This window comes from Quercus suber, unplaced genomic scaffold (assembly GCF_002906115.3).
Source record: "Quercus suber isolate HL8 unplaced genomic scaffold, Cork oak 2.0 scaffold_61, whole genome shotgun sequence".
Lineage (NCBI taxonomy): Eukaryota > Viridiplantae > Streptophyta > Magnoliopsida > Fagales > Fagaceae > Quercus > Quercus suber.
Window position 1 is genome coordinate 169,321 of NW_027069526.1, and position 71,760 is coordinate 241,080.

At 34.1% G+C, this 71,760-nt stretch overlaps 6 protein-coding genes across 8 annotated transcripts; 4 read left to right on the forward strand and 2 right to left on the reverse strand.

The window, feature by feature from the left end:
* Positions 1-4,237: 4,237 nt before the first annotated feature.
* On the forward strand, positions 4,238-5,412 carry LOC112033349 (UPF0481 protein At3g47200-like). The gene is made up of 3 exons (XM_065772661.1): positions 4,238-4,366; positions 4,546-4,812; positions 4,900-5,412. The coding sequence occupies exons 1-3, from the start codon at positions 4,238-4,240 to the stop codon at positions 5,410-5,412; spliced, it is 909 nt and encodes a 302-aa protein (XP_065628733.1).
* An 18,694-nt stretch (positions 5,413-24,106) lies between these two features.
* LOC136067168 (bromodomain-containing protein C631.02-like) lies at positions 24,107-26,711 on the forward strand. The gene is made up of 4 exons (XM_065772662.1): positions 24,107-24,214; positions 25,398-26,047; positions 26,180-26,257; positions 26,433-26,711. The coding sequence occupies exons 2-4, from the start codon at positions 25,433-25,435 to the stop codon at positions 26,709-26,711; spliced, it is 972 nt and encodes a 323-aa protein (XP_065628734.1). The 5' UTR covers positions 24,107-24,214; positions 25,398-25,432.
* A 43-nt stretch (positions 26,712-26,754) lies between these two features.
* Positions 26,755-32,673, forward strand: LOC112034492 (uncharacterized). 2 transcript variants are annotated; one of them, XM_024067308.2, is made up of 8 exons: positions 26,755-27,484; positions 27,617-27,694; positions 27,870-28,113; positions 29,037-29,136; positions 30,366-30,504; positions 30,871-31,293; positions 31,978-32,217; positions 32,334-32,673. In XM_024067308.2, exons 1-7 carry the CDS (start codon positions 26,870-26,872, stop codon positions 32,173-32,175), a joined length of 1,797 nt encoding a protein of 598 aa, XP_023923076.1. In that variant the 5' UTR covers positions 26,755-26,869; the 3' UTR covers positions 32,176-32,217; positions 32,334-32,673. The 2 variants fall into 2 exon arrangements, with proteins under 2 accessions (XP_023923076.1, XP_023923075.1); XM_024067307.2 differs by having other exon boundaries at positions 31,978-32,175.
* A 385-nt stretch (positions 32,674-33,058) lies between these two features.
* Positions 33,059-38,508, reverse strand: LOC112009880 (uncharacterized). The gene is given in 11 exon segments (XM_024042238.2): positions 33,059-33,482; positions 33,596-33,656; positions 34,151-34,228; positions 34,231-34,428; positions 34,558-34,620; positions 34,713-34,812; positions 35,201-35,283; positions 36,137-36,190; positions 36,640-36,717; positions 37,331-37,387; positions 38,107-38,508. Coding segments are annotated over 11 exon segments (1,119 nt in total). The 5' UTR covers positions 38,356-38,508; the 3' UTR covers positions 33,059-33,384.
* Positions 38,509-43,458: 4,950 nt separating this feature from the next.
* Positions 43,459-48,931, reverse strand: LOC112009830 (YTH domain-containing protein ECT4). 2 transcript variants are annotated; one of them, XM_065772596.1, is made up of 8 exons: positions 48,734-48,931; positions 48,098-48,160; positions 47,587-47,648; positions 46,842-46,920; positions 45,561-45,625; positions 45,092-45,454; positions 44,212-44,727; positions 43,459-43,755 (listed from the first exon to the last, which is right to left on the reverse strand). In XM_065772596.1, exons 2-8 carry the CDS (start codon positions 48,123-48,125, stop codon positions 43,474-43,476), a joined length of 1,395 nt encoding a protein of 464 aa, XP_065628668.1. In that variant the 5' UTR covers positions 48,126-48,160; positions 48,734-48,931; the 3' UTR covers positions 43,459-43,473. The 2 variants fall into 2 exon arrangements, with proteins under 2 accessions (XP_065628668.1, XP_065628667.1); XM_065772595.1 differs by having other exon boundaries at positions 46,764-46,920.
* A 7,206-nt stretch (positions 48,932-56,137) lies between these two features.
* Positions 56,138-56,659, forward strand: LOC136067169 (uncharacterized). The gene has a single exon (XM_065772663.1). It carries the CDS (start codon positions 56,138-56,140, stop codon positions 56,657-56,659), a length of 522 nt encoding a protein of 173 aa, XP_065628735.1.
* Positions 56,660-71,760: the final 15,101 nt, after the last annotated feature.

Genomic DNA, 71,760 nt, shown 5'->3' on the forward strand with positions numbered 1-71,760 from the left:
TGTGGGTAAAAAAAAAAAAGCCGAAACGCAAAACGTGTGTTTGGGAAGTGCGCACACTTTTAAGCTTCCCGTCTAAACAAACCCAATACCCGCAGACCTTTCAGCTTCCCGCCTCTCAAAAAAAAGACAAAAAAAAAAAAAAAAAAAAAAAAAGAAGCTCTCACCTCATGTCTAAACAAAGCCCATACCTTCAAACCTCACGCCTCTTAGCCTCCCTCATCAACCAGTAAGCTCTCTCTCTCTCTCTCTCTCTCTCCATTAATCTCTCTCTATTTGTAGGAATCGTTTTTCTTTCATGCCATTTTCAGTAAGGAGGAGAGTTCATTCGTCGACTTCACCAACACAAGGAAAAATGGCTTTCCAACGGCTTCAATCGAAACTCATTTCAAGTACGCTTTGATTTTCCCCAAAGTTTATTCATCCCGATCGAAATCCATGTGAAATTGTTTCCATCAAGGATGGGTATGATGCCCGATTGTGTGTGCGTGTCAAATTTTGGCGTTGGTGGTGGCTTTGGGTTTAATAGAGTTGATAGATTTGTAAATTTCATATGGGTATCATGCTTTTTTTTTGTGTTTAATTCTTATTGGTATATCTTCTACCGGTTCTTAGTTTTGATTTTGCATATTGTGGATTTTTGGGTTTGAAGCCATGGGAACAAGATATTTAACTTAGAAAATTTTGAAGTAATTTACGGTGGTTTTAGTTTTGTTTAGTTAATAAAATTTTTGAAGTACTTTATGGTGGGTGTATTATGTAATCTGAGGAATGGGTAGTTGATTAACTTATCCTAATATATATATATATATATATATGCTATTAGAGGATGGGTATTAGGATTGGGTAATATAAGGAAAGGGCATTTTGTAATCTGAGGAATGGGTATTAGTTAAATGGTCAAATTTATACTATTAGAGGTAAACGATAACATTTTCTTGGGCATTGCAAATCATCCACCATTCCATTGATTCTCAAACTTTTCTTCCCTTCTACAATTATTCCACTCTTCTAGTGTAGAGAAATTGCCTTCAAGGATTAATAACATTTGGTGGTCTATCCAAAGGGAAGCTCCTTAATCCATTTGACCTCAACCATTCTTCGGGTAGGTATATATATTTAGTAAACAGTAATATTATTAGAGTACACACGAAAATAGTAATGCATGCATTCACATTTTTTTATTCTTCTATAGTCTCTCTTCTTTCATTTTGTTGGCAAAGTATGTACGTTTTGTAATTGTAGCATTATTTCAGAAAATTGAACCCTATACTATTGAGCCCTATACAGTTTTGTAATTGCAATTGGTATGTTGGCTGTGAACATAGCATTATGGTTTGATTTTGTTTTGGTATGTTTCGAGTTTTTTCTTCTTGATTTTGTTTCTTCTTGATTTTGTGCTGAGTTTATGGTGAATTATACATGAAGTAGGCTATATCTTTATACATTCATAGGTGGACATGAAGTAGTATATTATTTTTATAATGAAGAGTGTTTCTTGTTTATTAGCTGATTAAGATTGTTGTTGAGATGTATCTAGTAAAATTTTGTTCATGTTTATTTTGTTAGTTTAGTATATATTTGAAAGTTATACAATTTTATCTTTTCCCTGTTGTTTTTTTGGATGTGTACTAGTTGAAAGTGTAATTGTCAACCTAATGTATTTTGTATTATTCATTAAATGCATTATCATAATTAGTGTTGTAGATCAGGGACATTGAGCTTAGTTAAATCATTAGATGCAAGGAATTATTGCCTTATATTTTGCTTTGAAATTTGAGTGAAAATTAGGTATAATAAGAGTATAATCTGATGTATTTAGTTGAAAGTAATATTGAAATGCCTGTGAATTTAGCTCATTTTTGTACAAAAATAATGTAAATAGTTTGTTGGTATTGTGGTATTGTATTTGCTATTGTAAATAATTATAATGAAAAATATTTAGTTTGTTGGTTTAATGTGATATTGTATTTGCTATTGGAAAATATGAATTGTGGTTCATTACAGGTGCTATAAAATATGTATTGTAGGTACATTTCAGGTGCTATAAAATTAAAAAACAAATGAACTTAAAATTGTTTGGGAATATCATGCAATTAAAGAAAGTCATAACTATAGCTAAGGATTATAGTAGTACAACAAAATTTTCCTTCTGTGTAGGGAGTCCCGTCATATATCAAAACTAAAACAAGCCTATACCGTGGTTCACTTGTTACATGGTTTTGGACAGGAATTGACCTAATTTATCATCATTTAAGTTATCATAGTAGTGAGTAATGATCAGTTCGCTTTTGCATGGGTGGTAGCTTGTTTGAAGTTTACCTTCTTCTTTCCGTGGGCAAACACTGGGATTGCTAAAGGGTGAGTAAGATCTGCTTCTTAATTCCCTAAATTGTAAATATGTGTTTACATTACTGCTGTGGTGGGTTGTTTTGGAGCAAGCAGGTGGCTTGCATGGAGAGAAAATGTGGTATTTTATATTGAGAGTGTTGTTTGTTTGTGAATGTTGACATATTGTTGTTCAATTTATTGTTAATTTCTTGTCTAAGTAAATACATATGGTATGCTATGGTGGGTTGTTGTTTGGAAGCAAGCGAGTGGCTTGCACGGAGAGAAAAGGTGGAGTATTTTCTATTAGGAGTGTTGTTTGTTTTGTGACTTACATTTTTTGAAACTCAATGTGCAATGGTGAAATCGTAGTAGAGGTGCGCCTCATAACATTCTAGACACTTGGGATGTATTATTCTGTGTATAACATTGTAGACATTTGGGATGTAATTATTGATATGGTGTAATTAAATATATTTAGTTGGGTTTGATGTGGTATTGTACTTTGCTATTGGAAACCATTGGTATTCTAGACATTGGTATTGTACTTTACAGGTGCTAAATTTTTTTTTTTTTTTTTTTAAATGACCTATCGCGCTTTGAAAACCACTGGAATAATGGGTATAACCATATGCCCTATACTGGCGCTTTTAAAGCGCTGGAATAGGTACTGCCTATGCCAGTGCTTTCAAAAGCGTGAGTATATGCCTTTTAAATTTTATTCATTAAAGACCTATACCAGCGCTTTTCAAAACGCTGGAATAGGTATTGCCTATGCCAGCGCTTATGAAAGCACTGGTATAGACCTTTTAAATTATATTAATTCAAGACCTATACCAGCGCTTTTGAAAGCGTTGGCATAGGTAGTACCTATTCTAGCACTTTCAAAAGTGCTAGTATAGGTCTTGAATCAATATAATTTAAAAGACCTATACCAGGGCTTTCAAAAGCACTGGTATAGGGCGTATGCCTTTCCCAGCGCTTTTGAAAAGTACCGGTTCAGGTCTGGCAACCCTATATCCACATTCACTGCGCGGCGGTTTGAAGCACCGGGAAAAAAAACTCCAGGATAGGAACTTTGACCCTGTCCTAGTGCTTTTTAGGGCTATCCCAGCAGTTTTGAAAACACTGGGATAGCCCCCTTTTTTGTAGTGTTGTATCAATATATTCAATATTGTTGATAAAGGGATGGGACCAAAATTAAATTTTTGGNGGCCAAAACTAGGAAAAGATTAACCACTTAAAAATAAGAAATATATTTCTATCGTTTTGTTTGTCAAAAAAAAAAAAAAAAGAATAAGCATGTAGAGATTATTCTGGAAAAGATCTTAATTAGCCTTTCACATACGATTAGTAATATTTTTGCCTAGTGTTCATATTTTCTATTTGAATTCTAGTGTTCAGATTTGTGTTTATAAGATCTCTTATTCATCAAAAGAGTACAGAGGATAGCTATTGTGCAAGTTGCTGCATTTTCGTACTCAATAAGCACCGAAAGGCAAAAACACTGTTAAAAGATATGGAAGAAGTGGTACAGGATATTGTTGAAGAAACCATTATTGATGGGCTGTCAAGTGCATCCAGTTGAGTAGGAACCATTATTGAAGGGCTGTCAAGTGCATCTAGTCAAGAAGGAAGTGAAAGTATAACTAAAGCAAGTGTGCAAGATAGCGAAGGAGAAACTCCTACTAATGCAGTGGCCAAAGAGCCTCTTAAATGTTTAATATTCAAGGTTCCTGCACATGTACGTGAAGTTGACGAAAGAGCTTACAACCCCAAGGTTGTCTCCATTGGTCCATTTCATCATGATGAACTTGGGTTAAGATTCATGGAAGCTCAAAAGTTGCGGTTTTACAATCGCCTCTTATAGAAAATAAGAGGGCTTATTGGTGAACAAAGTCTTGAAAATGCCATGAAAGAATTGGAGGGAAAAACCAAAGAATGCTATTTGGAGGATTTTGAGAATATAAATAGTCATGATTTTGTAAAGATGATGACCCTCGACAGTTGCTTCATCGTAGAGCTCTTGCAGAGTTACCTGGTAATTTTAGGAATGCAGCATCAAGCTATGTTTAGATTTTTTATTTATTTATTTATTTATTTTTTTGATAATCAGATATGTTTAGATATGGTTTGTCTGTTTGATTACCTTTTAGAACTCAATAGACCCAGCGAAGTTATACTATATGAATTGATTTTTTTTTTCTTTTCTTTTTTAAGGGAAAAGATATGGAGAAGCCCATTTTTGAAACACGTTGGATGTTGCCAACTATTGCTCATGATTTACTTATGCTTGAGAACCAACTTCCTAAGTTCGTGCCACAGAAAATATTTGAGCTTACTACCATCAAGCGAGAACCTACTCTAAACATGCTTGCTCTCCAATTTTTTGTACCCTTGAGACCTGGGAAGGACAAATTGAAAATAGATATACTTGAAACAAAAGGCAAGTATCCACATCTATTGGCTTTGTTTCATTCTACTTTCGTTTCTAGGGATCACAAAAAACAACTCTCACTAGTAAAAGGGGTTAAAGAGTGGAAAAAATATGATAAACTTCCTGGCAAGCGTTAGGTACATAATGCCACATCACTAAAACATGTTGGTGTTCGTTTCCGCAAAAAATCTGGTAACCTTCTTGGTATGGAGTTTAAAAGTGGAAAGTTGAAAATTCCCCCTCTATTCATCAATGATAGTACTGGCCCTTTGTTGAGGAACTTGATAGCTTATGAACAGAGTGACAGATATCCAGCTCCGTGTTTTTCTTGTCTTGTAATTATCTTGGATAGCTTAGTGGACACGATAGAAGATATCGATATTCTTCGTGATGCTGGGATTATCAAACAAGTGAAGGGTGGCAATGAGGAAGTGGTGAATCTTCTTAATAGTCTCAGTAAACACCTTGAGTTTGACATAGATGACTACTGCATAACCGAGAAAATTGTAGCTGTCAATCATTTTTATCGGTCAAAATGGTTCAGAGTTCTGTTTATCCTTGTTCACAGCAAGATTGGCTACTTAGGTTGGATGATATTATATGTTGCCATCATCCAGTTTATCTGTTACCATTGTCCAAATTGTAGATAAAGCAGATTTTATAGCTCATAAATCCTCTTTCTCTCCCACCCCATGTCTCTGTCCCTCTCTCGCTCTCACTCTATCCGTTGCCATCTTCTAGTTTATCCATTGCCATGTTCTAGATTGTAGATAAAGCAGATTTCACAGCTCATAAATCCTCTTCCTTTCCCACCCCATGTCCCTGTCCCTCTCTCACTCTCGCTCTTGCTCCTGCTCCCGCTCCTACTCCCCTTTAATTAGTGGAAGCAAAAACATCTTTATAATGATTTGAAGGTTTGGTATAGCCATTTGATGATTTGCTTTGCTTGAGTTGTACCTATCAAACAAACAAAAAAGATGGTCTTGACTTTGAAGTAGTAACATCAACTTGGTGTGCACTGTGCAGGGTTTATAATGATTAGGCGCATGTGTTTGTTTCATACGTGATTCTGATTCTCAGTTCACATCCTAACTGAAAATGTGTTTCTATCTCCTCTCCATCTGTTTTGTAGGAATGAATTTGGTATTTTTAATATTCACATGCGTCTTAAGTGGGTAATTCGTTAGTTTATTAATGGCGAGCTAACTAAAGTATTAATTTGGCATGTGTGAAGTTTAGGGAGAAAATTAGCTAAAATAAAATGTTCAAGATGTATAATGGCTACTACCTAAGTTCAGGGATGTCAAGGAATTTTTCTCTTTATAGAATATTAATATATAAAATGAAAAGCACAATCAATTAATTTCTATTCTTATTGTGCCACATCATCTACTACGAGCCAATTTGATCATCAAAGCCATTTGATCTTCTTAACGATGGAATAACTAAAGTATTAATTTGACACATGTTGAAGTTTAGCGAGCAAAATGGCTAAAATAAAATTTTAGGGTGTGTAATGGCTACCATCCTAAAGTTCAAAGAGTGTCAAGGCATTTTTGCATCTATATAATGTTTATATAAAATTGACAGTGTAGCAATTAATTTTGCTAAATTTCTTACTTCCTCCAACATTTTCCCCTCCTTTCACCTTTTACACACCATTACTCTATGCCTTATGGTTATTCTTACTCTTCCTTTTATTTTGACTCTTCTTCTCCCTATCTTCTTTATTATAAATTTGTTATTCTCTCCCATTTAATCCACATCTTTCACACACAAAAAGGTGATCTCTCTCTCTCTCCTCTCTCTCTCTCTCTCTCTTCTCTCTCTCTCTCTCTCTCTATTGGTGGATTTTTAATTTCTTGCATCTTTAGTTTAGGTTGATGAATTTTTGTGTTGAACTCTACTCCCACACACAAGGTGATTATTCTCTCTCTCTCTCTAGAGAAATTTTTTCTTACTTTTAGTAGATTTTTAATTCTTTCTTGCATCTCTACTTTAGGTTGGTGAATTTTTGTGTTGAACTTTACTTTGGGTTAATGCAATTTGGTTGTGTTTTTAAGTTGTGCTCTTTTTTTTTCCCCTTTTCTTTAATTGTTAGATATTATCCTATAACATTAGTGTGAGAGATTGTGCCCTCAACCGTTCTCAAGATCAGGTCAAATCCACGGTGATGGTGAAGTCAAGTTGGTGCCTCTCAAGGAGTGGAGATTTTAATAATTGTATCTTCCTCCCTAGCTTAATACTTTTACATGGAGTTACCACTTATTTTATTATTTGAAAAAAAAAAAAAACACAATTGAAAAATATGTTTTTATTGAATAATTGAAAAAAGTTTACATCAAGATGTAAAATCCAACTTGACCAAACTTTAGGGATGTGATTAGATGGAGACATGGTAATTGAGGCAATCTGAATAACAAGTTGAAAGTGAAAGAAGAGAGAAAAGAGTGATTACAGCAGAAACATCATGCACCACTAGGTAGTCTGTACCCTTTCTCACGTAACAAACCAAACCCTTTGTAATTTCATTAAAAAAGGCTGCTACTCTAATCTATCCTCTAAATCACACAACTTTATAGCTTCATAGGGTAATAAGGTTGTGTAAATTGGAGTTTGGGCTCTTTTTAGCCTACATCTTGCTGAGATTCCTCCTTTATTTGTATCATTATGTCTTTCATTCTAACTATTCATAACTACTGACAGAACTTTTGGACAAACATCATTCTGCTACTCTATATACATTTTTCTTGTTTTGGCGTATTTGTCTTGTGCGCAGACTAGTTCTAGGGGAATCTCGCGGAGAGAACCAAGCCCAACTCCCATACCCACTGCAGTTATCTGTGCTTCCATGCAAGCTTCATACTTGTTTCTTGTGTTTTTGGTCAAGTATTCTTAGTGGTTTGATGTATCAATTTCATGAAAGATGGCTAACTGTCTAACATTGTTTATGTTTTGAAGCAATTAAAGATGTGACTTGGTCGTCTACTAACCTGTTTCATTATACATTAGCTTTGCTAGTTATTCACTTGTGCGGTTATGCCACTAACCACTTAACTGTACAGATCCTAATTCGGTTTCTTTTACATTCTCATTCTGTTTGCAGGATGAACAGAGTGAAGTGATGGTTGAAACCAATGGAACCATTTAGCAAGAACTGTCTTATTGAATTGATTGGAACTTACTGGATTTTGTTGATAATAATGCTTCAGTTGTAAACACGTTTCATTAATATGGTTTTCTTTTAAGATTATGATCAGAATGTAAATTTCAGAGATTGCAATAGAANTACATTCATCCATAATGTACTTGTTCTCTATGTGAGGGCAGAGGGAGAAGAGGCCAAATGGGGAGGAGCCAACTAGGGATGAGATGTATATATTAACCCACACACATAAAGATGGGGAACCTGTTAATGAGGAAGCAGCAGACAAAATTGTATGTTTTATTTACATTTTAAAGTAACTTGTATTTTACCAATCTAAGTTTTGGCATGAGTTTGCCTTTTCTATCTCAAAGTGTTATTATGTCTGCTTATGCTTCATTATGTTATGCATTTTGTTAAAATTGTTGTGTGTTAGGAATAGCGGTAGATGAGGAGAGTGGAGAAGAGGCCTCATCACTCTCCAACCAACCAGAAATAGGATAAGAGAAAACATATCAGGCTTAACAATAGCAGGCAAAGTGAACATTTTATAAATCAAGTTAGTCAAAAGGCACAATAACCAAATCACTAGTGATTCAAGTGTAATGGAAAAATTACACAAAACCCCTTTGTGGTTTTCATAAAACATGGAACCCCTAAAGTTTTAAGTGTAACACTTAGCCTCATGTGGTATTTGTTAGGTTCTAAAGACTTAGAATTTGATGTATTTAGAACTCTAATGTGTAATGTTGGCAAACCATGATCAAAACAATATGTTTATTCTTGTTTAGGCTTGCTCAAAGTTGTGTAATTCATGTAAAGTTGGAATCGAGAGGCTGCAGATGCATTAGTGCATTTCGGCCTGGCTTGATCAATCGAAGGATAAACTCAATCGATTGAAAGTCGGCCAAAATGTTTTTCTGCAGAATTTTCAACTCAGCCCTATCTCATTAAACGTTTTGGGTTTTATGTTTTTGCCCTAGGTATATAAGGCAAAACCCTAGCCACGTTTTTTAGAGTTGCTCTGGTTGTATTGTTGCTCGTATTTTGCGGTTTGTGTGAATCTCTTATGAGATCCTTGAGGAGTTTTCCTTCACATAAATTTAGGATTTTCAAGGTAGAGATAATATCAACATCTTGATGATCAACTCAGTTGCTGCCATTGGAGCTTAAAGAAACACAAGCAAGGGTGCTTGTATCTTAATTGAAGAATCGAAGAAAGAAGAAGTCTATGGATTCGGAGCTTGCACGTGGTCGTGTTAGTAAGTTCTACTTGTGGGTAGCATTAGGAAGTCGGGCGTGGGTGCTTGTAAGTCCTTTTGTATGAATTTCGATTCTTTCAAGATAGTGGATTCAAGTTTACCTTGAGGATAGCTAGGTCAAATCCTCCCAGGTTTTTACCGTGTGGTTTCCTGAGTCATCATATCATTGTGTTATTTATTTTTCGCTGTTTTATATTCTTGATATAATTGTGTGTTTGTGATAACCTAGATTTGCATAATTTGACTAAGTTAATCACTTGGCTAATTAACTAGGTTAATCCAATTGTTGTGTTTTAAGGAGTCTAAAAACTGTTCAAGTGATATCAGAGTAGATTGCTCTCTTGTTGTAGATCTTTTGATCTTTGAGTTGATCCTTGACCCCTGTTGTCATGGAACACGGACACTCTCTGGTTATTCCTCCTCACTTTGATGGGAATAACTATGTTTATTGGAAAGTAAGGATGAAAGCATTCCTGAAATCTATTGATAAGAGGGTTTAGAATTCTGTTGAGTATGGATGGGAGAAGCCCACTACTCTTGTGAGTGAGTGGCAAACTTCTCAAAAAGAAGCAGCTGGGTTCAATAGCAAAACTATGAATGTCATCTTTAATGTTGTTTCCATAGAGAAATTTAAGAGAATCTCTAATGTTGAGGTTGCTTACACTGCTTGGAAAATCCTTCAGACTGTGCATGAAGGCACAACGGCAGTTAAGATAATAAATTGCAATAATTAACTTCTAGATTTGAAAGCATTAGGATGTCTGATGATGAATCTTTTGATGAATTCTATGCTAAACTGAATGATATTGTCAATTTTTCTTTTAATTTAGGTGAAATCTATAATCAACCTAAAATTGTTAGGAATGTCCTTAGATCCTTGACTGAAGACTTTAGACACAAAGTGACTGTCATCACTGAGAGCAAAGATGTGGACTCCATCCTTGTTGATGAACTTGTAGGATCTCTCCAGTCCTATGAGTTAGACCTACCCAAAACAAACAAATCCAAATCAATGGCTCTTAAGTCTATTGATGATGTTGATGCTAGTGGATTTGATGATGAGCACTCTGTTACAGAAATTGCTTACTTTGCCAAGAACTTTAGAAACTTTCTTAGGAATAACAACAGAAAGGCAAGAGGTACAAACACTGCTGAACCTATAAACTTTTGGAAGAATGATCTCACTAAGGTTAATAACTTTGAAAAACCTAGAGAAAAAGCTGGTCAATCTTCAAACAATTATTTGGGTCCTCAGTGTTTTGGATGTCAAGGGTATGGTCATGTTAAATCTGAATGTCCTACATTCTTGAGGTCTGAGGGTAAAGCTATGGCTGTAACCCTTAGTGATAATAAGGTTTCTAATGATGAGTCTGGATGTGACGAGGATGGAAATTTCATTGCTTTCACTGCTACTGCTGTAGTCAATGAAAGCGTGTCTGTTGAAGAGAACCCTTCTGATGAAGAACTCTCTAAGGATGCAGATCTTTAAGAGGCCTATAATAAACTTTACAAAGTTGCTGTAAAGGATGCTATAAATGTTAAACTTGGCCTAAAGAAAATTGAATCTCTTGAACTTGAAAAGAAAAATTTGTTTGTCAAATTGTTTGATGCTAATAATCTTTTGAACAATGTGAAATCTGAGAATATGCTTTTTCTTGATAAAGTTAAAACTTTGGAACATGATTTATCTGTTACTAGATCTGCTAGTTCTAAACTTGATCAAATGCTAAATGTTCAAAAGTATCCTTCTGACAAATCTGGTTTAGGTTTTGTTGAAAGCAGCTTTGTGTCTGCACCACATTCCATAAACTTTGTTCCTTCATCATCTTCTGAACATTCCGTGAGTGAGGTTGTGAGTGAAACTGTTAAACCCTCTGTGAGTGAGGTTGTCAAACCAATAGAAGTTTCACCCATGGTTTTAAAAACCAGACTGGACCGGCCGGTCCGACCGGTTCAATCGGGAACCGGCCATTAATCCGGTTCGATTATGATTAAAAACCGAAAAATAACAAAAACTCAGAATAAACTGAAAACCGGACGATTGAACCATAAAAAAAAAACCGGTATGGTTGAACCAGTTATTGGCCACTCTGTCTTACGCCACTGGCGAGAGCCTAACACTGGGACAGCATTGTTAGGTTCTCAGTCTAACACTGGGACAGCGTTGGGTAGTGGGCCTGGTGGCACCATTGACTCATTGACATTTGCAAACTGGGTTGAAGGCATGGACACAGGGAGGAAGATGTTGAAACTTTAAAGCTTAAACATAGAGGACAAGGTTCAAACTTTAGAGCGTGAAACTTGAAAGCTTGAACAGAGAGGTAGAGGCGGAGAGCCAGAAACTTGAAAAGTGAAGAGGAATTTTATTTCCATTTAACAATAAATAGAAAAAAATTTAAGATAGTTGTCACGTTTCAAAACAATGTTGAAAGTGCGTCTCGAGTGTCTAAAACTCGAGTTCCATGATAAAACTTGAGTTTTAAGTCTCGCTTTGTAAGCGGATGGCTCGGGAGGTGGAAAAAAATTCAAGTAAAATCGAGTTTTAAAGACTCGAGTTTCGAAAAACGCCGCTATAGGGACTTAAAAACATCACTATAAGAGCTATAGGGTTCACTGTACGACACTTAGAAAAAAAATTTGAGGAAAACGCCGCTATAAGGACTATAAAACGTCACTATAGAGCTTAAAAAACGCCACTATAGGGCTTCCTGAACCTAGCATGGGACTTATAAAAAAAATTGCAAGAAAACGCGCTATAGGACTTTAAAACATCACTATAGGACTTAAAAATGCCACTATAGGGCGATAAAACTAAAAATTTTTTTGCATGGACTCGAGTTTCGAAAACTCGAGATCTTTGTGACATTTTCAAATATGGATCTCAATTCTAAAACTCGAGATGTCTAGTTTCCCTTATAGTTTCAAGTGTTGCCTAACTAACCATATACAACCTTTTCTCATAATTATTCTGCACATTCTCCCAGTGAAGAGTTAAAGTTGAAGTGGGTACTAGCAAGACGTGATATAGAAAAAAAAATATTTTAATAAAATATGAAAGACGTGGGAAACACAAAAATGACTGACAGTGGCTTGACTTTTTTAAGTTCCAATGGCAATGGCTGGCTTTTTGAGTTTTGGGGTTTTCTAAATCCACAGGTTCTAATTTTTTTTATTCATTTTTACTCTCCCAACGTGACCATCATTCTCATTTTTTATTTAATGTTTTCTTATCTTGTTTCATGGTCTTTCATTCTCTTTATTTTATTATTTAATATATATATATATATATAACTTATAAGTTCATTGAGTTAGGTATAAACTAATTAGTTACTTTTTTTTTTTTTGCGGAATATAAAACTAACTGGTTACTATTATCATTTTAAAAGATGCATAACATATTATATGAACTTTCACCAAAAATTAAATTTTATAAACATTTAAATAATATATATACAATATATTATTAGATTTAGTCCACTACTCCACAAGTAAACTTTTATATTCAATTATTCTTTCAATTATTAGTAGTTAATGAATTATAGAGCATTATAGTTTACAGAGCATTTAAGTTTACATGTGCATTCATAAATTATTAATTAGTTTTAGTATAAAAAATTATTATTTATTTATATAATTTTAAAAAATTATTAATTAAATTATTTATGACTTACCGGTTCGACCATCGATCGAACCTTGATCCGACCAGAAAACCAGTAATCAGTCTCTTTTCCGGTTTTTTCACCGTACCGGTTTTTAAAATCATGGTTTCACCATCTAGGAAGATTAGGGTTGATGTGAAAAAGTCTAAACATAAGGAGTCTACCCTTTCTAAGGACAAGATGCATGGTAAACCTGCTTGGGTTTGTCATTTTTATGGGAAGTTTGGACATATTCGTCCTAACTGTTACAAGCTTCAAGCTGCTAAGAGAGCAAATAAAACAAAAGTGCTTGTGCCTCAAGCACAAGATCCCATGACACTCATTGGTGAATTGGTAAAGGCTTTAAACCTTTATTCCAATCCTAGAGTTGGAACTCACTTGAACGTGAATAGGAACTCCAATACTCATGGTACATCTAAAAGATTTTGGATGCAAAAGGCTCGATCTAATTAAGTCTTTCTAATATGGTTCTTGTGCTTCATTGCTCTATTCTTTTATGACTACTGTTTTTTGATTTTTGTGTTTTTTTGTTTCTAGGACTTGCATTGCATAACATTCATGCATTTTATTCTAGGATTTTTGTTCTTTGGTTTTTTTGTTTTTTTGTTTCTAGGACTTGCATTGCATAACATTCATGCATTTCATTTTAGGATTTTTTTTTTCCTCTTTTGAATAAAAAAAAAGGGGAAAGCAAATTGTGTTTTGTCATTATTTTTCTTGGTTTTTGAAGACAAGGTTGGTTAATTTATTTACACATAACATGTCTTGTGTACCTTATTTAGTTTTGATGAGTTTATTTATTGCACTTGATTAGTTGAAGCTGTGTAGTGCATGTTGTGTGGGAAAGATATTTATGATGTTTATCACTTTGTCTTAATCTTGAAGTCACATGTTATTTGACTGTCGAATTTGATCCTTTTGAGAAAGGCATAAATAACTATCTTACCAATGTTCACTAGCCAATCATGAACACCTTAGTGCATATCATAAGATTTTGTGCTCAAGAAAGTGTAGTACATGCACAAAAAGAACATAAAGTGTAGTCTCGGTTTAATTGCTTAATGCTTAAAATTGGTGTGTACTATTAGGCTTAATGCCACATCGCATAATTAAAATTAGTGTGTACTATTAGGCTTGATGCCAAATCACATAACTAAAATCTGTATGTAGGCAAAATTCAAGAAACTTACATGATTGCAAGCTTATGATCTAGGAGATGTGAGAGTTATATGATGTAACTCTTTAGGTGATAGTCTCTTTTGAATTCTATGTGATGAATTTTGTAGACTTTGTGATTGATTGCTATTCACATATCACCTCACATGTATCTCAACAAGTTACTCTTTGCTAAACACTGTACATGTTATTGTGTGTGTTTTTGGTCTGACCAACCAAGTTTGAAAATACCTTGAGTATTATGCAAAACATTTTTTTTGCTTAAAAATTTAAAGGGAGAATGGCTGAAATTTTCTTTGAAAAACTGAGCTTAAAACTTGAGTTTTTGAAAAAGCATTTCATCTCATACTCATGCATTTTGATTTATCAATTTTAATGCTTTGAAGAGTTGTGCCCAAAATGCATGTGGTTGTTGTTTTTCAAAACTGTGTTTTTTCTTAAATTTTTTTGAGCCTCTACCTGTTTCGATCGATCCATTCTATTTTTCGATCAATCAAAAATTACTTAAAATCCTTTTAGGATTCTCGGGTTGATTTGATCGATCGAATGTAATTTTCGATCAATCAAATATCGCGAATCGGGTTTTTTTAAAAACACTGTTCTTGACTTTTTCAAATAGTTTCAAAACCTTTTTCTCTCTTTTCGACTCGGCAACCTCACTCAGCAATTTTTTTGTCGTTTTCCTCCAAGTCTTTTGAAAGGAATTTGTTCTCTAAGGCCGATAAGTCTATTTTACCCCTCCTTTTTCTTTTATTCTCAAGTTTTATGCATTTTTCATGCAATTTTCGGAGCTATTCTTTTTGGGGATTTTCATGATTCAAGCCTTTTTAAGTGAAATTGATCTTTGGGTTTTTATTGGGACTTGATATAAACATGATATTGAAGGTTTAATTTGGTCAATTTTGTAATTTGTGTAAAATTGAAAATTCTAGGGCTTATATTTTATTCGAATTGGGGATTTGTTCAAATTGGGTTCAATTGATGCAATTGGCTTGTTGAATTGATATAATTGATCATTATTTTGTGTATTCCAACTTGGGTGATGATCAATTAGTCAAATTTTTTTTAAAAATCTTAACAAGTGGTTTTCAATTTTGGGGTTTTTATTAGAAACTCTTGTTCAAGCCAATTGTGTGAAATTGAACTTAAATTGACTTTAGTTTACTGCATTAGAACATGCATCATGATATTGTAATTGTTCATACATCATATAGATTTTTGTTCTATATTTTTTTTGTGCTAACTTGCAATCTGCCCTTGGTTTGTGCTTTTATTTTGTTCTTTTGGTTCTTCTTGTGTCTTTGTCCTTTCATTAGCATCATGCCTAGGAAGACTAGAGCTCGTAGGTCTGCTCCCTCACCTTCTCCTCCCCCACATTCTTTTGACCATGAGAAGTTTCCTATTGAGAAAAACCAAGAGATTTTTGAGACACTGAACCTTAGGCGAAAGATTTGGCCTGAGCGTTCTATTGTGTTAGATGAGCTTGATCCTGTCATTAGGGCTAACTTTGAGCATCGGGGCTGGTTACCTCTATTGGATATTTTTGATCCTCCTCCTCCAGCTACCCTGATTAGAGAGTTCTTTTCGAACATCTCTATCCGCATCTATGATTCCAACACTTTGGTAAAGAGTTGGATACAAGGTTTAGAGTACACCATTACTCCTACTGTAGTGGCTGATGCTTTAGGGGTACCTTTGGTCCAACACCCTGTCTACCCTTATGATGAGTCTCCTCTTTTGAGTAATGTCATGTCTTACATTACTGGATCCACCACTGCTGAGCTATCTGAGTTGCACTATCTCTTCTTCAGGATAAAATGTCATTCTATATGGCTTATTTCTCATCTTCACACCATTCCTCTCAAGCGGTGTGTCTTTTTGTACGCTGTTGTTACTGATGCTCCTATTAGTTTTTCTTACTTGTTTCTTCGTTCTTTGAACGAAGTTTATAAGAGTTCATCTTCTTTTCATGCTCTTGTCCATCCTATTTTTATTCATAAGATTATGTTATATCTTGGTCTAGATGATTTCCCTTCTTCTGAGCCCGTACATGTTATTGCTCCCATAGGTGCGTCTTTTTTTAGATAGAGGGCTGCTCATCTTCGAGCTAACTCTAAACACCCTAGGTCTGAGCCTTCTGGTACCGCACTTCCTCCTTCTTCTTCTACAGGTCTTGCTGATGAGGATGATACTGATCCTGCTAGTGATGCTGCTGCTGTTGATGATGTTCCTCCACCTCCTTCAGATGACTTTGATATACGTCGTACCTTGGAGACTGTCATGACCGTTCAGGTAGCTCATGGTCAGATTTTGGTGGACTTGCTTGATGAGATACGTGCTTTGCGAGCTGACTTAGCGCATCTTCGTTCACCCTTACCACCTCCTTTTGATGATGACGTGTGATTGTCTTTTGGCATTCCATCACAAAAAGGGGGAGTAGAGTTTTGACACTATAGAGGAGTTTCTGTAGTTAAGGGAAGTATTTCTTTTGTTTTGCGGAGCTAGTGGAGATATAAGATTGTATCTAGGAGCTTCACTGTGTATATCATTTTTTTTAGGGCTATTCATGTTAGGGGAAGATACATATATTTTGATATACATTATTCTTGTTTCTTGTGTTCACTGCTTATTGATTTATATTTATGAGTTATTCATTAATATATGTCTTTATTATGTGTTGTGTGAAACATGCAAGATTGTTTTATTTTTTGTTGTATCTAACTTAAGGGGAGAGTTAGTGTACATATCGTTTGATTTACTGTTTTTCTGTCACACATGTGTTTATGCGTTTGTTGAGTGTTTCAAGAATATACAGGTTGATTCAATTCAGCTGTTGTCTACACTTGTAACTGATGGATAGTAGTTAGGATTGAATTTGTGTCATGAGTATTAATTTTGTAAAAGGCTTTTATTTGTAAATTTTGAGCTTTTAATTTGTGTTTTGTCACGGATTGCTAAAGGGGGAGTTTGTTAGGTTCTAAAGACTTAGGATTTGATGTATTTAGAACTCTAATGTGTAATGTTGGCAAACCATGATCAAAATAATATGTTTAGTCTTGTTTAGGCTTGCTTAAATTTGTGTAATTCATGTAAAGTTGGAATCAAGAGGCTGCAGATGCATTAGTGCATTTCGGCCTAGCTCGATCGATCGAAGGATAGACTCGATCGATCGAAAGTCGGCCAGAATGTTTTTCTGCAGAATTTCCAACTCAGCCCTATCTCATTAGATATTTTGGGTTTTATGTTTTTGCCCTAGGTATATAAGACAAAACCCTAATCATGTTTTTGAGAGTTGCTCTGATTGTATTGTTGCTCATATTTTGCGGTTTGTGTGAATCTCTTATGAAATCCTTAAGGAGCTTTCCTTCACATAAACTTAGGGTTTTCAAGGTAGAGATAATATCAAAATCTTGATGAACAACTCAGTTGCTGCCATTAGAGCTTAAAGAAACACAAGCGGGGATGCTTGTATCTTGATTGGAGAATCGAAGAAAGAAAAAGTCCGTGGATTCGAAGTTTGCACGTGGTCGTGTCAGTAAGTTCTACTAGTGGGTAGCATTAGGAAGTTGAGCGTGGGTGCTTGTAAGTCCTTTTGTATGAACTTCGATTCTTTCAAGATAGTGGATTCAGGTTTACCTTGAGGATAGTTATGTCAAATCCTTCCCAGGTTTTTACCGTGTGATTTCCTGAGTCATCATATAATTGTGTTATTTACTTTTCCACTGCTTTATATTCTTGATATGATTGTGTGTTTGTGATAACCTAAATTTGCATAATTTGACTAAGTTAATCACTTGGCTAATTAACTAGGTTAATCCAATTGTTGTGTTTTAAGAGGTCTAAAAACCGTTCAGTGTTGTTTTTTGTGTAAACCATTAATTGTATAACACCTAGCCTCCTATGGTATTGTTTTTTGAGTAAACAGTTAATTGAATAACACATGGGGGTTTTGTATATTTTCCCAAGTGTAATTTTCAAGGTGATTTATAATCTGAACTCTTGAATCTTCTCCATGCCAGTCAAAGCTCCGTGAACTAGCATCACAGCAACCAAAGACCTCAAATGACCGGGATGATATCTTCTTTAAAGTCATGGGACAAGAAAAACCTGGATACGTGCGCACATATGGCTTAGTACCAAATCCCTCTGATGTATTGGGCTCAACATCTAGCCTTTCAGAGGCCAAGATGATAGCTACTGCAGAGATGAGTAAGATGGTGGAGAAAATGGAGGCCATGGAGCAAAGATACACTTGCATGGAAGCACAGATAACTAAGATGACATCATACATGGAAAGATTCCTCAAGAAGCAAGTAAGATGACATACTTTGGATGTTAAGACTCTGATTTTGAATATTAGTGAATGCAATTGTGTTAGCAAATGAGATTTATTGTACGAGTTCATTAAATATGACTTTAAGAACTTGAAGAACGAATCAATCTGTAGTCTGTACATTCTGAAAATGTGTTCTAGACTTCTAGTTCAATTTTGTGGCACTGTGAAGAATGAATCAATCTATACATTCTGAAATGTGGCCTCTCATGCCTGTAAATTTGTACCTATTTGTTGATTGTTGACTTAATGACGGGTAGTGTATAGGGGCATTATTTTTTTTTAAAGCTTCATACTTGTTTCTTGCATTTTTGCTCAAGTATTCTTAGTGGTTTGATGTATCAATTTCATGAAAGATGGCTAACTGTCTAACATTGTTTATGTTTTGAAGCAATTAAAGATGTGACTTGGTCGTCTACTAACCTGTTTCATTATACATTAGCTTTGCTAGTTATTCACTTGTGCGGTTATGCCACTAACCAAAATCTTAACCATACAGATCCTAATTCAGTTTCTTTGACATTCTCATTCTGTTTGCAGGATGAACAGAGTGGCAGTGATGGTTGAAACCAATGGAGCCATTAGCAAGAACTGTCTTATTGAATTGATTGGAACTTAACTGGATTTTGTTGATAATAATGCTTCAGTTGTAAACAAGTTTCATTAATATGGTTTTCTTTTAAGATTATGATCAGAATGTAAATAATTCAGAGATTGCAATAGAATAGAAGAGGGGACTATTTAAAACAAAGAAACTAATAATGTAAATCTTATATTGCTATTACAATGTAAACTAAGAATTTTCCTAGCGTTAAATGTTTCACAAAGGATAGTTAATAGTGCAACAAAGTTTTGGATATATAAATCATGAATAGTAAATCATAAAGCTTAGTTATAATTTCTTCAATTTTCATCTTTAATCTTAAAATTGTTTTCAGCTTTTAAAGACCCCTTAAAACTCTTCAGTAAAATTGCCAAACATATGGTAATTTCAATAATAATGAAAATAAAAGCTTTAATTTCCAAATCCATAAATATTTAAATATGTTCTATATATGGATTTCTAAAATTCTATGGGTTTAGAAATTATTTCAAATTCAGGGATTTTAAGATTTAAAATTCTTGGCGAATTTATCAAATCCAAATCCTCAACCCTTTGTAAATTATCCAAACAAGATATTTGGATATTAAGTGATTAAAATCCAAGAATTTTAATAAATTCGCCAAGAATACTAAACCTTAAAATCCCTAAATTTGAAATAACTTCTAAGCCCATAGAATTTTAGAAATCTATATATAGAACATATTTAAATATTTATGGATTTGGAACTAAATCCTTTATATTTGGCAATTTTACCTTGTCCAACATTAGGATAGGTCGCATAAGATTAGGACTTTAATTTCCTTTTCATCTTTAGATTCATCTACTTTGTTAGTCAAATTAGATTAAATAAGATTTGTCAATTTACATATATCATGGTAGATTTAGATCAGATTTGCCAAATCAAATTATAATAATTCGATTTGCCTAATTTTGCAAAATTCATAAGTATTACTTATATGGCTTAAATTAGCATTGGCTTATAAATAACAAGTTTCTTGAAGTTGAAATTTGAAAATCTGCATAATACCGAGGTCCATTTCTTGCTTAAGATGAAGTGCTTTTCACCTTTCGCTTTGTTCATGGTGTTTCTAATAGTTTTTTCAAGTAGTAGTAAGTCGATTCTCACTTCCTCTCGTTTTAACAAACGAAGTTCTTTTTTTTTTTTTTTTGCTGAGAACAAACGAAGTTACTTCTAATTTGAAGTTTGGGGTGTAAAATATTTTTCATCTATATATAATCATTGATAACTCAAAATTTATAATAAAAAAAAATAATACCTCCTATTTAAATAGTTAAGAATGTTTTAACTGTAAATAAGTCACAGTATTTTTTTTATTTTTTCTTTCCCTTCAAAGCTATCCAATTTTTTTTCATTGTGCTTATTTGTCATAGTGGTAGAAAGTATAATTTGTCATTTGGGTGGCACCTCCCTATCTTTCCATGAGATCCAAGATTCAAAAATATGCTACTTTTATCTATTTGGCTTATTATGAAATTCACTAAGGATGCATTTGGATAATTGAATTTGGATTTGGATTTAAATTTTAATGTGAAGGGTTTGAAATGCCTTAATTCCAAATCCATAAATATTTAAATCTGTCATATATATGGATTTCTAAAATTCTATAGGTTTAGAAGTTATTTCAAATTCAAGAATTTTAAAGTTTAAAATTCTTAGCAAATTTGTCCAATCCAAATTCTCGACCCTTTGTAAATTATCCAAACAAGATATTTGGATTTTAATCACTCAAATCCGGCCATTCAAACACACCATAATGGTATAGTACATAGACTGCGTAAATCTTCATTTGCTCTATATTTGTGTAGAATTTGAAAACATGAGTGTACATGTCTAATGGGTTTCCATTTTTACTTGGTTTTGAAAACAGGTCCTACGTTCGGACAGGGCCTCTTTGGACCATGCAGAGATTTCATCACTATTGCTGCTCCCTGTACAGATGAGAGATGTGAAGAAGCCTGCACTAGTGCACATAAATCACTTCGTTTTCCCGGTTGCTATCCCGATCTTTCCAACACCAAATGCTGTTGCAACTATGGATAAATAATGAGCAAATGAAACTATAAATAAAGCAACTTACGTGGTCATGTTGAAATGAATTTCAGGGAATAAAACAACTTCAAAAAAAAAAAATTTATATTTTGTTTGTGCGTGGAGTTGTCAGTTGATATTTCTTGATAGCATAGCCCCACCAAAAAATATAAATAATAAAAAATAAATAAATAAGGAAAATTACTTTCATGGAACATTGATGATTTCTCTCGTATCATTTTGGGTCTCCCCATTTAAGACCTATTATTATGTGAAATAAGCACTAACTCGAACACAACCCCCCACTATGCTTCTAAGTTCTAATAACATTAAGCGGTGGACCTCCTAAGCAAACTAAATATTGCACTAGCTCCTTCTTTCTCAAATAAATAAATAAATAAATAAAATTGCTCTCTTTGGTATCAAAAGTTCAAAACTATGATGAGATTATTCGATGTACTCAATGTACTACTTTTTTTTCTTTTGCATAAAGGTGAATTTTATATGTAAGTATCATGCAGAAGAATAACATTTGCGTAAAAGAAAGATATATATTTGTGTGAAAGGAATATATAATATACTAGTATACATAATAATTTAAGTAAACAAGCACACATGAGACCAACACATTGTCTTTAAAAATAATAATAGTACTTAATTTATAGAATTTTATTTTTATTATTATTATTATAGAAAAGCAAGTCAAAAATGATGGGGTAGAGAGAATCATGGCATTTAAAGTACTTATCTCTTTGAGCCCACACCAATGTTCCAAGTTCCAACTAGTTGAAAAATTACAGTTATGCAAAGGCCACGCAAAGAAAGAAGAAGAATAAAATCATGGGCCTGAAGGATGAGTGATGACATGGGGCATTGGCACCGACAATGGGTAGCGGAAAGAATGTCAGGTTGAGAATGATCAAATTCTAAGGCCCATATTTTCCATGAAGTTGTCTTTCTTGAGCAAATAAAAGAGACAATAGACACATATGTTGTTGCAACTTGCATCAACTATTCTTTAACATGTCTAATGGGTTTCCATTTTTACTTGGTTTTGAAAACAGGTCCTACGTTCGGGCAGGGCCTCTTTGGACCATGCAGAGATTTCATCACTATTGCTGCTCCCTGTACAGATGAGAGATGTGAAGAAGCCTGCACTAGTGCACATAAATCACTTCGTTTTCCCGGTTGCTATCCCGATCTTTCCAACACCAAATGCTGTTGCAACTATGGATAAATAATGAGCAAATGAAACTATAAATAAAGCAACTTACGTGGTCATGTTGAAATGAATTTCAGGGAATAAAACAACTTCAAAAAAAATAAATTTATATTTTGTTTGTGCGTGGAGTTGTCAGTTGATATTTCTTGATAGCACGGCCCCACCAAAAAAATATAAATAATAAAAAATAAATAAATAAGGAAAATTACTTTCATGGAACATTGGTGATTTCTCTCGTATCATTTTGGGTCTCACCATTTAAGACCTATTATTATGTGAAATAAGCACTAACTCGAACACAACCCCCCACTATGCTTCTAAGTTCTAATAACATTAAGCGGTGGACCTCCTAAGCAAACTAAATATTGCACTAGCTCCTTCTTTCTCAAAAAAAAAAAAAAAAATTTGCTCTCCTTGGTATCAAAAGTTCAAAACTATGATGAGATTATTCGATGTACTCAATGTACTGCTTTTTTTTCTTTTACATAAAGGTGAATTTTATATGTAAGTATCATATAGAAGAATAACATTTGCGTGAAAGAAATATATATATTTGTGTGAAAGGAATATATAATGTACTAGTATATATAATAATTTAAGTAAACGAGCACATGACCAACACATTGTCATTAAAAATAATAATAGTACTTAATTTATAGAATTTTATTTTTATTATTATTATAGAAAAACAAGTCAAAAATGATGGGGTAGAGAGAACCATGGCATTTAAAGTACTTATCTCTTTGAGCCCACACCAATGTTCCAAGTTCCAACTAGTTGAAAAATTACAGTTATGCAAAGGCCACGCAAAGAAAGAAGAAGAATAAAATCATGGGCCTGAAGGATGAGTGATGACATGGGGCATTGGCACCGACAATGGGTAGCGGAAAGAATGTCAGGTTGAGAATGATCAAATTCTAAGGCCCATATTTTCCATGAAGTTGTCTTTCTTGAGCAAATAAAAGAGACAATAGACACATATGTTGTTGCAACTTGCATCAACTATTCTTTGGCAAAAAAAAAAAAAAATTGCAACAACTATTTTGAAACAATACCAAAAGATTAGGAAGTAAATTAACACGTTAATCAAACATTAACACATAAAGAATCAAATTTTCCAAGAACCTATTAAACCAACTAACCCACTTGGCTTTAGCCGACCCACTGGGATTCTAGTGGTTTCAATGGCAAGGCAAGTTGCAAGCGATAACAGTTCTAATGTTTCAAAACTTGCCTCAAACGGGTCAAGTGTCAGTTTCCCTACTTAGGAATCCAACAAAATCAACTCGTCCTAGCTTAGTTTTGTTTCTCACGATTTCTCTACCCATATATAGCGGAGATATGGTGTTCTCCGACTAAATCTGGCAAAGAATTTAAGATCTCCAGCCATATCTTGTGGAAACCATTCTCTGTCTCTTCCCGTTTGCTTCTACTCTTTATTTCCATCATTAATTGGTTTTGACCAAATCTAACTACCACACATGAAGAATTGCAGGGTCAAAATGTTGTTTCTAACTAATTAACAATAGGTTTCGTTTCTTTTCACTTGATATGATCAAATGAGTATGGATTGAGTAGAAACTTACTCAATCTAACCCATATACGCCCCTAGTTTGGTATTAAAGGGGTAATTAAACCTACTTTTAATTATTATTATCTATATATATTAGAGGATTTAAAAAGTTAATTATTTTTTTTTAGGGTAAAAAATACCCCTAATTTAATTAGATAATCATTTTTCTTAAAAATAACCCTTTATCTATATGTATGTATATATTATTATTATTATTTTATTTTGGGAGGAATTATTATTATTATTATTATTATAAGTAAATTATTTTTATTTTTATTTCTCTATTTTGTATTTAAAACTTCACTAAGTGACTTTTTGTCTCTCGTTCGAGTAAACTCTCTCTCTAACTCCCGCTCCAAAACATATATATATATATATATAAACACTTTTGAAAACACAAACAACGTTGTTGCTCAGATTTATCAGAGGTACTCTTACTCTTCTTCTTTTTTTCTTCTTTTTTTTCTCTCTCTCAATATTGTGTAAATTTTTATTATATGATAATTGATTAACAAACGCCTGTCATTCTTGTTTTCTGACAGACCAGTCGGGTTTTTCAATAACATCTAAAAAAGACTTAGATTTTAGATTTTCTTCACCATTAATAAAAACCCGAATCGCATATTAGTTATGAATCTTATGATAATCACTCTAAATTTAATTCATGTTTTTTTTTTTTTAAAATAAATGTTTCAGACTTGTTTTTAGGGTTTCTCTGCTTTCTATTCCGTGTTTGTTTTGACGGAAAATAGTTTCTTGGGAAAAAAACAAATTTCACTTCAAGGGTTTATACTTTATAGAAGTTATAATTTTATTGATTTATGAAGTGGGTTCAGCGAAAGTTTATCTTTTTTTTAAATTTTCCTTCTTCAAATGAAAAAATTTACATATTGGGTTTTTTTTGGGGGTGTGGGGTTTTGGGGGTTTAAGAATTTGTTCTATATTCTTCTTTTGTGGTGTGAAAAGTTTCTTTATTGAATTTTAACTTCTCTTTTTTTTTTAAAAAAAAAAAAAAAGAAAGAAAGAAAGAATCCTGTCAAATAAATATATTTTCTTGGAAAAGTGTTATTTTTAAGAATCTGGGTTTAGTTTTTCTCTGAAGAATCAGTTTTTGTTCAAATGAATTAAAAGGAGAAGATTTTTCAATTCAACTCCTTGTTTGGTTGCTTGTAATTTAGAAGATTTTCTTTTCTGTTTCCTTTTTGGGTTATGAAATTGGAGCTGGGGTTTAAATGGTAATTATGCACAATATTTGATTGCAGGTATAATGAATATGTAATCTTTGGGCTTATTTCTTTTTAGAATCTGGGTTTAATTTTCTTCAAAAGAATTGGTTTTTGCTCAACTATTCAATAGGACAACTGTTATAATGATGCTCAATGTTTGGTGGCATGTAATATATAGAAGAAAATATTTTTTCTTTTCCTTTTTTGGGTTATGAAATTGGAGCTAGGAATCCAATGGTAAAATATGCATTCTACTTGATTGCAGGTATAATGAATGTGTAATCTTTGGACTTCTTTATATATATAGAATCTGGTTATGCCCTGTTGTAATGTGACATGGAATGCTAGTGTTTTTGTAGTGAAACTTATTGTTGGATGATGTTAGTGTAGGAAACAATAAATTACTTTTGGGGTTAGAATATGAAGCGTAAGCGAGGGCACAAGAAAGGAAAACCAAAAGGGGCTCCCGTGGTGAGTAAGAATGAGGTATCCATAAATTTGGTGAGTGCAAATACAGAAGATAATTCGGGTTTGGATGGTTTTGGGAATGATAACAAATATGAATCTGGAATGGAGGTTGATACACCTTCTTCAACAGGGACTGACCAGCCGTACAATGTTGCAAGTATTAATCCCGATGGTTCCATTGATAAGGCAATGGGAAAGTCAGTTGGGCGTGTGAAAGTGAAACTGAGGACAAGTAAGATGTTGGAATCTCAACATACTTCTTCCGATGCACCCACTCACAGTGACACTGATAAGAGTAGCCAGCAAATGGGTTTTGAAAGGCAAGGTGTAGGTGTGGAGAGAATGGAAGATAGTGCAAACTCATTGCCTATTGGTGTTTCAGGAAATCCAGCTAAGAAAGCTGGGAGTATCAAGATTAAATCGTCGATGATCTTGGGTAATCCAAGTGTGTATCAAAGTGGTGGTAGTGCTGCTGTTGCTCAGGGTGAGAGTCCACACCAGAAAGAGCTAAAGATACCTCATCAGGATGCTCAATTTAGTAAGCAAGAACTTGATGATTGCTTGACGGTATGTTGGATCGTTTAAGATGAATCTTTGTTTAAACTTCTGATTATGCAAACTTTTTAACATCTTGTTGCTATTTTCTTTTTTAAATATCTGCATATGAGCATATTCTTGTTTTCATTTACCCTTCCACAGGTGATAAAGAAGGTAATGAAAATGGATGCAGCAGAACCCTTCAATGTCCCTGTGGATCCTGTAGCTCTTGGAATTCCTGTAAGTATGAATATGCACAAATACAGTATTTAGTTAGGGTCAAACACTAAAATTATTTTTAGTCCACAATGGATGGTAATTTCTTAGGGTATACCATCATGTTGTCATACCCTATCTCTTTTATTTGACTAATAAAATTCTTCCCTTGGGGTGGGTGGTGTTTGTTTGGAACCAGGATTACTTTGATGTCATAGATACACCAATGGATTTTGGAACAATATGTGGCAATCTTGAAAATGGTGTGAAGTATATGAACTCGGAGGATGTTTATAAGGATGTACAGTACATTTGGGAGAACTGCAATAAGTATAACAATAAAGGTGACTATATTTTGGACCTTATGAAGCGGGTGAAGAAGAATTTTATGAAGTATTGGACAGCTGCTGGGTTATACAGTGAACAACAATGGGGAACTAAGGGTGAGACTTCTGTGATTATGCTCTCTTCCAGTTAATTCATATAATGAATGTGTAATCTTTGGACTTCTTTATATATATAGAATCTGGTTATGCCCTGTTGTAATGTGACATGGAATGCTAGTGTTTTTGTAGTGAAACTTATTGTTGGATGATGTTAGTGTAGGAAACAATAAATTACTTTTGGGGTTAGAATATGAAGCGTAAGCGAGGGCACAAGAAAGGAAAACCAAAAGGGGCTCCCGTGGTGAGTAAGAATGAGGTATCCATAAATTTGGTGAGTGCAAATACAGAAGATAATTCGGGTTTGGATGGTTTTGGGAATGATAACAAATATGAATCTGGAATGGAGGTTGATACACCTTCTTCAACAGGGACTGACCAGCCGTACAATGTTGCAAGTATTAATCCCGATGGTTCCATTGATAAGGCAATGGGAAAGTCAGTTGGGCGCGTGAAAGTGAAACTGAGGACAAGTAAGATGTTGGAATCTCAACATACTTCTTCCGATGCACCCACTCACAGTGACACTGATAAGAGTAGCCAGCAAATGGGTTTTGAAAGGCAAGGTGTAGGTGTGGAGAGAATGGAAGATAGTGCAAACTCATTGCCTATTGGTGTTTCAGGAAATCCAGCTAAGAAAGCTGGGAGTATCAAGATTAAATCGTCGATGATCTTGGGTAATCCAAGTGTGTATCAAAGTGGTGGTAGTGCTGCTGTTGCTCAGGGTGAGAGTCCACACCAGAAAGAGCTAAAGATACCTCATCAGGATGCTCAATTTAGTAAGCAAGAACTTGATGATTGCTTGACGGTATGTTGGATAGTTTAAGATGAATCTTTGTTTAAACTTCTGATTATGCAAACTTTTTAACATCTTCTTGCTATTTTCTTTTTTAAATATCTGCATATGAGCATATTCTTGTTTTCATTTATCCTTCCACAGGTGATAAAGAAGGTAATGAAAATGGATGCAGCAGAACCCTTCAATGTCCCTGTGGATCCTGTAGCTCTGGGAATTCCTGTAAGTATGAATATGCACAAATACGGTATTTAGTTAGGGTCAAACACTAAAATTATTTTTAGTCCACAATGGATGGTAATTTCTTAGGGTATACCATCATGTTGTCATACCCTATCTCTTTTATTTGACTAATAAAATTCTTCCCTTGGGGTGGGTGGTGTTTGTTTGGAACCAGGATTACTTTGATGTCATAGATACACCAATGGATTTTGGAACAATATGTGGCAATCTTGAAAATGGTGTGAAGTATATGAACTCGGAGGATGTTTATAAGGATGTGCAGTACATTTGGGAGAACTGCAATAAGTATAACAATAAAGGTGACTATATTTTGGACCTTATGAAGCGGGTGAAGAAGAATTTTATGAAGTATTGGACAGCTGCTGGGTTATACAGTGAACAACAATGGGGAACTAAGGGTGAGACTTCTGTGATTATGCTCTCTTCCAGTTAATTCCTTTCAATTTTCTTCATCAAGCTGAATTTGGTTTGTGCGTTTCTTATTCTGTGAGTCTAGTGAATATGGATAAAAATTTGATGAACAATGCAATTGAAGAGTTTTCCTTATCATGTGTGTTATGATTGTGGTCATTGGCAAAAATTCTGCCTTTTTAATATCTTTGCCTTCTCTTGGGTATTCAGGAACTAATTGCCTTGAAATATGTGTTGAATTATGTACATCCAAATTTCTTGCATGGTCTATCCCTTAATAGTGATCTTAAAGTTGTTTTTCTTAGACTTTTTGGATAAATAGAAGCTTTATTACAAAAAGGGCATACTCAAGTACACATGAAGCATACAGGAGCATTGTTTAAAAATTGTAGTTTAATATTCACACAGTCAAGAAAATCAAGTGAGGAGGAAGAAAAACTGTTGGTGATTAAGGCAAAGTGTTGATGACTAGGTTTGCACACATTAGCTGATAGGTACTTTTTTCTTGCAGTAAGCCTCTGCTGATTTTTTTATGCGTATATGTTCTTGCTGATGCATATGGTATCTGTTTTTCATACTATGTTGTGATGTAGTTATTTGCTTGCCAAGTTAATATGAACTTTAGAGTTATGTATATTGGCGGGTTCCAATTAGCTCAAATGGTAAAGTCTCTTGTCGTTAAATAAGAAATCTGGGGTTTGAACCTTGCCTACTAGTGTCTTGGTGTGATGATAATGAGCAATCATCACGAAGCAGATGTCATAGATTTATATTCTATCTATCAAAAAAAGAGTTATGTATATTGAATAACGGCCCACTATGCAATCATCTTGCCTTATTGCTGGTATAAAGATGCCAGCTCTCATTTTCCTGACAGCAGTCTGAGCATTATTTATTTCCATTGTGTTAGGGGCTGAAAGCATTCAAGTGGAGGATGTTTCTGTGTCCAGTCAGGGAAAAGTGCATGTAAAAGGCAGTCAACCAAAGCAGAAGACAGGAAAACGTCATGGGTATTTTTATGCCTATAACTTCTTGTATTTAGTTGTTATTATATTCATATGGGAATGCTCCCCAAATACTCCCTGGTCCAAGGGTAAATTTCTATATGGAGTTAGTAGAATAGCAGCATAGAAACATCGTAAATGGAACAATGCAATAAATAATCTTTGGGTCTTTTTGACAATTTTGGTTGTAGGGTCTGTCTACAGCCAAAATTATCAGCATGGGTATCATATGGTTTATTGGGCGAAAAGCAGAGTTAATGTTAGGATGCACATTTGATAAAGGCTATCATTTCTGGTAGTTTTTAGGTTGTATTTGTGCAAAAGCAAATTCAGATAAGTGATGGAAATTTGAAGGAGTGGAGCACTTTATAATAGTTTACAGTCAGCCTAGGTCAAATTGAAAATCAATTGATAACTCATAGCTTTCCACCAAATCATTAACTAACTTAGATACTGAATAACCCAAATAAGACTCAAGGAAAATACTCAAATCAGTAAAATTATCAAATGTGCCCCTTATCTTCAGATTTTAATGTTTTTTAGACTGTTAGTACTTTGTTAATTTATAAAAAAGACCAGTGGAAATTTATTATTGTGTGACGTCTACAATAGGACCCATGGGTTGCCAGCAGGCCCCATATAGGGCCTCTTTTTGTGCTTAATGTGGTTTGCACCAGAAGCTTGCCACTTCTTGACAACGGATAGTGTGAGGACAGGAATTTAGTTTTTTTTTTTTTTTTTTGTGTATTTTTCCTTTAATTAATTTTTCCTAAAAATTACATGTGTGTGTGTGTATATATTTATGTAATTAAAAATTATAATTCAGTAAGGGAACTGGGGATTTACTTCTCGGGATTTTGAGAGTGATTACTTCCATTGTCAAATACCAAGTAGTGATCCCAATGAGATAACCCCAAGAAGAAGTAAAGGCTTGTGACAAGCACTGTGAAGCATAGCAGGTATCATTGTCATCATTTTTTATAATTGCTTTAAGATGCTTGACAGTGATATCAGGTGCATCTGGATGCTCTCCTTTGCTTTTTATAGTGAGTTTATAAAAGAGTGCCTTGAAACTTAAGTAGGAGTGTGTGTGTGTCATTGGAGTTCTGTGTGGGTGCCTGTGTGCATCATTAGAGTGCTGTGTGTGCTCACATGCACATTGGAGAGTTTTGGCTTATTATTCTTACAAAAATGGTTCAAAAACTTTTCTTATATTGTGAAGTTCTCATTTGCAGAAGGCGGCATAAAAATGATTGTTTATGTGCAATATGTGTTCTAAAGCGTCGTAGGAGGGAGCGTGAGGAGAATGCTCGTCTTGCTAAAGGCCATATAGGAGCTACTGATAATAATTATACTGAGGAGACCCAGCAAGAGGTACAATGGGTTTGACTAATGACTTCATCCAACTTTTTCTTGACTGTGATTGGATTTTCACTTTGTAGTCTTGCAAATGTTATGTGTAGGTGTAGAGAAGTTTTTACTTATTACACATACACGCAGTATAGGTATACATATTTTGAAAGGGATCCTAGGAAATAGCAACTTTTGGGGTATCAAATATTTTGACAGATCTGATATGCTCTTTTATGACTACTAGGTTTCTGATTTTTGAAAAATTTAACAGAGGCAACGTATATGAAAGTTTTATGTTTTTCTTTTTCTTTTTTTCAATAGATGTATTATTATTATTTTAGTTATTGTATAACATTATGAACTTTTTTTTTGCATTGGCTGTTAAAGGAAGGTCAACATGTGGAAAGTCCTAGTGCTGAAGATTCATCATCAAATGATGAATCACTAGACCCAGATGCAGAAGCTGAGGTACAACAGAAAGTAGATGAGGTGAAATTGGATGTTCCTGAGGAGCAGCATGGTCCTTTGGAGGAGAAGCAAGGGGAGGAGGAAGAGGAGGAAGAAGACGAAGAAGAAGAGGAGGAGGAGGAGGATGAGGAAGAGAATGAGTTAGAGACTCAAAAGAAACACGAGAATGAAACTCCAGAGCAGCCACAGTTTGGTGATAGATCAGAGGAGGAGCATGAGAGACAGCCTAAGCTAAGAATTGTGGAGAAGTCAGGAGTTGGAGTCCGAGTTGATACTCAGAAAGAGGATATGTTAATGAGGCAGGAAGCCAAAACTGCTGCAGACCAACAACAGAAACATAAGGTATTTTGAATAATTGTTTTGGCATCAATTGTGTGATCTTTAATTTAAATATACATGACAACTTGTTCTGCAAATTCATGTTGGAGAATGGCATAGCTTTCCTTCATTTTACCACCAATTTACCTTGCCACTAACCTGTTATTTCAATAGTACAGAATTAAACTATAAGAGGTATCATCATTAAATCATTTCAATGTTGGTGCATATATATCAGAATGTGCCTTATAATTATTGGTAATCTTCGAGCTTATCAGGCATGCTTAAAAAATAAGTATGTATTTGCTATTAGTAAATGTACCTTACATTAATGCTAGATCACCCAAATTTCTGTTGTGGGGGGAATCCTTCCTTAATTATGAAAACAGATATCTTAATGCAGGCATATCTATAAAATATCCTTGTCAAGTGGGCATGCCTGTAAAATATCAATAATCTTACTTTGAATTGGAATTTGAGATTCTATACATGCAATTTAGCAGGCTCAAAAGCTTTTTTTCAAAATTAATTGACTTTGACCTAGTAGTGAAAGGAAATATTAAAATATTTGTTTTATATGAGAGGTGTTGTTAAAACACAAAAATTTCACGTAGGATGCAATGGAACTTTCTTCAAGCTATAAACAGACTTGAGCTCAAGATAGACGTTGCATATGCAAGTTTTACTTACGGTTTGATTTTGTCACAGGAATTACAAGAAAAGCACAAAAAATCGAAAGTGTGTAAGAACCTCGAGCTTGAAAATCCCATGCTTTTGGACTTATGCGGAATTCTCTTCCCTGACAACCATAAGTCTGTCTGGGGTGGACCCCATTCACTGAATCAGCATCATCGTTCTGCTCGTACTAGTTCCATCCATGCAGCTATTGCAACTTTCATGAAATAGGTGCTTGTTCTGATGCATGTATATTGGTTGCATAGATCTGAGGTGTTGTTTTGTTTTCCATTTTACGCTCCTAAATATTTTATTGTATAGTTGTTACCTAGTACAGGATCAAAGCGAAATTGAAAAACTGCTGAATGACATGGATGCCCTTTTTGCAGTGTTTGATGCTGAAGTGTACTTTTCCTTGCACTTACTATAGGATGCATGTTGTGTCAAAGGAGAATGAGCATGCACCGCTGGATGCTTGTTTTAGAATTACTTCTCTCACAAAAGCTGCTGGACAAATGATTTCGAAAGTAGTTTCGAGTCATCAATGTAATGGTTTTCAGGAGTTACTTGGAGGAGGGATATAATATTACATGTGAGATTGTACATGATCTAGCAAGATTCAAGAATTTGGTTCTTCACCGTGTATCTGCAAATGACAATTCTAACTTGTAAAAGCACATTTTCAGTTTATGTTTTATGATGAGTTAGATTGCAAATGGTTTATGGCAATGCTTGGATCCTGCGCTTTTTCCATAGTCTGTACTTGACAACCAGGCTAACTAATGTCGCTTTTAGAATAGTGTTGTAGTGAAATAGGAGTCATGCAAACAGCTTGTACCTTAGATCAAGGCAAAACGTATGTCAGCCAATACCTCTATTTAGATGTATGATCTCCCCATGCAAAGAGTTTGTAAGCAGAAGCTCTTTGTGCGTGCTAATTCTTCTAACAGTGTCATGTTCACTTCTCATTATAGTCCATTCGGCCCGTATAAAGTAAACTAGCTTGCAATATAGATTTTTATTATATTAATCATTTTATAAACTTAGTTTTAAGTGTATTCTTTTTTATTTCTTTAGTCTAACAAAAATAAATAAATAATACAATGCAGAGGTCTAAGACCAAACAAGATTAGTTTTCAATCAATTTCATTCATTTTCAAGATCCAACCCTCTATAAAAAAAAGAGGGGCACATCCAGGCAGTTAAAAATTCCAGACAATTACATTGCTGTAAAGTTGCTCTTCTCATGCCTCAGTGACCACCAATCTGTCATAGCATAAGTGCAAATTTATGATTATACATCTGTAAGCTGTCTTCATCCTATGTCAACCACCGCATGGGTATTGGCAACGTTACAGATGGAAAATTTGCTGTACTGTATGTTCTGGTGACACAGAAGTTCATGGCATGTTTTGATGAGACCAAATATCCATTATACTATCAGGGCAGATCATATTTCACATGACCAAGGTAGAGACCGCATGCAGGGGCCATGGGACTTGCAGCAGTCACAGTCTTTGCATTTAGGATTCTCTCAACTGAAATTATTCGGTACAAGAAAGACAGAATTCAGTCCAAATGAAGAAAGCAAACAGTTTTCAATCTGTATTAAAATAAACAAAATAAAGAGAGCTATAGAAAGGTAGATCACCATCTGCAATTGTCAACTCTCTAGTTCCAACAGCTTTTAGAACACCAACAAGCAGTCTAACCTGGGAAAAATTACACAGTTTCAGATGGACTGGTCACAAATAACCTAAACTTCCACTAGAAATTTTGGAGACTATAGTCAGTAAGACAACTTGTTTGAAATATTTCTAAATGCCGAAAGCCTTTTATAGCTTAGTGATATTAGCTTGTCTCATTTATGAGGGGAACCAGGCTTTGAATGCCCTGAGCTATAAAAGGCTTTTTGGCTTTTATAAAGCTTTGTAGATATTATCTCAAACAATTAAAATTTGGATGCCAACAAACCTGATCATGATTTCAGAGGATATCTTGCAATGCATGAACTAATTGACAAAAGGGTAATACATTTTAGAGAAGGACACAAGTACAAACTTAAGTGTTGGAAAAATGAAATTTTGAGAATATTTTAAGTCCATATGAATAACAACACATGAACAATTAACTAAAAGCAATGAATTAAGAAATCCTGAGCATATAAACAGCACCCAAATATAACAACGTGGAAAAGGTAGATAACCTGGTGGTAAAGAAAAGAGCGTGAACGTGCTGTTACTACAAAGCAACGATGCCTTCTTCTTATGCCAAATCCAAAATCAGTTCCACCATTGAAGCCTCTTGCCTTACATCAATTGAAATAGAACTAAGAGGCAGGTCAGTCTCAGACGTGTTGGAGCTTGCATGAAGATCTTCCTGGGTTTGATCATTTTGTCTCCTTTCAATTATTGACGGGAAATATGGATTTGAAACTACCTCAGAAACATCTAGTTCATCTAAAGTTCTCATTGGTGATTTAGCCTGAAAATTGAAGTGTCATTTCACAGCTGTTAATATAGGCAGGAGAAATTTATATTGAAAGAATATTCCCAAAAAAAAAAAAAAAAAATCAGTATTTGCCAACTATTATCCTTGTAGATTAGGAACAACCTGACAACCAGCTGCTCTAAAGGAACTAAAATCATGATGTCCAACAAGAACTTTGCATGCTTCCTGCAAGATTAATGATTTTATAAAAAAAATAAAAACAAACAAACAATAGGGTATAACTTGGCAAACATAATCTATTGTAATTTGTTAACAACCTGCATAGCAAGAAGATCTAACTCCTCAGGAACGTGCCATGCTCGGTCTCTCTCAAAGATTGACAAAGATTCTGGCCCAGAGAGCAAGCGGTAAAAGTACCTAAACAAGATGTTTAGCAATATTCCAAATGGTTAATTCAGGTTCTAAAAATTATCAAACACCAAAATATAAAAACATATATTTAAACAAAGTGAAACCACAGGTGCACTTCCGACAGTACTCCAGAGTTGAATATTAGTATATAAAAAATCCTAATCACAATCAAATAACTGGAACATATACAGCTGAAAAATTCCAACCTAAGCAATTCCTCTCTGGTTGATACCATTGTTATGTTCAAAATGGCAGACAGATGCAACACAGGGTATACATCCAACAGACTACTGTATAAGCTAAAGCTTTTAGTTGGAAGTAACATAAAATTGTGAATGTCCACTTTTATTAGCTGCAGTTTGTATCAACAAAATTTAGATTAATGAGTACCTACGTGCGCTCTTTAGCTTTGAACCTGGCATGAAAATCAGCTGGAACACATCGAACATCAATCACCATTACATCACCTTCATTCTTCTGCCATAAAAAAAAATAATAATAATAATAAAAAATTTTAAAAAAATTAAAAAATGAACAATGTGTCAGGATCCTATAAACAATGATGCAAAAGATGGGCAGAATGACCCCAATTCATAAATTAAACTTAAAGTATACATTTTGGTGTGTTTTGGATCCACAAATTCATATGCATACACCCAGATGCAGAAAGTTATATCAAAACAGATTAAATGGTTTCTCTTGTGTTCCGCAACCTAAGAAGATATCTAGCAAGTTGAGACCTTCATCACAGATTAAGGCAGTTCAATGAATATGATGTTTTGAAACAAAATCATCCGCATCCTAACCGCTAGGATTTAAACAATGGTTTGGACCACACTAAAAAATACAGAGCATAATGAGAGTGAAGTTAGAATGACATTCAATAAAATTTGAACAAAATATATTGTAACAGCCACGACAAGCATCACCGCCTCACTGCTGAAAATTTTATGGTGTAGAAAACATTATGTGTAATGTGATTCTTGGTACTGTAAAATTTTAAGAGATTAGTATTGTTTGGCCAACTTTTTATAAAGAAAAATCCTAAAATTAAGAGCATACAAAAACTCCATGAGATTTATTGATGTTTAGACAATTCCAAGGATAATCAATTCATAGCTGTAGAAGTATATCTTCCTGTGAAAATCCAGATATAACACATAAATTAAAATAGGGAAATGATGGTGATGCAAACAGGAAATCTCCTTGTGACTTTGTTTGCTTATAATGTGAAGAGCGAAGCAGGTCAACCAGGGCCTGTGGCAAAGAGAATACAGAAGATGCATGCAGCCACAATTCTTGAAATATTGCTAGATATAAGAAACCACACCTGTAAGAAATGGTTCACAGCTTTTTTGACCACTGTAGGTTCATGAGGTGGTAACTGCATTTGCAAAGGAATGAAACAGCAGTTCAGAAATTTAATTGAACAGCAAAACTCACGCAAAAAATCAAAATTTGCATGTGTGTTACAGAGAGCTTAAAAGAAGGTGTTAATATGTCATGTAAATAAAGCATCATTAACTTATGATGTTATTGACTTCAAAAAATTTAAAATCAACGCAAAGAAACACATTCATTTTTATCAACCCAAGTAACAAAAACAAAAACTAGATTACAGTAAATACTAGAAACTTTAAAGTGCTTTGAAACACATGCATGTGCACACACGCAACTCTAAAATAGTCCTACATAGACTTATGAGTATATTTTTTCCTATTCATTGCTATACAAAAAACACAAATAGCAGTTCACTTCAAGTTATATCGGCACCATGAGCATATCACATGTTCTCTAGAAAGAGACTTATATAATAACTAATAGTTGGCATACCACTTCACCTGGCTTTCTTTTGCTTATGCGTTCAACATCTACATGACAAACATTTGATAAGGCATGCACTCCTGCATCCTGCAGTAATGAGAAGGAGAATATCCCTGCACATCATGTCCTAGATAAAAATAGCACAAGCTAAAAGATAATTAAGACATACTCATTTATTTTTAAACAACCCAAAAGGGAAGGCATAGCATATATTGTAGTGTGGAAGGAGTATTACAAAGATGAAGAGCATATTTCTTCTGCATGCACATGCATTACTTCGAGCAAGCAGACAATAACATCAATCAATAGACAACATAGTGACAAACATAATTAAGTGAGTCTTTAGATTTTTTTTTATTAATAAAAAATAAATTATTTGACTACCATGAAGCAAATTATCTTACCAGCTCCAACAATTTATTATTACGAGGTTAGATGTAAAAATATTTTTTATCCACATACTGACTTCTATCAACAGATCCAAAGTCTTAGTAGAACCCCACAAAAAATGGTTGCAGATAAAATTATAGACAAAGGAGCAAAGCAATTCTACGTTGCATAGAACATTTATATTGATATATATTTTTTCTTTATACTGTGTAACAGTCAGATACATTTTTACAGAAAATAACTCGTTTGCCTGTGTTCAGTTGCAACCTTAAGATGAAAGAAAGAATTGGAAAGAAAAATGTATACTTACTGTTCGACTTGAACAAAAAATAGAAACTGGCTGGCCAATAAATTTATGAAAAGCTTCCTACACAAACCATAAAACACCCCAGATTAGCCAAACAACCAATATGAAACTAAAATTAGCATTCTCATCCAAGTATATCCATGAAAACTGAAAACGCAAGAACTGTACCAATTAATAACAACAAATTACTCTTGCTACCAGGACGATAAAAAATAGAAATAATAGATAATAAGCAATAAACGAAGAGAATGCTATGACCAAAACACTTTTCACACCAAATCTTAAGTGGCAAATTGTTTTTGGTTGTTACTGGTGTGCAAAAAAATAATTTCATTGGTGGTTTCAAATTAGAACCAGTAGCAACTCACCACCAACATAGCACTTCTCATAAACAAAAGATAGGACATTTTATAATTCTGGACACCAAAACTTAAGTTATGAAACTCAACGTTTTCTTCTGATTTCTCAACATCCAAACATAATAAAAGAAGCAACCAAGCCCAATTGAACTAATCTAAAAAATCATTTAATCCACTTTCTTCAATGTGATACCTTCATTAATTCCAAGAAGAAGAAAAAAAAACTCACTTTAACTCCATTTTGTCAACAATCAAACAGAGACTTATTAGTGCAATTTTAGCAATCAGGAACTAACACACTGTTCCTTAATCATAGACTCAAAATTTCTTTGGCTCCAAAGAACTTAAAAAAAAAATAAAAAATAAACAAATAAACAAATACAAAAAATAAAAATACTAAATTTTAAAATAAATAAGTACCTGAAGAGCCCCAACGACTGTACGGCAATTGAGCTGTTGCTGGCACCCAGAGAAACGAGTCCCAATGTACTCTATTGCGACCAGGTACCGTTGCATTCTAGGATTTGGATTCGTGGGCTTTTCAGATTGTTCTTGTTCTTCTTGTTGTTCCTCTTCGTCTTCGGAGTCGGTGGTGGTTTTTGCTATTTTGGAGGGTCGTTGAGGGGCCTCGGAGGTGGTGTTTAGCAAGTGCTTTGGACTTTCCGTCATGGGTCACTATTCTTTTTTCTCTCTTGCTTTCCCAGCTTCCAAACAGTACCGTAGTAGGGGTTTTTCTGGTTCTGAAATGTTGAGGGCATAGGGTTTTTAAGGGTTTTACCCAGTGTTTGGGTGCACGGTTGTGTTGTTCCCAACCTGGATTTGAATGAATATTTGTATATTACTATGAGGCTTTGAGCAATGCTACAAACACAAAACGTTTCACTATATTTTTAACAACAATTGAGTTGACAAATTTTTATTAGTTTTTATCTGGACGGTGCCCACAAGTTGGATTTGTACCAAACATAGACTCAACCCAACCAATTCAAGTGGGGAAGAATGGAACCTGCTGTCGACCATGAAGGAATGTCAAATCGAACCTCATCGAGTGAAAGGTGGGTATCAATTGGATTCAGGTTTGTGGCAGTGGAGTAAATTTCACCAAATTGGCCAAAACTTTCACTGGATCTGGCCAAGATTTCCTTTATATCAATGGAGAGAGAACTCTAAAACTTACTAAAATAGAGGCAAAATCTAACTAGAATATTGTGGAGGATGACAAAAAGACCCTTATATGGATGGAGAACTAGTCGAAAAAGGGTGGAAAATAGGAGTTTTAGGCGAGTCGAGTTCGTCGGGTTTGAATCTCTTTCACCCATCACTTGAACCAACCTTGTTGGATCTTCATCTTCTAAACTGTCGCCGATTGCCATGCTCATCGAATTGGTCGAGTTTGGGTTAGATGGTGATGGATCGGACGATTCCAACAGGTTCGGTTGGTATGTGGACACCATTGACATCGCCTTTTTTTTATCTACTACTAACAATTTGTCACATAAATAGTTGTAAATTTTTTGTGTTTATAAACTTTCTCTATTACTTGTTTTGGGTGGACTAGAAAGGAGGAGGTGGGTCCAACCAAAAAGAATAAAAAGGGGCAGGCATGATCATGGTCAATCGTCAATCATGCTCCTAATGGGGGGTTTTGAGTTTTGACATGATCCTTTCGATGTGCAAATTCTCGCACTCATTATTGATCAATAGATTGGATGAAACTACTTGTCACCCACTTTTGGGTGGATGGTGATGGGTCATGAAAACACTCTTCTTGGGACTAAAGTAGGGAGGTGAATTTGACTCGCCACACGGGAGACACGAGGACAAGGATCATATGATCATGGGTTGGTCAATGCTCAAGTTCGGGTTAAGACCATACTCAACCAAATCACTCCAATTGGCAAATTCTCCCACTTGCTGCCAAGTAACAAAGTGAACAAAACAGTCCATTACCCAACTTCAGGTGGGCAGTTAGGCTCGCTAAATTGATCTTGAACCTATTATTTTCCACAGCTTCTTCATATGAATCACATGATGTAGCCACCATCTACCCTTATGCCAACCAACCCTCTCTCTACTCTATGACTGGGCAACCAACCAACCTCTAATCTTAAGCCAAACCAACTAATCACCCCTTCTGATTTCTTGGGCAAACAGTCAACCGCCTGCTTTGACTATTAAAATCCGTCATGTATTGTCTTTAATTTCAGCTTTGACTTATGGTATTGATAGTTAGCTTAACTGTAACTATTAGTTAGTTTATTTCCTAGTAGTTAGAGATTATAAATAGACTTTTATTTTTTTTATTTTTTTATTTTTATGAATAGACTTGTTACGTAAGAGAATAATCAAAATTGTTTTCATTTTTTTTTTTAATGACTTTATCTTAGTTTTGACTTCTCAAGTCTGGACAGAAACTCTGTTTCTCCGGTTTTGATTCTTCATTCTAATGCAATTCTATTTTAGTTCTTAGTTGATTTCAATCGATCACCTTTGAATCCATTATTTTCATAAATGTAGCAAATGATTGCAATAAGCAAGGAACCCGCATCTAACTGATCGCTTGCTCGTTCATAACCATTCACAACCCTTCAAGTCGGACAAATGAATCAAATTAGGTGGGCTGCTGCCTGTTGATCACTCTTATGAAGGGGTGGGTGTCATCAGACTAGAAACAAATTGATTAGAATGAATCTTAGTCACCTCTCACCCGATTATATTCTAATAGAGCATTATTTAAAGCATCATTTTCAATGAAAATACATCAGTACCAAATAAGTGTATTTTTTTTCAAATTAAGTAAAGAGTATGGTAGTATATATGTATATTTTGAAAACCAAATTTGTTGGTTTTTTAAAAGTATACAACATTTGTTACCTATCTTAAGAGAAGCTCGTGTCAATTTTAAGTCAAACCTTTCTAGCGGTAATTTACCATCATCTCAGGGGAATTCGTAACGTTTCAAGTCTACTATGAATTATGGATTGGTTGATTCCTCCAGTATATAACATAAGACAATTTTAATGATTTTGTGAATTTATTGGATCTGGATTTTGGTTTACTTTTTTTTTTTTTTTTATTACCATTTTTGTTTTAACACTTAAGCCACTTCAAGTCTTAAATATTTAGATTTATAGTTAAAAAAGATGGTCAGTCTTCTCCTTTAATGAGTTTACCCTGAAATTTCCAATTGATACAATTAGATATTTATAAAGCAAATGCCATGGTCCATGAGTTCACTACTCCACATTCCATCCTCTGGGGGCAAATGGTAACGTTTAATTAAAATTTGGCGTAAGATCCAACACCCATATGAAATTAGCAAATGTTTGATGAATTAGCAGCTTGCTAACAGCGTTTCCTTACAGGAAATCAGGTTTTCTGAATATCTCTCTTCCAGCCTATTAAATAAAGTTTATTATTTATAAGTAATTTCTTTTTCTTCTTCTGTAAAATACACACATAGTTTCTTGAACTGGGACCTTGAGAACATAAATGGCGTTTGCTTTACTTGCCTTCAAAGCCAGCATGTTGAAATCAACTAGCTGTAACCAGGCTTTATTTTCTCTGTATTTGGATACTTCTGTTTATTGCACATAATTAGGTGGTATTGGCTTATGTGGAGATTAGTATATTGCGCATTTAGTAATTTGTTGCATGTTATTAATTATTGGCTACTGAATTAGAGGTAGTGACTTTGTTTAATATTTCTGATTAACTCTTTCATGTCATTTCCTGGTGGATAGCAATTTTGTTTAGAATCCATTGTGAAGGCTAAAATTTTCACTGCAAGTTTATGTAGAATCATGTTATGGTTTGCAGATCCTCTTATTCATGTTACTATTACTAGCATTAATGATGGTACCTTTGATGGTTCTTTTTCTTCTCTTTTTCCTTTTCAATTCCTCCTATTATCTAGTGTTTTGGCTCCCCTGGAAATTCTGTTGCACCAATCTCACCCCCTCTTTTTTGTTTTTGGCAGGATAACACAGCAGGAGAAAGGAAAATTGAGGTGGAATTAGGGGCTCCAAGAGAACTACAACTACCGATCCAATTCTCTTATCCATCTCACTAAAAATCTTTCCCTCAATGGTTCCCCTCTGAAGAGTAGTTCTGTAAAGAATCCTATAGGAAATTCCACAACATCAGCATTTAGAGTTCTTAGGTTATTAGGTTAGAGCCCCCCTTCTCTCCATCTCTTTCGATGTCTTTATCCCTCCTTCCACATTTCAATTTTTATTCTATTCCTAAGTTGGTTTGTGTGTTTATTTTCTTAGTTTATTGTTCATGTTATTGAGTCCTGGTTTGATGTTTCTGTTTCTGTTTCTGTTTCTGGTTTAGTTGGAGTTTGGTGTCAGATATTGATTTTACAGTTTTGTGCTTGATTCCAGTTTATCAGAGTTTAGCATTTCTATTTTTCAGTAGGCTCAAAGACTATGTGATGAGGTTCCAGTTATTACTTTATTTAATAGGCTGGAAGAGAGATATTCNTGTTGGTCATTATTAAGATTATGCATAATGTTGAGCTCAACTTGATTTAAACTAAGGCTGGTTAGATATTTGCTTTTTCTGAAATCAAGGCTTAGTTGAGAGTTAAGTTGTTTTTATTAAAAAAAGAAAGATTATTACATTTGTGGTTTTACCTAAAATGTAGAATTTACCCAAGTGTCGGGTGGAGGTTCTGTTATCAAATGTCATTTCATAGTATCTTTATTATTTCAATCTTGAATTTTGGTTTCTATTTTGGTTTTTTTCACAGTGGCAATTAGGATCAAGAGAATTGTCCATATTTTCTGTTTGTAAGAATCATTAATTAGACATTTGTTTTTATTATACTTTGCAGGTTGGACTCAAGCAAGGTTTGGAAATGCTGAGTATTTTAAAAGTTACACAGCAAAATCATCATTGTTAGATGATTTTAAATTTTATGAAAATAGAGAGAAGTCTCTTCTTTCCAAAAGCAACAAGCCTACAACTCAACAATTGGAAATGTACAGTAACGGTGATATTCCTGTAAGTTTCAATTCCTTCTTCTCTATTAATTTTAAAATTTCTATTCCTATGGAACGGAACTTCCTTTTCTATTATACAAATGTCTGCTCTATTTGATAGTTTCTTTTATTATTTATAAGTAATTCATTTTTCTTCTTCTGTAAAATACACCCAACATAGTTTCTTGAACTGGGACCTTGAGAACATAAATGGCGTTTGCTTTACTTGCCTTCAAAGCCAGCATGTTGAAATCAACTAGCTGTAACCAGGCTTTATTTTCTCTGTATTTGGATACTTCTGTTTATTGCACATAATTAGGTGGTATTGGCTTATGTGGAGATTAGTATATTGCGCATTTAGTAATTTGTTGCATGTTATTAATTATTGGCTACTGAATTAGAGGTAGTGACTTTGTTTAATATTTCTGATTAACTCTTTCATGTCATTTCCTGGTGGATAGCAATTTTGTTTAGAATCCATTGTGAAGGCTAAAAAAAAAAAAAAAAAAAAAAAAAAAAAAAAAAAAAAACCCAACATACTATTTCAAAATTTAAATAGTAATGATTCACATCAATGTCTGAGTTTACAAATGGAGCAAGGAAAATGGACGTTCATAGTACTTTCTTTGCTGTTAAGTGACACTCAAAGAACATTACATATCAAGAAATGCCAAATAATTCCATTCTAGGGGGATGAAGCAGTTTTTTATTTCTATTTTTTAAACACATGCAACAACAATTTAACACCACTTTTCAAAATAAAATACTAAAAGATAACAATTATATATATCATAGATCATTAGATCAGGTTCACTGCTAAACTAGCAAGTACAAATGAAGTGCTGTCAACAACGAAAGGAAGTGATACCTCTTGAGTGTCCCGGGTAAAAGTTACAGGCCTATTCTCATTGTTTTCTAGGATAATGTGCCGCAGCTGAGTGTTAGGAACATCTTTTACTATATGCCATTTCACTGGAAAGAACCCATTCCACTTGTCAAGTTGCCAAAATTCCATGTCTTTATTAAAGTCCACCTGTCCAATCATCTCAGCAATGCCCACAAACTGACCACTTCCATTAACCTGGAAAATGGGAGTGATAGTTATAGAAGGATATAACTTTAGACAATGCTGTACAACATAATAATTAATAGACTACACAGATGCCCACTCCCACAGTCGATGTCTTGCTAACAGTAACACAAGTACATAGATAAATGATCACAAACTGATTTTCCCTAACCATGGCCATAAAATTGATCATTGATCATGCTGCCACATTAATCTAGCCAGCTATTTAGCAAATAATTCTCCAAAGAAATTCAAATCAAGCAAAACTGCAGAAGCATAAAGCTAGCTTATTTATGCACTCTAGTTTACAACATTAGAAAATTTTGGAGGGGGAGAGGGTTGGGGGGGGGAATTTAATAAGATCATCTGTAACATGTATTTTAACCTATGAGAATGACAAAACATGTAATTTACCTAACAAAAAAAATCATCAAGAATTATTGCAAAAAATATATAATTTTGACTCACTGAGAAGAAGAGGAACATTGGACACTTGGAATTTTTCTCAGTTGCTTTTGCTTCAACATCACGGAATGCTGCATCTAACTTCTTATTTCCATTTGGAGTACTGGACCAAACATTATATTTAATACTCTTGTGAATATCATCTTCACTGTAGGACTTGATGATGTAGAATTTTGCATTTTCATACTCAGTTGGGAAATCTTGAAGGTTGTATTCGTCACTACGAACTGCGAGCCCCAAATCCACAATTTCGCCAGATGAGTCTGAAGAAGCACTCTTGTTGTATGCCCTAGGTCCACGAGTTAATTCAGTTGAGTTTTCGAATTCTCCATTCCTGTTGTATTTGTCTCTCAACTTACTTCTATCATTTACATTCCATGCTCTCCCATTTGGTCGGTAATTCACTTGACCATTCTGAGGGAACAGACCTTGTTTTTGGTAAGTAAACGACGACAACTTCCCCATTGGGTTGTAACCTTTCAAAAGGCCTTTTGAGAAGTCAGAACTTAAATGAGGCACCTGTAACATTATAAATTCACATAATCAAAACAATTACACCAGATAAGAGAGCCCATGATTAACATTAACACCTTAACAGATCAAATTCAAACAAAGTATTTCCTCCCTACACATTTAAAAGATTCTATAATAACTAACAACAGGCATGGCAAATAGCAGTACAATAAAATTATTGAACTGCAACTGAAAAGGCAGATTCAAATTTAAAGATCCATAACCTCAAGTGTTAGATAGACATAGTGCAGTAATGCAATTACTATAATCTTAAGTCTTATCTCTTCTTATGGAACACTTTGCTCAAACAATATCATGATATCAAAATTACTATGCTCTTCAAACGAGGGTTGCTTCAAACATTAAGTACCTTGTTAAATGTTCTGACAGGTTGTGTATGAGGAATAGACTTTGAAAATTTACTAGCAACATTGCCATTTGTTCTCATTGAGTAGGAGCTATTAGACTTTGCAAAAGTGGTTGAACCCAGGGCAGATTTTCCATTAGCAAAACCAGCAGAGCTTGCATTTGGAGCATCCCCAACATATGGTGAATCCCATGAATAACAAGGCATTGCTTCAGATCCATAGGGAACAGGTTGCTGAAGATATCCCGAGGAAGCCAAATATTGCTGTTGACCAGCGCACTGCCCATCAGCACCCACAAGAGTCCCTGAAGGATATGGGTAGCCAGGCAGATAATAGACCATTGAAGCATTGTCCGATTGCATACCCTGGAGCAACATCCAATGACGGAACAGTCACCAATTTCAATTAGTAATGCCAAATTTGCAGGTCAATTTCATCAGTAATTTCCACAAAACATGGAACAGAACATACCGTATGAGAACCATCTGCTTGAAGATTATAATGATCACCTAGCTGATTATAGGATCCATTAAATCCTGCAAAATGACAAAGTAAACAAACTTTACCCAATAAGAATGGATAGAACAGCTGCTTAATTCTAAAATGCCATCCTTTTTTTTAGCAAAGGTTCTACATGCAACTGCAAACTGAACAATAAAAAATGGAACTATCAAGCAAAGTTCCATGCTTTGATATAAAACTTCCTTAGAAAAGAATGAGGAACAAAGAGAGAAAATTTTCTTTCTACACATGTATGTTTAAGGGTTTCAGATGTTTTTGGGTCAAGTATCTAGCTAGATATGGTATTACCACACAAGTGCCAAATTAATCAAGAAAAACACTCGATAAAACTAATCAGCATAACCAGGTCATCCCTTCAGCAAAGGGCAACCAAAGCCACGTAGCAAATCATACTAACTACATTACCATAAACACAACTACAACACTATCAACTTCACCAATACAGCAACACCTATTCAAAGGTCAATTCCCATCAGCCAAGATTTTCATTTTGGGACCTAGCCTATCTCTCCAACCTTAACTTCAATAATAAAGTATCCTTGTTGGCAATCCAAGTCAGGTTCAAACATTAGAATAACTTTCCTACCAGATTAACCAGTCCATACCACAAACTTGACACTTGTGTTTTCTTTGCTAAACACGCCTTCAAATTGCCCATGAATAGAAAGAAATTTAGAGGACATCAGAGAACTTTTTTTTTTTGGTTAAGTTAAGAGGACGTCAGAAACTTGACTTCATCAAATCATGACAAGATGATAATTTAAGGCATCAAAGCCTTAACTACATAAAATTGGTTTTAACCATTCATACTAGAAGTCATCAGGGTCTCCTTATAGGAAATCTTTTTAGGAACTCCTTTCCACTGGATCGCTATATTACCACAACTAAAATTAGCCCTTCTCAGAACAATGCATGTCCAGCAATAAATCCTATAAGCTATGCTAAAATAGGGTCAACAAACAGAATGTTACTGTCACCAATCAAAGATCTACTCTTTAATTAAGCCGAGAAATGGCAGTGGGTAGGATCCTCAGTTACAGATTCCCATTTACTAATGATTTTTAATTTTCAACAATTGTCATGATTTTCTGCTGAATCAACTTTAGTTCTATTAATAGTGTTTGTGGACAAAGAACCATTTTAACATCTAACCTGGGAAATAATAATTGTAACAGCTAGTAGGTGGATGGTATTCACCATGCTCTCCAACTGATTTGTGATCAGTCTCACCTTTGGTGCTAGAGGTAGCATCCATAGTAGAGGAGACGTAGGAGGTAGAATCAGATGGAATCCCATCTTTCCCAGATGCCTGCAAGAAACATTAAAACAATGTCCAATTGGATTTCAAGAGTGATAGAAAGAAAGGTGATGTTAAATGAACCAAGAAACCCCCCCTTGAATAAAAATCAAAACTCTAACCCCAGCCAAATAGAAAACCAGAAATAGATTACTTCATTAGAACATCTCATATGCACAGACTAGGAAAGTCTAAAGCAGTGTACTACTACTAAACAAAAAAAGGCATGAATGCATGATGCAGTGTACTAATACTAAACAAAAAAAAAGCACAAATGCATGATCTCATTGTGTTATAAAACATCTAAACTTGTTTATCAAAAAAAAAAATCATCCAAACTACACACAGATTGATGCATAAGCTCAAGAATATGACTGATACAATGAACAAACACTAATTTTGGCTTCAGTGATACACGGCAATATCATTCATCCTGCTCGAGAAAGATGAGCAGAAAAATAATTGTAATATTAAATACACAAACACTACAACCTGAAAACTCCATATTTCATTGTACAAAGAAACATCTTGGACTAACAATATAACATGCTGCCAACTCAATGATTTAAGGCTTTGAACCCCAATGGCACTCAAATCCAGCCCCCAAAACACCAACTTGAACTAGAAGCAAACATAAACAACAAAGGGGGAAATAAAGAATTGCTAACTCTGACTTACCGCATCTTGCTTACTCAATTCAGCAACGGATTCTGGCTTCATTCCTGCAGCCAAAAGCTCAGCTGGAATTCACAGTTAAGTAAAACATCCAGTAACAGCCCAAATAAATCTATCCATAAAACATAAAACTAAAATTGACCCTAGTATGCTATCAATCCAAAGAATCAAACCCACATAAGCCATTCAGACAATCAAATCCAACACAGTGGTTACTTTGATACTTCAAAAATAATCACTATTCCCACTAAGTAACCCCTGAACTCACAAACTTGATGCAATTTTCAATCAACACATAAAAAAAATTCAATCTTTAAGCACTAACTAGCTATAATTGTTATAATAAAGCAAATTCTATTGCAAAACAAACAAAACCCAGATCGTATTTATCGATTTAATTCACAAAAACAAGAACTTTAAAACTATTTGCACCACATATTCCAATAAAACAACACAAACCCACATACACATACTACTTCAAAAGCACAAAACAGATTAAAAATATATAGGATACGTTTCTCCAATATCTTCTCTCCAGCCATTGTTTCAATCTTCGAAAAAATAAATCAAAACTCACCTACAGTCCAACAATGAATAAGAAAAAGACGAAAAGGGTTAGTCTTAAGTTTTTATATAAAGTCAAGCTGTATTTTCTAATAAAGGAAATAGTACTTTTTTTTTTACTTAAACCCTAAGGAAACCTTAAACAAAAACAAAAAAACATTAATTTCTTAAATAGAAAAATCCAACACTCTCTTCCAACATCGACAGCGACTTGTGCGTTTCATATTTTTTTCATTCTTAAAAAAACATAGCCTTTAAAAAATTTTCTCACCGGGAAAATTTTTTAAAAAAATTTTTTTTTAAAATAATATTCAATTTAGATATTTTACAAATTAAAAAAATATATAGAATTTAGATATTTTCTAAACTCTATTCTCATATTTTCCTCGAAACCTATACATAAAGCAAAAGAATTTAAACAAAAAGAGCGAATTTGCAAAGAGAGAGCGAAACGTTTCAATTCTCGAATCCTAAGCTTCTGATATAAATTTATTATAAATAAATAAAAATAAATAAAAAAAACGTGTTTTACACAGTAGACTTCACACACAAACAGAGAGAGAGAGAGAGAGTAACCGAAACGAACCTAAGAAACAGAATTGGAAAAAAAAAAAAAAAAAAAACGCGTATCGAATCGGCAGGGACCGATCTGAAAGAATCGGAAAACCGCTTCGGTTGCGAAAAGCGGTTTTCGAAATAATAAATATTTTATATATATAAATAAATATATAAAGAAAGAGAGAGAGAGAGAGAGTGTGTGAAGACGAAGACGAAGACGAAGAAGAAGAAGAATTGGTTAGGAAAGAGAGAAACCCTTAAACGGTGGAATGGACGGTTAGGATTTTTTCCAACTTTGGAGTACAAAGGATGTGGCCGTTCGATGAGAATGGGCCAAAATAAGCGCAGGGCCTATCAGCTTGTTGGGATGGAATGGGGGTTTTTTTTATGTTTTTTCTTCTTTTTTTTTTTTTTTTCTTTTTGGAAAAATAAATAAATATTGTGAGTACTTCGAAATTTTTTTAAAATTAATTATAGTCACTTGACTCCAACACAACAGGTAAATACAAAATTATGATATGTTATTAAAATAATTAAATATAAATCTTAAATTTTATTTTAGGTATCTTCAAATTTTGTTGGCAATAGAATTTTAGTTACTGTACAATTTTAAATCTCTTTAACTTAAATAATAGAGTTTTGTTTGAATCAAAATATTCAAAAAAAAAAAATTTAAGGATAAATATAATTTTAGTTGAAATCAAAATTTTAATTTCTTGAACTTAGATAATAGAGTTTTAGCTACATTAAACTATGCTAATAAGATATATAAAACTAATTTAACAATTAGTGAGGGCGAAATCACCTATCATAGAAAGAAGATAGTCCCTTGGGGCAACTAAAGTTTTTAAGACCCAGCTCTATTATATAGGATAGTGTACAAACTAATTAATATAAAATTAAAATAAATAATAGATTTTATTTTAAATTATTTTATACTCTATTTTATGTAATAATATTATAGTTGAAGTGGATAACTACTCTTTATCATCTAATTAAGATATTAATTAGTTCTTTCTAATAAAAAAAAAAGATATTAATTAGTTTTTGGTATACACAAATTTTGAACCAATTAATTAAAAAATTTGTACCCATTGCCCATTGGTAGGATTCCAATCCATGTTCGACCTTCAACCACAAAAAATAAAAATTAAAAATTAAAAATAAAAATAAAAATTAATGATTGAAATTGAACTAACTAAAACCTAATAAAGTAGATTATTCTAAAAATTAATAAATCACTTGATATTTTGGTAATTAATCAATAGTCTTGTTTGCAAAAAAATATTGATAAATAGTCTTGTAATGCAACTATCACTTCCTAGTATTTTTAGTAAAGACATTTGTGGCTCAAATCCTCATTTCCCTAACTATCAGATAATAATTATTATTATTATTGTTGTTGTTGTTGTTATTATTATTATTATTTGTAATTGAGTGCAAATATGGTAAACTATCGCAACAATTAATGATAAGGGTTCAAGTGACTTCATGGTGATAACAGTATCATTCATGGTGTTGTATGTATGTGGCTCAGACAAAATCTAAAACACTCGAAATTTTATAAGCGCATATTTATTTTATTTTATTTTATTTATTTTGAACCATTAAGTGCAAATTTCAATTATATATATATATATATATATACACTGAGAGAGAGTTACTACATTCACAATATTTTTACAACAAATTACAGATGGTTAATTATTATTGGTTCAAATTTGAACATAACACTAAGATTACTTTTTTACCCCAACAATAATAACTAGTAACAACCTGTTATTTACGATTTGTTGTGAAAATGTTGTGGACATATTATTTCTCATATATATATATATATAAACTGTATTAAAATTTTCACCCTAAATTTTAGGATAATTTTAATTTTGCTTTCTAAAATTTCAAATTTTGGATCCATACCTCTAATATTATATATGATTTGGATTTAAGATTCTACATTAATGCATTGTGATGAGGTGTCTGTTAAATGTCGCTAAGCTCAAAATAATGCCATCTTTTTATTCAAAACTACATCGTTTTAATCATTAGATTACAATTTACTCCTTTAATTTTTTTTTAAAATTTGATATTGCCATGGTCGAAATTTCAAATGATTTGTTCAAACTCACTAAAAGTAAGTAAAGTGGTACAATTGCTAAAAAGTAAAAACTAAGAAGAACCATTTAAGGTACCGCTTGACCAGTTGACTGTGCTCGTCATTCCTAGTCACGTGACAAAAAATCAAAACAAAAAACCTTAAGGGTTGAATTGAAACTTGGACAAAGTTAGATGGTATGATTTGTAATCTAGTCAAATTTTGACTAAGACCAAAATGAAGCTAATCTTAAATCTACAGACCAAAACTATATTTAAGTATAATTTTTATTATATATTTTATTATTCAATTTCAATTATTCAATTCAAAATATTTTATTAGTTTTCATTTCTTTTTTTGTGAAAGAAACATACGTACAAGGGAAAGAGAAAGATGCTCTAACACAAAAGCACACTAAAACTCCATTTAAAAGTTATAATAAGTTTTAAGAGAATATATTGCGTATAACATATGTTTTGAATGTTGGATTTTATTTAAATTGAGCACCATGTGGATTAACATAAGCACCAATAACTTTTTATTTTTTTGAGAAGAAGTATCAAAACATACAACATTTCATTAAAAAAAAAAAAAAAAAACCATTTACGGCATACTTTCACCATGGTAGACTACTAGACTATGACTAAATTTACATTGTTAACATAAATTTGCTTTAAGTGAAATTCTATAACCAATGTTTCAAGACATCTATCTTAGGAATGGCAAGGGTCGAGTTCGGCCCGGGTTTTTCTATACCCGGACCCGACCCGCGGGTCAAGACCCATGGCCCAGACCCGGCCCGTTAACTAAACGGTTTTTTCCTGGGCCCGAACCCGCCCCAGCCAGGCCCCGCGGGCCCCACGGGCCCCATTAAAGTATTGGCCCAATTCGTGGCCCAACCAAAAGGAAAAAAAAAAAAAAAATTCAGATCCAACACAACCACAATCACAATAACAGAGATCTTTCCCTTTCAAAATCACAATCCAAACACAATCACAATCGCAATCACAATCACAATCATAGAAATCACAACCACAAATTTCAGATCTACATTTTCCCTTTCAAAATCACAATCCAAACAAAATTTCAGATCTATGATTTTCATTTTTCCCTTTCAGAAAACACAACACACAAACACAAACACAAATTCGATTGAGGCAAAATGAACCCAGAAAAAAAAAAAAATGGAGACCTGCGACATCGGCGACGGCGAGGACGAAAGAACGAAGTTGAGACTTGAGAGAAACAGGAACGGCGAGGACGAAACTACATCTTTCCCTTCTTAAATCTGTCGAAATGGAGTCCCACTAGCTCGTCTGATGNACATCTTTCCCTTCTTAAATCTGTCGAAAATGGGAGTCCCACTAGCTCGTCTGATGAGTTCATGATGCTCATAATGCTATACATACAGTTGTGGCCGTGCATGTGACGGTGTGAGATCGCTGAGAGCTGAAGAGATGAGAGGCAGTGAGTGAGAGAGCTGAAGAGAGGCAGTGAGTGAGAGAGCTGAAGAGATGAGAGATTGAGAGGCGTGAGAGGCTGAAATGAGGAGAGGAATGATAAGTTTAGGGTTTTAACTAAATATATATATGAGGGTAATTTAGTAATTTTGTGTGTAATATAACCGGGTCTTAACCGGGTCGGGTTTTGGGTTTTTATGATAAAACCCGGACTTGACCCGGACCCGCTTCGGGTTTTTTTTTTTAAAACCCATACCTGACCCTATTTTTTATCGGGCCGGGTAAAATCCGGCCCATTAGGGTCGGATCAGGCCGGGTATCCGCGGATCGGATCTAAATTGCTATCCCTAATCTATCTTCTTCTTTTTTTTTTTTAGAAGAATTGTGGGGGAAAAAAAAGTATTCGTAGTGTAGGCTACTCCATCAATAATTAAAAACTCAAAACATAGCACACAATATGGTTTCATTTGAACTAGTTTTATTTTTCATATTCATTTCAACATAACAACATGGGTAGGATTTTGATTTTCATCTCATCTTAATAGTTTCATATCCTCTCTATATGGTAATGGCAACAACAAGTGTCTTTATCGATGCAATAACCATCAAAACTTTCACCAATTTGTGCCTGGCAGCTCCCGATGCATTCGTCAGTGTTACTTGAACAGTTCACAATCTTGACAATAACATCGGTAGGGCATTCCTGGCCCTGCACCTCTCTCATAGGACCTGTTTTCAAAACCAAGATAAAAGGAAAGCCCATTAAATTGGTACACCCATGTTTTCAAAATCCAGATATATATATATATATATAGTTGTTTCTTTGATGGGCCAAATAAAATTTAAGAAAATGAAGTTTTATGTAGGCTTTGTACTAAACCATTAGGTAATTTAACAATCAGCCAAACAGTAGCATATTCTAAGAAAAGAAAAATTAATACCATACATTATAGGTTTGACTTGATGGTAATTTATAAGTTTGGACGGAATCCCATAATTTTATTGTTTAACTCAAAAAGTTGTTCAATTCTACATGGTTTTGTTTTTTAAAGGGAAGCTCTCTTAACTTATTTTTTTTTTTTTTTTTCAATTTTACTAGTTTTGCAAATTCTTAAAGCTGAATTAATTGTTCATGCTTTATAAATCTAAAACTATAATGCAGTTTTACTATAATTTGTCAAATACTCAAAACTAGGGCTGTCCAAGCAAACCGGTCCCCCGACGAAATAGAAAAACCAACTGTCGGTGGCCTGATCCGATACAATCGTCAGTCGGCTACGGGTCCAATCTCTCAAAAACCGACTCTGGCGAGTCGAATGGTGGGTGTCCTCCACAAAACCCGAGCTACTTGACCTGATCGAAAAACGAACCCTCGTGATTGGATTCTACCCAGATCCGGCAACTTTTAAACCTTCACCTTTCAAATCTAGCCATGTTTGGCCTTTCTCCGCTCAGATTCGGCGATGTTTGCTTAAATATGCTTAGATCTAGCGATGTTTGGCTTAGATCCGATGAGGTTTAGCTTAGATCCACTAAAAATTCAGCCGAATCTTTCTCTCCTCTGCTTAGATTTGGTGAAGATCTACCACCACCACCGCTCCATTGGTTCAACTAAATCGACCGATCGTCTGCTAGAGCCCAATCCAACTCGACCTGTGATGGTTGCAAGTCGTCACTTCTTCCACTTGATCTAAGCGGTTCAAGTGGTGGGTTGATCTCAAACCTGATCCACCTGACCTGTGGACAGTCCTACTCAAAACACTAAATAACTTTTTATATAAAACTCTATTTCTAAGCTTTATAATAAAGTCTCTACTTTTTTATAGAAAAATGTCAAATGGACACGATGAAGACAATGGATTGCCTAGAAAAAAAAAATTATAACATCCTTACACTCCAAACATTTTCTTTCTTATTTATTTAAATGTTAGACCTGTTTTCTAAATTTTGACTTGTCCACAATCATATATAGACCATAAAATATTACCACCCAACACTTCAAAAATAGAAAGAACTTCCTTTGCCAAAATGAGAGACTAAGAAATGAATTACCATTTGAACAAAATAAGAAAAACACCATAAGAAGAGAGAAAACTGAAAACCACTTCATCTTCAAAAATATTTTTTTTTTCCAAATGTACCTCAATGTTTTGCAAGCTTTCAACTTCAACAATCTCATTATTTATAAGTCAATGCTAATTAATGTTAATTAATGCTAATTAATTTCATATATGTGGTATTTTTCAATTATGGCATCTTGTTTTAATAAATAAGATATAAAGTAATGCTAAAAATACAAACTTTTTTACAAATTGCTGATATAGTGAGTGATTATTCGTAAATGATAAAGTAATATTAGATGTTGGCCTAGACGAAAACCAATAAGAAGTTTGCTACAACAACATTTTGTAAAAATGCTGTAAAATGGTTTGTAATTAAAAGTGTTACGTCCACAATATTTTTACAACAAATTATAAGTGGTTAGTTGTTATTGGTTCTAATTTGAACTTATCATTGAAATTACTATTTTGCCTCACCACTAATAACATGTAACAACCTGCCATTTAAGATTTGTTGTGAAAATGTTGTGGACATAGTATTTCTCATAATTTTAACCTATGATTAGGCTAAGACATTATCATATCATATATTATATACTATGTAATAAAAATTGGATTTAGAAATCGTGGTTGCAGCAAATGAATGTCATGATAAATTGCTAAATGGTTGCACCAAATTGCAAAGAATTTTCCTCTTCTTCATTATCAATTCTATGTATAGAATCAAAGGCTAAATTGTTGATAAAAAAAAAAAAAAAAAAAATGTTGGGATGTAACACTACTATTAAACATTGAAGTTTAACTTTCTTATTGTGGGGGAGTTTAACCAAACTAATGGTACTCTAATGCCATTGGTTCATGCCTTATAAGGTGCTAAGAGGAAGGAAACCCTTCAATGTGGGACAAAAGCAAAAATTGCCTAAAAAGTACTCATAATATCCTTTTATCCTTTTATTGTGGGGGAGTTTTTTGCTCTAATGGTGGATTAATCTAAGAGAGTACAGGCAAAGACAAGACGCTCAATGTAATGCCTTGGAGGATTTTTTTCACGATAATCCATAATGGACGTTTAAGCCTGAGTTGGTGTTTAGTCCTGTTAGGCCTTGGTAAACAGTTCTTTCTCAAAGAAACTATCATGGCAAATGCATCTTCAGAAATCACTGATACAACTAGCTCTGTCTTTGATCTTTCCCTTCGCAAATCTACTGCAAATAGGTTAGACTACCTGTACGAAATTTCTCACATTCCTAAGGATAGTAAGATCCCTATTACTGATTTCCTATTGTAAATCCTTATATTGTATTTGATAAACCTCAAACCTCTTTTAAACAATCTATAAAAAAAGTTGTTAGGTCCTTCTCGTCCTTCTACTGTAAAAGAATATGTTCAAGCCTCTAAGTTTGACCAGTTTAATATCCCAGCAAGTGAAACAGACAATTTTATCACTCTTGCCCTTCCCAGAGAGTTTGTGATTCCATGGCAAAAACAAGGGTACACTCATCTTCATTTTGGTGCAGTAAGGCTGGCATTAACCTTCCACGGAAGAAAGGGACTTCCTATAGCTTCTAGAATTTCACTTCTTGACTCTTGATTTCTAGAATACCAGAATGCAGTCATTGAACTGTTCAAACCACTCTCAATGCAAGAACAGTTTTTGTTACCCTTTTTCCCAACTTCAACATGTCCCTTAGAGATCCTCACCTTTGTGATGCTCTTAAAGTACAAGTTCAGATTACAGGTGCTTCTCAGTACAGGATACATTTGCAGGCACACTTCATTATCAGCTGGCATATATACTCCAGAATCATGCTTTTGATATGGCTGTACTAGATCTAGCTCAGTCCAATGATGCCCTACTGATTCAAGTTGATCCAGGAATGACACCAATGTGTACATTTGTTCCTAGACAACTAAATAGGGAACAAATGAATTCTATTTTTCCAGAATCATGGATTACAAGATATGAGATGCTTCATCAAGCAACTAAGCCAATTCAGTCAAACGAGCCTTTCTTTATCAGAAAAGCAAATGGTGAAATGGAGACAAGATTCATAACGGCTCCTCTAGAAAAGAAAGATGTAACAGTCTTTCCGAATCAAATGGCAATGCTCCAGTTGGTTTCATATGTTGGTGAAAATGGTCTTAAAATTAAGGCATTTGGCAAAGATGGAAAGCCTTGTTATGAAGGAAAATCACTTTTTGCCACATATGGTGGGATGTTTGTAATTGTGTTGACTGCCAAGAAGATGAAGACTTTGAAGAAGATAATTCAAGAAGAAAGAAGAAATCTTCCCAGCAAAAACTCAAAGAAAGATATGAAGCAGGGATCCAGAAGTTGACCTCTTTGGAGAATCCTCTGGTAAATTTGACTACTATGTTCTCCATTCCAGAACCAAGAAACAACCTCTTCCTTTCCTTCCCTATGCAAAGAAGAGCATAACCAAAACTAGAAACCTCCATTAATCCCATATTATCAAAAGATCTCCCCCAGATATCAAGATGTCAACCCCTCCTGTTGGCCAAAACCATACACAAAAACCTTTACCATGCTACATGTTTGATCAAGCTTCACCTTCCTACTCACAGAATTTCCCTCTATTAGAAAGCTTTGATCATCCTCAAACCAACACCAAACATGTGTGGAACATTAAAAACCCTGTTGGAGTTAATCTAGATGGAACCAAGAAGCAGGTTTCCTTGGCAGAAGCAGCTTTAAACTGGCAAGCAGAAAATGCTATGGCTCAAAACCAAGTTCTTTCAAAGATTCTGGATAATCAACAAAAGATGGCTGAGGTAGTCACCCATACCTTTTCATCCTCAAACTCCCTTATTAAGGACTTGAAAAAGAAAATTAAAGTAATTGATCAAGAATTGGCAACCATTACAACTACAGTCAGAGATCTATTTGTCTCTTTTCCTCTTATTGGCAAAAAGAAAAAGAAAGAAGACAGTTGTTGCTACAACTCCAATCCATGGAAGGATCACAGAAAGAAACACCTCAGACTCTTCCAATACATGTTCATATGCCCCTTCAGCCTCGCCAATCATTATATAAAGACTTGTCCGTACCATTGCCCTCTCCTTTTTTCCCAATCTCTCCTTATCAAAGTCTTCAACCATTAGCCATAACACATCTAGACCATAATCCTTTCAAGCCAAGTGGAATTTTCCCTGCCATAACTTACAATATTCCACCTCAACCTGAGCCTCAAAACAAACCACAAACTGAACTTTTTCCAATCAAGAAAGACAAAGAACCTTTGTACCAACCTCCTGATCCAACTGTTGGTGCTTCTTCAAGGCCTCCAGATATGAATATGTTGGCTGTAGACCTGACCCTCCAAACCCAATTCCATCATTCCTCAAAACCCTTACCCTTGCTTATTCAAGAGAACCCTTTATGCTTCCTATAATTGAGGATTCTGAATTAAACCTATCAGATCTTGGTCTAAGGAAGTGTTCATAACTAATACAGAATCGAAAGTAGAAGAAGAAGATGATGTTTTCGACCCAAACAACCCCCTCTCCACCACCAATATTTCCCCTCCACCTATTATCCCAGACTACCAAACAAGGTTGACTTATTCATCAACCACTGACTCCAAACATCTGTTCACTCTTGACAATATTCCCTCTTCTAAATGGCATGAAGAATTTTTCAACATGTACTCTTGGTGTATAGCAGAACTCAAGCTCCAAATGCCATTGTTTCCCAAATTATTGCTAAGTTTGTTGCAAGGATCACAAGAAGATTGGAGAATGGTGGATTAATCTAGGAGAGTACAAGCAAAGACAGGCGCTAATGTAATGCCTTGGAGGATTTTTTCACGATAATCCATAATGAGTTTCTTGGATCTGTGACTCACTACACTGATGTAGCACAAGAAGAATTCCTACTGATGAAATGCTGCTCATTTGAAAGAAAAGATTTGGAGAAACATTTTGACAGAATGTCAAGAAGATACTACTCTTTCAATGGCATGGATGATGTCAATGCCAAATATACTTTTCTCAATTCCCTTCCACACCATTGGGAGACGAAACTCTTTGCATGATGAATCTCCAAAAGATAACATTGCAGCAAGCTTCTTTGGGAGAAATTTATCAGCATGTGCTCATTGCCTAGAAAAACTCTGCAACTAGAGAAAATTTCTTTTAGAAATTAGCAGGATTCATGGAAAACTCAAGGATAATTGTAAAAAGAAAGATTTGCAGATCAAGTGTTATGACAAGAATTGTACCTACCCAACAAAAAAGGGAGATCATTTCAAAAAATATTCCTGAAAGAAAAAGTATTATGCAAGTCACAAGAAGAAATCTTTTTGTAGGAAGAAATGGAAATTTCTCAGAAGAAATTCAAAGAAAAAACTTCAAAATCTGTTTCGTATGCAAAAGACCAGGCCATTTTGCAAAAAATTGTCCAAAACAGGAAAAATCAACAAAACTTTTGGAGCAAGCACAGATTCATGCAGATGATACTCCTTTTTCAGATGTAGAGTCCCTCTTTTCATTAGATGATGAATACTCCCCTCAAGCCTTAGCAGTTATGGCTTATTCTACTTCTGAAGAAGAATCAGATCTAGACAACGAAGAAGATTCAGACCCAGAAATCCNACATCTGTTCACTCTTGACAATATTCCCTCTTCTAAATGGCATGAAGAATTTTTCAACATGTACTCTTGGTGTATAGCAGAACTCCAAGCTCCAAATGCCATGTTTCCCAAATTATTGCTAAGTTTGTTGCAAGGATCACAAGAAGATTGCGAGAATGGTGGATTAATCTAGGAGAGTACAAGCAAAGACAAGGCGCTCTAATGTAATGCCTTGGAGGATTTTTTCACGATAATCCATAATGAGTTTCTTGGATCTGTGACTCACTACACTGATGTAGCACGAGAAGAATTCCTACTGATGAAATGCTGCTCATTTGAAAGAAAAGATTTGGAGAAACATTTTGACAGAATGTCAAGAAGATACTACTCTTTCAATGGCATGGATGATGTCAATGCCAAATATACTTTTCTCAATTCCCTTCCACAACCATTGGGAGACGAAACTCTTTGCATGATGAATCTCCAAAAGATAACATTGCAGCAAGCTTCTTTGGGAGAAATTTATCAGCATGTGCTCATTGCCCTAGAAAAACTCTGCAACTAGAGAAAATTTCTTTTAGAAATTAGCAGATTCATGGAAAACTCAAGGATAATTGTAAAAAGAAAGATTTGCAGATCAAGTGTTATGACAAGAATTGTACCTACCCAACAAAAAAGGGAGATCATTTCAAAAAATATTCCTGAAAGAAAAAGTATTATGCAAGTCACAAGAAGAAATCTTTTGTAGGAAGAAATGGAAATTTCTCAGAAGAAATTCAAAGGAAAAACTTCAAAAATCTGTTTCGTATGCAAAAGACCAGGCCATTTTGCAAAAAATTGTCCAAAACAGGAAAAATCAACAAAACTTTTGGAGCAAGCACAGATTCATGCAGATGATACTCCTTTTTCAGATGTAGAGTCCCTCTTTTCATTAGATGATAATACTCCCCTCAAGCCTTAGCAGTTATGGCTTATTCTACTTCTGAAGAAGAATCAGATCTAGACAACGAAGAAGATTCAGACCCAGAAATCAAACCATCTTTACATCACAGTCCATTATAGCCCCCTAACTGTCTAACCTATAGCCAAGTAAACATCCTTCTTGATACTTATGCAAGCCATTTTCATCAGAATTTTCCCACACACTCACCACCAACACCAAGTCCTTGGCTCCCTCTTACAGGAAGAGATCTTCTTATAGGATTTGACCTCCTTCATCAAATACCCAGCTTCAAAAGGACTTATGCATAAACAACACCTTCTCTTGGACCCAAGTTCCCCATTATATCACAGTTGATCCTTTTGATCCTATAAGATTTCAGATTATCAATGACTGTTGTGCAAACAGCCACTTTGAATTCCTCCTTAAAATCCAAATTTCTTCATTAATTACCTTCAAAAAAAAGAAGATGTTAATCCCACAAAAGCCAGTCACAGAGAAATGAACCACAAAACTTAACTTTGGCCAAGCAAGAACTATCTACCCTTATTTATGAGAACTCATTGAACCTACAACCTCGCCATGGCATGTAAGCTTTTTATGTTAACAAACATGCTGAGCAAGTACGAGAAAACTCAGATTGGTAATCAATTTCAAGATCTCACATTTCTTGCAAATGACAAATTTCCCTTGCCAAATAAGAGTGCTCTATTCCAGCATCTTTCAAATGCCAGAGTATTCTCAAAATTTGATCTAAAGCAGGATTTTGGCAACTAGGAATCCATCCAGAAGAAAGATACAAGATGGCATTTTGCATTGCCAGACATCATTACAATGGACGGTTATGCCTTTTGGTCTTAAAATGCTCCATCCCAATTTCAAAAGCAATGGTAACTCTGTTCCCAACCCTTTTGACAAATGCATTAATCTATGTAGATGATATCCTTTTGTTCTCAAGGACAAGAGTCCATGAAAAGTTACTCATTGAATTCTACATTTGGTAAGATCTCAAGGGGTAATGTTTCAGAAGAAAATGGTCATAGACAGTCTTCCATAGACTTTTTGGGAGTAAATATTTCAGAAGAAAGTATACTTTGCAGCCTCACATAGCTGTCTCTCTTGGTGAATTTCCAGACAAGCTCACAAGTGCTAAGGAAATACAACAGTTCCTTGGAATTGTCAATTATATGTCAGATTTCATCCAGATTTTCTAAATACAGGAATTGTTTGGCTTAGTTACTAAAGAAATCACCTTAGAATGGAATTCTGTTCACCAGAAGCAGTCCAGTAATTGAAGAATTGTAGAAAAGCTTCCCCCTTTGCAAATTCTAGGACCAGTAACGGATACTACAGACAGATGCTAGTGATGAATATTGGGCACCAGCCCTTTTTGAAGAACTTAATGGCAAAGAAGCATTTGTGGATATAAAAGTGTGCATTCAGCCTTCAAAACTTCATTACCACCACTTTTAAAGAGATTTAGCAGTCAAACATGGATTGAAAAATTTCAGTTCCATCTTTTGGCATAATTTTCTAGTAGAAATGGATATGTCTTCCTTTCCCAAATGCTCCAGTTCAAAGGAAAATGCTTCCACACCCTCAGTTACTCAGATGGTCAAATTGGATTTCCAATGGTCTTTTCAAGTAAAACACATTAAAGGCAAGATAATCTCATCATTGATTATCTTCTAGAAAGCCTTCTGTTCTTACACCACTATTTTCTCCACCTTGTGTGTATATCTTATTACTGATTCATCCTTATCCTCATCCTCAAACCTCCCCTTGCAGAACCTAATGATATCCGGCAGATGGAATTCTCCACCCTCTAGAGATGCATTTGGTTACTAATCAGAAGGTACTCTCTACACACATTGGATGTTTATTGGGTATCCTGTTATCATGCACTCACAATGGCTGAATCTCTTAATAAAGGAATCCTCCTGAAATAATACCAACTGATCCAGACATTTGCACAACAAATGGCCAATGAAGATTATGGGAAATGCCTAATCCTCTTGTAGGATATGATGACCCTTACTATCATAACCATGATCCAGATGATGTTGATGAAGAATGGTTTCAAGGAAGAGATGATGAGATTAATAGCTTATTGTTAAAAAAAGAAAAAAAAAGAAAAAAAAAGAAGCAAAACAAAGTCCTAGAAACGTCTTCAGACGTAATCCTTTATTGTTTTTGTTCACTATCTATCCCTTTGTCAGAAGCATATCTAGGGTAATCCACTCCTGCACATGGCCCCTACGAAGCATGGACTTGTGTCCAGCTCAAGCAGGCCCCTACCCTTCAGCAGCTTATCTTGACATATGAATAAGATGGTGGCAGATCCTTATTTGCGAGAAGACTCTTCAAAGCCAGACCCTACACTTATTATGGACACTTGTAAATCTATAAGGATGGCCCTCCTTTTCTGTTATGTATTATGTTACTGTATGTCTATATAGAGTCTTGTAACTAAGAAGGCAAGAGAGATTAGGAGAAGCCTCCATAACCAGTCTGAGTCTCACATGTCTGATGTAAAAAGTTTATATAAATTAATATATGTTTACTTTATTGTATCTTGTTCTGAGTTTTAATCCTTATTTATTTGTGTCTGCTTGGGTTATATTATTGTTAATATTGGATATTGGGTCTTGAAATGGAACTTGGCTATTACAATCCAATTCAAGCATAGATTAGAATATATAATATTCAATTCAATGATAAAATTGGATAATGCTTAGCATTTTCTGATTTCTTAACCAAAACAATCTTCCATCTATCTCAATAAAAAAGTTATTGATGACACTCTGTTAAAATTTAAAAGAAGAAGACAAAGTAGATATGAGAAAAAAAAAAGACTTTGTTTAAAGAATTTAATGAAAAATTAATCGTAAAAATTTTCTTAAAAGCAATATACCCAAGGGGTAAATTTAAATAAGTCGTAGATTTTTTTTTTTCACAACAAAGTTAGGTGGCAATTTGTTATTGGCTCTCATCTAAATCCGTTATTGACTTCCCATTTTACCTACTACTAATAATTTACCACCTACTATTTGTTGTAAAAATGTTGTATCCTTAACTTTATTCATTCATTTTATTGACTATGAGGATCTAAACTCCCAAATCAACATGGACTTTATTGAATGAATTAAACACGTGTGGCAAACTTATGTGGTACTTAATGAAAAATTCAAATAGAGAGGCTCCTTATACAAAAGAAATATAATTTTAAGAAGTAAAATTCAAATTCTGAAATTTCATAATGTAAAATACAAAAACTCCCATAAGTCTTGCAACAAATTCTAAAATTTCTTGAACAAAATATCTCATAGAATTTCAAAATAAATTAAAACATCCCTAGTAAATATTTATGTGGTTAAATTTGTTTCAATAACATGTGCAAATGATATAATTATAACCATTAAAAAAAATGATCTTTTAAAGTATGGATTAATTTTCCTTTTTTTTTGGGGGGGGGGGGATATCTAAAAGACAAAAATTCCCTTTCTAGTGTGGGTTACATCATGAATAATTACCAACTGAAAAATCAGCACACTTAGAATAATGCTAGAGATACAAACTATTTTACAAACTGCTAATGTGGTGAGTGATTATTAGTAAATGAAAAAGTGATATTAATTGTAAGTCTAGATGAAAAACAATAAGAAATTGGTCACATCAACATTTTGTAAAAATATTGTAACATAGTTTGTAGTTATAGCATTACTCTTTATTTTATTCATTTGAATGATATAACTTACCAATGCCAAATGTCAAACAACAATTTGTACACATCACACACATTTGGAGCGTATTAGGTTTATAAGTCTTGTTAACAGGTGTCCTTAGGTAATTTTTTAATGGGCTATTTGAGGAAAGTTTTAATACCGCTTTTATGAAAAATATAAAAAGTTATAAAAAAGAATCAGTTGTCTTTTTTATTTTTCTATAAATTTTTTTTAAAATATATTTCATAAATTATTGCCCTTAGGGCATTCATTACCATTTCCCTTGGTTTATTGCTTATAGCCTTATATATTTACATTTAATGATATAATAAATGAGTTTGCTTAATGAATTCCTAAATAAATGAGAGTTAATTATATAATAAATAAGCCTCATTAACTCCTCCTTTCTATCTTTCACACTGTCCCACACAATTTTATATGAACAAAATTAGTTGTAATCTTACGCTAGAACCTTATTCAATATCTTTTTATTGGAGGTGAATTTTGTCAAATCTACTGTTGGATGACATTTTCTTCTTATATTTTCCATGTTTGCAGAATTTCTAGAAAATTAAAGAGCAATAGCTATGTCATCAATAAATTGTTTAAATTGCAAGTTCTTACAGTTTAAAATTAATCATAAAATATAAGCTTATAAATCATATAGTAAATAAAATCCGATTGACACAAAATTTGACATTTATATTAAATACTAGTTTGGATATAGCTTATCTGCGTCTGCGAAAAAAAAAAAAAAAAAAAAAAAGAGAAGTGTGTTTCAACTTTTTTGATGTGTCCCATGCACTGTTCACGGGACCCACAAACCTCTTTTTTCACCAAAATTTTCATTAAAAATGGGCACACGTCACTATTCACACATTTTAAAATTATTTTGCTACAGTTTTTTTAGTTTTCTGTTTTCAACAAAATAAGCAGTATCCAAATGGACCCTAAGTGTGTAATGAACATGCAATTCAACGTAGATTTTCTAAATATGTAGTAATGTTTATTTTATTGAATAAAGTTGTAGCCTTGAGTTACAACAAATTTTGTAGCTAAACTTTGTTTATTTTATATTATTAGTAGAATTATTTTGGTGTGGAAGCAGCTATCAAAACTCATTGTTACATCCATGCAACCACCATTAACACTTTCCCCAAAATTATCAAATGCAAATTCTTAAACTAAATTAACTATTCGTGCTTTATAAATCCAAAACTATAATTTGCCAAATACTCAAAACACTCAAATAATTTTTTACTTAAAACTCTATAGCATTATAATTAATCCAAAACTATAAAAACTATAGCATGCTTACGCTAAACATTTTCTTTCTTATACTTATTTAAATGTTTGACCTATTTTCCAATTTTCAAATTATCAACAATCACACATAGATGATAGACTATATAATATTATAGCCCAACACTTCAAAAATAGAAAGAATTTCGTTTGCCAAAATGAGAGAGTGAGAAATGAATTACCATTTGAACAAAATAAGAAAAACACCATAAGGAGAGAGAAAACTGAAAAGCACTTCATCTTAAAAAATAAAAAGCACTTCATCTTAAAAAAATAAAAATGTACCTCAAGTACAAATGCTTGTGGGAATGTGGGGGGTAAAGGTCGGGGTTCAAGTTTTTAAGAGGGAGTTTCACATAGGGTGTATCAATGTTCGTCCCAACTTGCGAACACAACATGAACCTAACACAGGTTTTTGCGAGTTAGGGTTGGGTCTTAACGGGTTTAGGTCATAAACGAGTCAACTCAAAAGTGACACGATAAGAAATGTGTCATAAGCGGGTCAACCCACATAACTCGCAATAGACACGTTTGACACGCCAATTTATTTGTGTCAACCCGAAATGACCCATTTAACACAACCCGTTTACGTCGTATAAAAATAAATATTAATTTTATTTTAAATTTGTCAAATACCTTTTATATCCAACCTGTATTTTATATTTAAAAAGAAAAGTGAGTAATTACAAAAACTTACAAGGGATATAATTGAAAATTGAAAATTTACAAACCTTAAATCTCTAAACCTTACAAACCCTAAATCTCTAAACCTTCTTATAAATGTCTAATATCCTAGTTCTATAAATATTTTTTTGGCATGGAACTTGCATAAATGAAATTGGATGAGCTTATGGGAGATGATGTGAATTTAGATATCAACAAAGAATCTATAGATGATAATTGTAGTCATAGTCAAGATTAGTCTACTATTTGCTCCAACTCTTTTAATATTGATATTTAGTATTTGGCGAGTTTTGAGGATATTATATTTTTGTTGAACTATGTTATTTTATTTTTGCTAAACTATTGTTGGTGCAAACACAATAATAATAGAAATAACACAACGAGAAACTGAATAATACTTCTGAATATTATTAATGTAAAGAAAGAAATAACACAACACTATTTGGATTGAGGCGCGACACTCGCTCTTTTTAAGGAGATTCAAGCCCTTGGTTGGCTAAACTTTGTAACAGGTGCAGACCTTCTTTAATTTGTCTCTCTAAGATACAATAGCTCAACAAGTGTCGTATGGCTAGAACAACCTTTGCACAAAGTGTTCAAGCCCAAAACTCCATCAGAAAGAACACTCTTCCTTGCCAAGAACCTCTCTATTTTTTTAGTGTATATTTGCAGTAATGGATGCGGTAATTATTCTGAATGGGCTGTTAAATAGGAGGATCCAAGAAGCTGATTCATTTTCATTTTTGATACCTCCACTCTTCACCTCCCCCCTTGCGCATGTATCTAGACCCATATCCAAGACAATTCATGTTAGCCTACTAATCACCACAATTAAGAAGAATAAAATAGTCTCTCTCATTTTCAATATGAGATTAAACATTTTCACTAACTCCTCATTTTTCATATTCATTCCCATATCTTTACATTTATGTTATAACATTTATTCATTTTAATTATTTAATATTAAAATGCTCCAACAACTATGTTATTTTGAATTTTGGTTGAAGTGTATGCATTTCTTTTGGAGCGTAAATAACTTATTTCTATATGGATGCTATATTTTTGTTGAACTATATTATTTTTAATATGGGTTAAAGACTTGAAGTGTATGCACTACTTTTGGGAAGAAAAGAAAAGAAAAATCTAGATGGATGTTATATTTAATATTATGCAGGTTGAAATGGGTTGTGTTATATTCATGTCAATCCAACACAACCCGTTTATTAAGTGTGTCAAGTGGGTTGGGTCAGGTCAACCCGCCTTATTAACAGGTCGAGTTAGGGTTAAAGGATCACGACACGATTATTAAATAGGCTAGGTTCGGGTTGAGCCATTTAGTTGAATACCTCTACCTCGACACGACACGAACCAGACATGCTAACCCAAATTGACACCCCTAGCTTCACACACATATATATTTAAATTAGGCTAAAGTAGAATTTCTTTCTTGTATAAAAAAAAAGTAAAATTAAAAAAATTTAACAATCTCATTATTTATAAGTCAATGCTAATTAATTTCAAAAAGATTGTTCCGGTTAAAAAATCAGAATATGCTAAGCTCCATTTTAAGCCCATTTTTTAATTGGATTGTATTAGCTAAGTTCCATTTTAAGCCCCAATATCCAATATTAACAATAATATAACCTACGCAGTCACAAGCTATAACATATAATTTTAGCTTACGAAGGACTCAACTCAGGGCTGGTTGTCTCCTTTCAACCTTGCGATTATGTATCAGTGATTTTTTTGGGTATACATTTTGAATCCTATATTTTAAGGATGGTTTTCAAATTAAAACCTACAATTTCAAAAAATTTCAGACTATTAGTAATTAAACCTTTTAGTTTCATTAGTTTCAAATGTATTCCAAAATATATAGGGAACTAAAAACTATAGAGTTTAATTTATAAGAAAGTTAAACTTCAATGTTTAAGAGTAGTGTTACATCCTAATATTTTAATAACAAAGTTTAGGCAGCAATTTATTACTCGCTCTCCTCAAGACTAATCACTGACATTATTTTTGTGGTGGACCTTTTTTGCGTCTTGGGCTGGATCACTCTTGTTGTGCTATGGCCCTATAATTTCGAGGTAGGAGAGTCGGGACTGGCCTAATTGAAATACAACTTAGGCCAGCTTGTGTGCAAGTTAGAGCCCTAGCAAGAATCTTGGGGGAGTCACGTGCCCACGACAGGAAATGCTGTCACAATAAACGTTATAGGAGAAGAAACATGACACAACAAGATAACTAAAATAGTTTAACTAAAGTACTTTCTACTGACAACGATAATGCTTAAACAGTTCCACAAAGGATAAATATGATAACGTAATTATGGCAAGAATAGATTAATAACAGGAAGATAACGTTAGTCCTTAATCAACCATAACAAAAAAGAGGATTAGTCTACTAAAGAAACAAACTTGGCTTCTTAGCAGATTCAAGTCCAAGGAGGGAACCAATCTCCAATGTGGGTGACCTCAGAGGGGAATCCTGCCATAGAAGTTACTTACTTTGGAAAATTGGCCTAAGTGGCTTAATCTCATATTCTTAACTTGCTAGAGAGTAGGCTATTGAGAGAAAGAGAAGTGGGTAGCCTATTGGTGCATGCTTTTCACTCCTATCACTCCTATTTTCTCCCTCACTCTCTGTTTCTTCGTTTTCTTTGTTTTTCTAATCTGTTTCCCATGTTTCCTCCTATTCATTGTTGTTGTTTACTGTGCACGGCTATGACCTTTTATATTGCTTGTTGTGACAAGATTTATCATTTTTACCCCTTAACTACTTTTGGCCTATTGTGAGTGTCCTTCCTGGACTGCTCACTGGTCTGCTGACTATTCAGCCACCACCACTACACTGAGTTGGCGGTGTTACTTCCCTTGGCACTCCCATCCAGATAAGGGCTGGGTTTCTGTCTTACCAACCCTTATAGCATGCATCTAATGATTCTAGCTCATGTTTGCCTATTTTGGGTGATATGTCATCCCACCAGGATATTTCTCTCAAAAGAGCTTGAGTAAGAACCCCAAAATTGGCTCCCCTATTTTCCCCACCGCCAGATCATACTCTCTCTTACCTCAGACCCATGGCCCACCTCCCTTGTATTGGCTGAGTATATGTAAGTAATGCCTAAGCCTTGTGCGTACTCCACTTCCATATGAGTTCATTGCTTTCCTGGCGTTCATGCATTTGCCATTGCCTACAGATTTATTTGACTCTGCTACATGTACTGGTGCTTGTTTTACTCTTGTGGCTTGGATGAGTTCTTGGGTCTTCATTCTTTGCATCTCATTTCTTCTTTGAGTTAAGCATTGCTTGGGTGTGGGCTTTCTCTTCTTTAATTCGGCCCATGTCTCCTTTCACTTCTAGTCCATGAGCTAGTTGGTGCTCCTACCATACCACTGCATTGTTCCTGCTATGATGTTGTTTACACTTGTTTACTATACTACTTCTGGGCTTGCGGGCTGAAGTGCTTGCCATGCTAGTTTCATATGTTATTCCTTCCTCTAGTTTATACTGCTTAGTATTCCTGCTAGGTTAGTCTATATAACATTTTGGGCTTCCCCGGCCTATTTTATTCCTTGGGCATCCTCGGCCCGTTTCATTCTTTAGGGTATCCTTGACCCATTTCATTATTTCCTACTTCTTACATTCTCATGGACTTTTGCTAAATCTTTTGGGTTTTTCCGGCCCAATTACCATATCCTTTACCTTTGGGTTTATTGGCCTTTAAACCAATTCCTTTCTTTGGGCTCCTTCGGCCTGTTTTTACTTTCTTTCTATTTCTTTTGATTTCCATGAGCTTACTACTTCATTCTTTGGGGCTCCCTTGGGCTCACTTGCTTTCTCTAGGGCCATTTTACTATTTTGTAGGCCCGTAGACCATTATTCTCACCATTCTAGCCTAATGACTTTTATGAAAAATATAAAAAGTTATAAAAAAGAATCAGTTGTCTTTTTTATTTTTCTATAAATTTTTTTTAAAATATATTTCATAAATTATTGCCCTTAGGGCATTCATTACCATTTCCCTTGGTTTATTGCTTATAGCCTTATATATTTACATTTAATAATATAATAAATGAGTTTGCTTAATGAATTCCTAAATAAATGAGAGTTAATTATATAATAAATAAGCCTCATTAACTCCTCCTTTCTATCTTTCACACTGTCACACACAATTTTATATGAACAAAATTTAGGTACAAAATTAGTTGTAATCTTAGGCTAGAACCTTATTTAATATCTTTTTATTGGAGGTGAATTTTGTCAAATTTACTGTTGGATGACATTTTCTTTTTATATTTTCCATGTTTGCAGAATTTCTAAAAAATTAAAGAGCTATAGCTATGTCATCAATAAATTGTTTAAATTGCAAGTTCTTACAGTTTAAAATTAATCATAAAATATAAGCTTATAAATCATATAGTAAATAAAATCTGATTGACACAAAATTTGACATTTATATTAAATACTAGTTTGGATATAGCTTATCTGTGTCTGTGTTTTTTTTAGAAGCGTGTTTCAACTTTTCTGATGTGTCCTGTGTACTGTTCACGGGACCCACAAACCTCTTTTTTCACCAAAACTTTCATTAAAAATGGGCACACGTCACTATTCACACATTTAAAAATTATTTTGCTACAGTTTTTTTAGTTTTCAGTTTTCAATAAAATAAGCAGTATCCAAATGGACCCTAAGTGTGTAATGAACATGCAATTCAACGTAGATTTTCTAAATATGTAGTAATGTTTATTTTATTGAATAAGGTTGTAGCCTTGAGTTACAACAAATTTTGTAGCTAAACTTTGTTTATTTTATATTGTTAGTAGAATTATTTTGGTGTGGAAGCAGCTATCAAAACTCATTGTTACATCGATGTAACCACCATTAACACTTTCCCCAAAATTATCAAATGCAAATTCTTAAACTAAATTAACTATTCGTGCTTTATAAATCCAAAACTATAATGCAATTTCACTATAATTTGCCAAATACTCAAAACACTCAAATAATTTTTTACTTAAAACTCTATAGCATTATAATTAATCCAAAACTATAAAAACTATAGCATGCTTACGCTAAACATTTTCTTTCTTATACTTGTTTAAATGTTTGACCTATTTTCCAATTATCAATTTATTACTCGCTCTCCTCAAGACTAATCACTGACATTATTTTTGTGGTGGACCTTTTTTGCGTCTTGGGTTGGATCACTCTTGTCGTACTATGGCCCTATAATTTCGAGGTAGGAGAGTCGGGACTAGCCTAATTGAAATACAACTTAGGCCAGCTTGTGTGCAAGTTAGAGCCCTAGCAAGAATCTTGGGGGAGTCACGTGCCCACGACAGGAAATGCTATCACAATAAACGTTATAGGAGGAGAAACATGACACAACAAGATAACTAAAATATTTTAACTAAAGTACTTTCTACTGACAACGATAATGCTTAAACAGTTCCACAAAGGATAAATATGATAACGTAATTATGGCAAGAATAGATTAATAACAAGAAGATAGCGTTAGTCCTTAATCAACCATAAAAAAAAAAAAGGATTAGTCTACTAAAGAAACAAACTTGGCTTCTTAGCAGATTCAAGTCCAAGAAGGGAACCAATCTCCAATGTGGGTAACCTCAAAGGGGAATCCTGCCATAGAAATTACTCTGGAAAATTGGCCTAAGTGGCTTAATCTCATATTCTTAACTTGCTAGAGAGTAGGCTATTGAGAGAGAGAGAAGTGGGTAGCCTATTGGTGCATGCTTTTCACTCCTATCACTCCTATTTTCTCCCTCACTCTTGGTTTCTTCATTTTCTTTGTTTTTCTAATCTGTTTCCCATGTTTTCTCCTATTCATTGTTGTTGTTTACTGTGCACGGCTATGACCTTTTATATTGCTTGCTGTGACAAGATTTACCATTTTTACCCCTTAACTACTTTTGGCCTATTGTGAGTGTCCTTCCTGGACTGCTCACTAGTCTGCTGGCTATTCAGTTACCACCACTACACTGAGTTGGCGGTGTTACTTCCCTTGGCACTCCCATCCATATAAGGGCTGGGTTTCTGTCTTACCAACCCTTATAGCATGCATCTAATGATTGTAGGTCATGTTTGCCTATTTTGGGTGATATGTCATTCCACCAGGATATTTCTCTCAAAAGAGCTTGAGTGAGAACCCCAAAATTGGCTCCCCTATTTT

What these genes read in the sequence shown, in the direction of transcription:
- LOC112033349 (XM_065772661.1), top strand. Translation starts at nt 4,238, where the DNA reads ATGAAAGAATTGGAGGGAAAAACCAAAGAATGCTATTTGGAGGATTTT. An exon ending in AGCTCTTGCAGAGTTACCTG is followed by an intron (nt 4,367 to 4,545) that starts GTAATTTTAGGA and finishes TTCTTTTTTAAG; the next exon opens with GGAAAAGATATGGAGAAGCC. An exon ending in CTTTGTTTCATTCTACTTTC is followed by an intron (nt 4,813 to 4,899) that starts GTTTCTAGGGAT and finishes GGCAAGCGTTAG; the next exon opens with GTACATAATGCCACATCACT.
- LOC136067168 (XM_065772662.1), top strand. Translation starts at nt 25,433, where the DNA reads ATGAAGCGTAAGCGAGGGCACAAGAAAGGAAAACCAAAAGGGGCTCCC. An exon ending in AACTTGATGATTGCTTGACG is followed by an intron (nt 26,048 to 26,179) that starts GTATGTTGGATC and finishes ACCCTTCCACAG; the next exon opens with GTGATAAAGAAGGTAATGAA. An exon ending in CTGTAGCTCTTGGAATTCCT is followed by an intron (nt 26,258 to 26,432) that starts GTAAGTATGAAT and finishes GTTTGGAACCAG; the next exon opens with GATTACTTTGATGTCATAGA.
- LOC112034492 (XM_024067308.2), top strand. Translation starts at nt 26,870, where the DNA reads ATGAAGCGTAAGCGAGGGCACAAGAAAGGAAAACCAAAAGGGGCTCCC. An exon ending in AAGACAGGAAAACGTCATGG is followed by an intron (nt 29,137 to 30,365) that starts GTATTTTTATGC and finishes TCTCATTTGCAG; the next exon opens with AAGGCGGCATAAAAATGATT. An exon ending in CTGAGGAGACCCAGCAAGAG is followed by an intron (nt 30,505 to 30,870) that starts GTACAATGGGTT and finishes TGGCTGTTAAAG; the next exon opens with GAAGGTCAACATGTGGAAAG.
- LOC112009830 (XM_065772595.1), bottom strand. Translation starts at nt 48,125, where the DNA reads ATGGCTGGAGAGAAGATATTGGAGAAAC. An exon ending in AATTGAGTAAGCAAGATGCG is followed by an intron (nt 46,921 to 47,586) that starts GTAAGTCAGAGT and finishes TGTTTCTTGCAG; the next exon opens with GCATCTGGGAAAGATGGGAT. An exon ending in TTACAATTATTATTTCCCAG is followed by an intron (nt 45,626 to 46,763) that starts GTTAGATGTTAA and finishes GTCATTTTGCAG; the next exon opens with GATTTAATGGATCCTATAAT.
- LOC136067169 (XM_065772663.1), top strand. Translation starts at nt 56,138, where the DNA reads ATGGCTGTACTAGATCTAGCTCAGTCCAATGATGCCCTACTGATTCAA.